Source organism: Melanerpes formicivorus, unplaced genomic scaffold, assembly GCF_026170545.1.
Source record: "Melanerpes formicivorus ecotype bairdi unplaced genomic scaffold, bMelFor1.0.p_v2 SCAF_226, whole genome shotgun sequence".
Classification (NCBI taxonomy): Eukaryota; Metazoa; Chordata; class Aves; order Piciformes; family Picidae; genus Melanerpes; species Melanerpes formicivorus.
The window spans coordinates 337,165-394,045 of record NW_027142578.1 but is presented as its reverse complement, the minus strand read 5'-3'; the positions used below and the strand labels follow the sequence as shown (position 1 = coordinate 394,045).

The window sequence follows — 56,881 nt, the reverse complement described above, 5'->3', positions numbered from 1 at the left end:
GCTTACAAACGTACATAAACTTCTTCAGACCTACTTTTGTCACCCTGCACCGTTTCTGTTTTGCTTAGAGATCGTTTTATTTCGTGCAATTCCGTTAAGTTGCAGACATTCAGATAATGAAGTTCACGACTCTTAACCCTTTCTGTACATAGCTGGAAAATGTTGTTATCGGGGCTCTGCACTGGAAGCTGAGGAAGGGCGTGTATGTGAAGGAGCGGGTGAGTGTCTGTGTGAGCAGAAATACTAAGCTGAACTGCAAATGGCTTGCAAATGAACATGACTCCAAACTGAAGTGCAAATACTTGGGCATGCTTTCACCTTCAAACAGTACCGAAAAGATAGTGTGGCTACTGTTTGGACTGGGAAAACAGATTGCTCAGTATCAACGCTTATTCCTTCCCCGAGTAGTTTCTAAATTAATAAATTAAAAGCAAAACAGTGCCAATGTTGTCTGACTTGGTGACACTAATACTGATAATTTGGAATTAGTGACATCATATTTTGCACTCTTGTCTCTGACATTTTATTTAAGACAATGCTTTCTCATGTGTACATTTACTCGTAGGGCAGAGGTATGTTTTTCTCAAACCAAAGTATCACCATTTTGAGGCTGCAGGAGCCGCAAGCACGTAGGTATTTTGTGCTTGCTCTCCTTTCGAAAATAAGCAGGAAAGGGGTATATATATATTAAAAAAGAAAGAAAGAAAGAAGAAGAAAGAAAATAACAAAAAAACCACCACCTTTTTAATTGCTAATTTAAATTTGAATTTGACTAGCCTTTTCTTTTCCTTTAAATATACTCGTTACATCACCAAAGAAGTCTCAGCAGTGGGAAGTAATTAGCTGGCTCCATACGAAGTGTTTGACATACATAAAAAGAGGCTCACTTTAATCTGCCTGCTTTATCAGTTTATGTATGTGTGAAGCTAGGGCAGTTCTTCGCCATACCACAGACTCTGATTCTAGAGAAACACGTAAGAGAAATACTAAAACACAAAGGAAAATGTTAAAATGAGAAGTCAAGGAAAAAAAACACAATAAAATAAACTAATTAAAAAAAAATAAAACCAAAACACACACACAAACCACAACAACAATAAAAAAACAACGGCAAAACCCAACAACCTGAGAAACCTAGGAGGATAATAAATCATTAAATAAACAGGAATTTCAGTCTCTTCCTCATAATGGCCCGAGAGTAGGAAGCGTTATTTCTCAGTTCTGTTCTTGCCCTCGGCGGGCCGAGCCGCGGGCTCTCCACTAACTGTGTGCGTTTCCTCCAGATCCCGACACAACCACCGTCCCTCGCTCGGGAGAGCAGGCGTGGGCAGCAGACCATGGGTAATCTAGTTTTCAGTACTAACAGGGCACCATTTCGTTTGGGGAAGCAAAACCGTGACGGGACGAAGGCAAGGGGAGGAAGGGAATAGAAGGGAATGGCAATGAAAGAAAGCAAGGAGGGCAGAAATATCACGTAGGCATTGAACGTGGCCAGCATGGCCCGGCTCGCCTCCCCCTGAACTAGGGGCGGAGAAGGCAGTTCTGCTGAGATCGGAGCGCCACGGGCCGGAGCCTCCCTGCACGGCCCCTGGCCCTGCCCGCGGCAGCGGCGCTGCCCACCACTGGGCCAGGCGGCCTCCTCCGGGAAGCCTTTGCCTGCTTCTTCTCCCGGGCTGCACTGGGCACCGTAAGGGGGGCCGTGTTGGAGCTGAGCAGCCCCAAAGTTGCGCAAATGCAGGAGCATGTGTTCAGACACACGTCAGTCGTGCTAGGAGACACACACAGGGTTTGCTGTTTCCATCCGTCCATTTTATTACGGACACATTAATATATAATCAAATACACCTCATAAAAATTTTATTGAAAAGCATAAAATCATTACAGAGGTCTTCCACCTGTTTTAAAGCAACACAATGGGCATCTCTTTTGATAAGTGTATCCTTTCCATGGAAACTTTCTGTCCGGGGGTGAGGAGCAGATAATAATACTCGCACATGCTCTGAAATATGGAAGTACTGCAATGTGCTTTTACTGTAACATTTTCCTGTTTTATGAGAAGTCGTTACAGTCCCAGCTTGCGATGGTTTGTTTTTACAGGCAAGAATCCCCCTTTCCCAGCGGGTTTCCTCAGCAGCTTTGAGTGTGATTAGCAAGCCAAGGCTGTTGGATTTATTTAAACACCCTGCCTCTCATTGATTAAGAAATGAATGGCAGAAATCACTCAAATGGCAGAAATCACTCAAAGGAGGTGAAGAAATAGTCCGCGCCCGCTGCGGCCGTGGGCTGCGAGCACGGCCACGCCTGCCGCGCCCTGAGCAGGCAGACGGGCAAGACGGGCGGGCAGTGAAGACGGGAAGGACAGACAGGAGGGCAAGGCGGGCAGGCAGGGCAGGAAGGCGGGCAGGGAGAGTGGGCAGGCAGGGCAGGCGGGCAAAGCGGGCAGACAGCCGGGTAGGCAGGGCACGCAGGCGGTCCGGTCGCGCAAGCGGCGCACTGCGCTGCGCCGGGCCATTGTTGATGATGATTTTTTTTTTTAATCACAGCAGCCCCAGTTTAGCGGATTGATTTACTCGCAGTATTGGTAAATATGATCACGTGGGCTCCGCAACCAATGGTTGAGGGTTGCAGTCTGCAAAATACTACGATTGTTCTCCGGGAGGGTATCATATACAGTTAACAGTGTAACCTTTTATATGACTAAGAGGGGAGCCTAAAATGTCGTCTAGTGGCACTATAAGTAACTATTATGTCGATTCTCTCATAGGCCATGAAACCGAAGAAGTTTACGGGAGTAGATTCGTCCAGGGAGGTCACAGTGCGACCTCCAGGCCATCAGGTGTTGCAGAGAGTTCAGATTTTTCCTCCTGTAGCTTTGCACCAAAATCCACCGTGTTCTCAACCTCCTGGTCCACAGTTCACCCTCAGCCATCTGCGGCAATGACCGGGATCTACCACCCCTACATGCACCAGCCCCACTTAGGGGCAGCCGACGCCGGCCGCTACGTGCGCTCCTGGATTGAGCCCTTCCCGGGTTTCCCGGGGGGCGGCGGCAGCGGCGGCGGCGGCTCAGCGTCCAGCTCCGGCTCCTCCAACGGACGCCACTACGGGATAAAGCCAGAGACTGGAGCAGCCGCCTCCTCGTCTTCCTCGTCTTCCTCGTCTTCCTCCTCCTCCAAAAGGACTGAGTGCTCCTCGTCCCGGGAGTCCCAAGGGATCGGTGTGCCCGACTACACGTGCAGCTCCTTCCTCCAGGAGCCCCGGGAGAAGGCGGCTGCCGGCAGCTCCAAGGACCCCGCCGCCTGCAGCCACAACCCCAGCCCGAGCAGCGATCTGAAGGAGGATAAACAGCAGCAACTTGACCCAAGTAAGTTAAAAAAAAAAAAAAAAAAAGAAAGAAAGAAAAAAGAAAAAAGAAATGAAAGAAAGAAATAAAATCAGGGGAGCAAAGCAGATAGAGGGACGGGGGTGGGGGGTGGGGGGGGGGAGGGAGAGAGAAAGAAAGAAATTGCCCTTTTGATTTATTGCCGAAACCTCTAAGGCTCGAATGTGCAAAACTGATAGTTTTACTAACCTATAAAAACGTCTAGACGCCTACCCCAGCGCATGCAGCAACAAGCACCCATAAAAGACTCCACATAACCACCTACCATCAAGACATCATTTGTACAGTAAACAGACTGGGGCATTAAGGCTTTTATGATAATTCCTCCAAAGTTGTGAAAACAGTCCATCCTTCGTTAAATTAATTTAACGACCTTTCTCTCTACCCACCCCACCACACCCCCCCCGCCCCCTATATGCCTCCCTTCTTCCAGATAACCCTGCAGCAAACTGGATCCACGCTCGTTCGACGAGGAAAAAGCGTTGTCCCTACACAAAATACCAAACTCTGGAACTGGAAAAGGAATTTCTCTTTAACATGTACCTCACCCGAGACCGCCGTTATGAAGTAGCTAGGATTTTAAATCTCACAGAGAGACAGGTCAAAATATGGTTTCAGAACAGAAGAATGAAAATGAAAAAGATGAACAAGGAAAAAGGCAGTAAAGGAGACTAACGATGGGGTAGAAATGCAGTTAGGGAATATTGCTTTAGTTTTGGGTTTTGTTTTGGGTTTGGGGTTTTGGGGTTGGTTTTGGTTGGTTGGTTTGCTTGGGTTTGGTTGGTTTGGTTTGTTTGATTGAGTTTTTTCTTTCTTCCCCTGCTCCCTAGACTGTTTTCCTCCTGTTTTCCCCAGAACCCTCCAGTCCAGGAACTTCGGAACTTTAAATCAATCTATTGGGTTTTGTGTTTTGTGGGTTTGTTTGCTTGCTTGCTTGGTTTGGTTTGGGTTTGGCGCTTGTTTTTCTTTTTTTTTTTTTTTTTTTTTTTTTTTTTTTTTTTTGTTAGGGTTATTTTTGTGGTTTTGTTTTGTTTTGTTTTGTTTTTTTTAAGATAGAAGTGAAACGTGGTCTATGTCAGGTATTTTGGGAAATTTCGTCTTGCTCGCCAGTGTGTTTTGCAGAGTCGCTTCATCCCCTCTCCTCCTTCCTAGACTGTTTGGTATTGTGAGTGCACATTAGCTTTGGGAACCATCTCTGATGTTAAATGTTTGACATATTTCTTAAAAGTGGTGTAGTCTAGATAGATACTTTGTCAAAATAAAGATAAATAATTTAATTATAATGACGATAATAAAATATATAATAAATTACCGTCCCTTAAATCAATGGGGGTGCCGTGCTGTCCACGATTTACCAAGAGGAAACCTTGCCCTAGACCTCTGCTTTCTAGGTCTAAATTTCGCTCCTTCGCAATAAATGCCACAGCGAGGCCACGAGCTGTCCTCTTTCTTTAGCACACTGTTAGGAGGCTGTCTCATCCTTGAAGTCGTTCGCAATAGGCCTAACGTTTCCCAGTCCCTCGGCTAGCTGCATCCCTGCCCCTGTTGACTGTTGTATTGATTAACCACCTCGTGTCTCGAAATACGGACTTAATGTAATTGTTGTCAGTTATTACACAATAAAGTCTGCCGTGACCGAACGACAGCGCTGCGGTGAGCGGAAGAAATCTGTGCGTCCCTCGCGATGCGCTCTGCGCCGTGACCTCTCCGCGCAGCTCCGCGGAGCCCGGGCCGGGCCGGCGGGATGTCTGGTCGCGCTGCCGAGGCAGCAGCAGCCCTGGCAGCCACAACGAACGGAGGAAAATCACTTCTCTCCCCGCCTAGCAGATATTTGCTCTTGTCAGTCAGCGGCGGAGAGGCCGGCTACAGGCGCGCTGCGTAGGTGTGCAGCTGCCGCTCAGATCCCCAGTGCCTCCTCTACGAGTGGCCTTCGAAACATCAGTGCTGGTTTGGGATAATTCAGGAAATGTTTCTGCACCAGTCCTCCAGAGCTCATGGAGAAAAGTGATGCCTGTTCGCTCAGAGTTGTTTTCATTTGACAAGGGCCAGGGTCCGTTTCTAACCTCTGCACTCTTTAAAGGCTGGGAAGCTTTGGGGGGACACGATGGCTTCCAAATATTCAGCTTTGCTTGCGAGAGCTCATTCAGCAAGGCATCTAACGCATTCTGCATTTATAAACACACATGACTTTATCAAGATAATTGAGATGAAGTTCATAGTAAAAAAAAAAAAAAAAAAAAAAGGAAAGAAATCTTTGTTTAAAGAGAAACCATTAAAATGAAGGACCCGTAAATATTTACGAGCAGTTTTGTTTATGAGAGATTAAGGAGAGAGCTGAGAGACTTGGTGTCTAATGTTTTTTATCTCTGTATATGGAGAGAAGAAAAAAAAAAAAAAAAAGGAAGAAGAAGAAAAAGCATCCAATGCCAGGAAAAGGTGTTGCATTGCTTCCCATCTATTGTCGACAAGATACCTATAATTCTTTTAAAACAGGAAGAACCGTGGTATAATAAAACCATTGAGATGGCTAGACGTCTGGACCTAATGAGTTTACGATATGCTATGGCGCTTTTCTTTGAAACCACCTTATTTTGATGTTTGTGTATGTTAGAGGAGGAAAAAAAGGGAAGGGGGGGGGGGGGGGGAGGCAAAAAAAGCAGACAAACTAGGTCCTAAAGCCTTGGACTATAAATTCCAATACGTCAGTGTTAGGCCAAGGCAACAGACTCAAAAAAGACCTGAAGGTCACGAAACAGAGAGATTTTACTAAGTTCACTGATTTGTTGAAATATATTTTATTGGCTACTCTACTGTGATGAATCCCACGATGTTAGCTTCCATGTGATCTATAACTAGCAACGCGTAAACAACATTCTTGCCACACACTCTATTATGTTGATTCCAGCAGAGGATCTGTTAAGAAATTGTTACCAAGCCCACATCATCTCTTTTTAATATTTTATCTCAGGCAGATTCACAGATTTTACCTTGTATATGCCGTTCCCCACACACACATCTCGTTTACTTATTTCTAGCATTGTGTGCATTTATTTCAAAATGTCAGAAAGAAGACCAAGCAGACGCTTGGTTGGGATGAAAAAAAAAAAAAAAAAAAAAAAAAAAGTTCTTCCATGGAAATTAATTTTAGTAACAAACTGAGCAACAATTTCATTCCTACCCGTCGGTTGCATTAATATATGTTTGTATATATGCACAGCCACATGCACAGGTATTATACTGAATAATTCACAGGTCTGTTTGATGAAGGGGGGAGATGAACAAAGATTCATCTTTATTTTCCTTTATGAAAATCAATACATTAATACATATAATGTGCAGGCAAACCAAATAACATGTTCAAGAGAAAAAGGTCTGACACTGAAACTGCCATACATGAAGAATTCATGTTGTAATACGTGGGGAAACATGATCGAAAATGCGACAGCAGCCGTCTTTAAAGCTCAGGCGTCTTTCCTGTCTGCTATATGGAAACTAGGCACTTTCTTTGTATGTAGTTAATTATAGCACTGGGGAGAAAAATGAAAGAGGGTGACCAAAATGGCCCAAGAAAACGGCACTGTGGATTGCGATGGGCAGGGGGGCGGAAAATAGAAAAAGGAAAAAGGAAATCAACCCAAAATCAGAACTCAACAGGAGAGCATCTCATCACCGACCGCCCCGCTGGTGGTTCTGCAGTAGCCGTTTGGGTTCCTGGCGGAACCACCGGCCCCTGGTGGGGGCCTAGAGAGCAGCGGACAGCGCGGGGCGGAAGGGCGCTGCCTCCTGCCGTCGTATGCCGCCAGAGGGCGCCCGCGCTCTACTCTAGCGCCGCCGCCGCGCCCCGCGCAGCACCCCGTGGCCTGCGCAATGCCCCACGGCCTGCACAATGCCCCTCTACCCGCACAGCGCCCCGTGCCAACAAGCCCGGGGTAACGGTGGCTTTGCTGCTGGCACCGCAGTCCTGTGCGAATGGTGCTACTGCTCACGGGACTAGGCTGAACACGAGGAGGGGCGGGAGTGGGCTGTGGCGCGGATACAGGAAGCGGCTGCTGCCCCACCATAGACTGAGATGGTGTTTTTCCGCTGCCGCGTTCACCCTGCCTGGCCTGGCCTCTTGCCTTCGCGCCGCTCTCTTGTAATGGGTTTTTGCTCCTGTCTGTCCTTGTGGCACCAAACCCCCATGTGCTCCCCGCCGAGACCTCCGCGGTGTTCTGCCGGCCTGTCTCCGGGCTGCACAGGGTCTCTGAGCGGGACCCCAGCCCGGGACGAGGTGTCGCTGCGGGCCCAGGATCCGTCCGGGTTCCCATGCGGAACAGCGGTGCTGGTCACCGACACAAAGAGAGCTAATTTGCATGGTGGTGGGCTTGCTGATGCGGGGAGCAGAGTGTGATGGGGAAGAAGGCTGTGATGCCTTTTATGTAAGCGCAAGTATTTGTTGTCAGTTCACAGCAGACGGTCACACGTGGCTCTGTCGGGGCACATACTATATTTCACGGACATTTTTAATCTCTTTTAAAAATAGGGAGGACTCGAGCTCCCGAGGGTGTCCAAAAAGATGGTTTCCACTTCAGGACAAAGCAGGGAAGAAAGGACTGGAAACGACGTCCCTGCTTGTTTGCTTCCTTCCTTCCTTCCGGATAACAGGGCTCACTTGTTTCCAGCCGCGTCCCCAAGTGGTGCTAACCGCTCACCCACACATTTTTCTCTTTTTTAACTCCCTCTGTCTGCCTCGCTAATGACGTTCACCAAGGGTGAAATGATGGAAAGTATATTCATAGGCATGATTTCCATTAAGTATCAATTAACCTGGAGCCTCAGCCATGCGTGCACGGCATCAAGGGTAAATGTGCATCTCATTTCCCAGAGCTCTGCTTGCCTCTAAGGAAATTACTCGGAGGGCCCGCTGGCCTTCGGAACCCCCAGCTGCCCTCGCCGACACCCCTGGCTCCCCACGCCAAGCAGCGGCTGCCTCTCTGGGTCTCTGCCTTTCTCAACTATCTGTGCAGGCCGCTGCTCGGCGCTTAGCCTCGGCCCTGAGCCCCGTGCAGGGCGACCTGGGCGGGTCGGACTGCGTCGCCTCGGGCAGCGCGCCCGCGGTTATCGCGCGGGATCTGCGCGGCCGCCTAGCCCTGCGCGGCGGGGGTTCGGCGGCTCCTGGCGACAGCTCACCGGCGGGGGGAGCGGGGGCGCCGTGGCTGGGGTTGATCCGGGTAGGGCTGGGCCGGGTTTTTTTCTTGCCTGAGGAGCGGCACATGTAAACTGAAGCCAAAAGTCCCCCCTGAGCTCATGAGCATGTGTGTGTGTGTGCGTGCGCGGGCTGTTGTGTGCCTAATAGGAAATAGTAAAAGCAGTGAGGCAGGTCATTTTGGAAGCGATTATATTCCAGTCCTGGTCACCACATACACGGAGAGCAGGAGCGGGGAGCACACAGGGAGCGGCAGCGGCATGAGCGCAGCGTAGAGACACCGTCGGCAGCGGAGGCGGCGGGAGCAGCGTCCCGTGCCCGCGCCCCCGCCCAACGCTGCCCCCTCCCCGATGAGCTCCTACTTTGTCAATCCGCTGTACTCCAAGTACAAGGCGGCAGCGGCGGCGGCGGCAGCAGCGGAGCACATCAATCCCCCGTACTACGACTGTCACTTCGCGCCCGAGGTGAGCGGCCGCCACGCCGCCGCTGCCGCCGCTGCCGCCGCCCTTCTCTACGGGAACGGCGCAACCGCCGGCGGCTTTTCGCACCCCGCGCCCGGCGGGGCGGGGGGCGGCGGCGGCGCGGCCGCGGAGTTTTACCACCCGGCCGGGGGGAGCCCCACGGCCGCCTACCAGCCGCCTCCTCCTCCCCCCGCCGCGCCTCCGCCTCCTGCCCCCTGCAGCGGGGTTACCTGTCACGGGGAGCCCGCTAAATTTTACGGATACGATAACTTACAGAGACAGCAGATTTTTACGACACAGCAAGAGGCCGAGCTGGTACAATATCCTGACTGTAAATCGTCCAGTGCTAATATTGGCGAGGAACCAGACCACTTAAATCAGAGCTCGTCTCCTGCTCAAATGTTTCCCTGGATGAGACCACAAGGTTGGACGCAGTCAAAAATTTGCTTCCATCTCACGTCTGAGTTTGAAACTTTGTTTTCCTCCTCCCGCTTCTTTTTCGTGCACCTCGCTCTTTCCCTCTGCTTCCCTGTCTCCCTGCCTCTCTCCCCGCGATTCCTATCACCGCGGTGGCTTGCAATAATAAAATGATACCGTATGCAAACAGAAACGTCTGCAGAGCGCGGCTGCCACCCCAAGTAGCCTTAAAATCGTCTCTGGGATACAGGGCCGCAGCTGGCCCGCTTGGCCGGCTCCTATCGTGGCCGCCTGAACGGGAACGGTGGAGGGCAGGGGCGTGCCGGTTACAAGACAATAAAAAGACTCCTTAAATTCGGTCCCGTAAACCCCCGTGCAAGGGGGAGAGATGAGGCTGGTCGTACATCTGCTATAGCTATTTTTGCTACACTCGTGTGTAAAGCTCTAGACTCCTCCGTGCCCTCTGCTTTCTCTCCCTGCGTTTCTTGGGGCTTCTCTCGAGGGATTTCCAGATGGACCCGAGCCCTTGCTCCCTGCGCCTTGATTTAAAACGACCACAACAAACCTCCAAAACCCTGTGTTTTTGTTTTAAACAGCAGCACCGGGTAGGAGGAGAGGAAGACAAACATACAGCCGATTCCAGACTCTAGAGCTGGAAAAGGAGTTCCTCTTTAACCCCTATCTGACCAGGAAGAGGAGAATCGAGGTGTCCCACGCATTAGGACTCACGGAGAGGCAGGTAAAGATCTGGTTTCAGAACAGGAGGATGAAATGGAAAAAAGAGAACAACAAGGACAAATTCCCCGCTTCCAGACAGGAGGGAAAGGAAGGGGAGGCCAAAGAGGAAGCACATGATCTGGAAGAAGACAGAGCTGAAGGGCAGACGAATTCAGTTTTGACCTAAAAACGTTTGTGAAAGGCTATGAAAAATAACCGGCGCCCAAACATGACATCTCGGCCCGTTTACGTGGTCCTGGCTTGGGACGAGTGACTCCATGTCCCTCCGCTTGACATTTCTGTGCTTCTGGTGCTTCCGTTGCTTGTGGTTTTGTTTAGCTTTGGTTTTGACCATATCCGAAACAGTCTCTAGATTTAACAGTTCATCTTGTGCAAATTAGATAAAGAGTTTGTAGCAATAAATTTCTAATTATATATATAAATATATTTTTTTCCCCAATCTTGAAAGACGGTGATTACAGGAAAAGACATAAACTTCCTAATAATAAATACCAACAAGCAAGACATTCAACAATTCTTTATTAATCAAGACAAGTGCACTTGTACTATTTTAATTCTGACTCTTATATTTTGTGGAATAAATTAAATAAGTTTAATAAATTTTAATAAAATATCTTAGAAATATATTTAACCTTCTGCTCTTGGTATCTGATTAAAATAAACTAAATTTATTCAAATATAAAATGTATCAGCTTCCCGATATCCTTTCTGTAGTCCCCTCCTCCAATAACCTCTAGGACCTCTCTGTGTTTGCTCTTACTCTCCCCGTCTTCATCAGCGCTCGATGTTTCTGGGGCTCTTGGAATGGCGCTTGAGCTACAAAACCTGATTTTCGCTGCCTGCCGGCTGCGCACACAGACAGGGCTGCCAGCCAGGGGCTTTACGGGGCCGTGGTCAAAGCGGCAGACAGTGGGCACTGCAGGCCCACCTGCGATCTGAGACCACGCTGCAATCCAGCTCAGGCAGCCCCCTCCTCGTGTGCTCTTAGGCCCTGCCTACGCCTCTTTCCCTGTGCCCACCTACCCTCGGGGTGCCGGGGCCGCTGCCGCAAACACATCCCTTTACCTCGTCGGAGTCGTATGCTGCCTCGCCGGAGTAGGAGGCGCATGACGGGACCGGCCCGCGGTCCATGCCAGCTCCTCGTCGGCCCTCCTCATCAGTGCGGGGCTTCCACCCCTGCCACGGAAATCGAGTCCGAATATGGGCCTAGTCTCCTCACCGACGAAGGGCAGCAGAGAAATTGAAAGCTTTAGTGGCCTTGCGTGGGGCTGTCTCAGGAGCTGTGATGGTCTTTTATCCCAAACTATACATAAACGGGGGTGTCGAGGTGGGGGAGGGGAAAGAAAAAAAAGTTCTGTTTCCTTTAATTATTATTACACGGGCTGGGTGCATTTTCCAGCGGAGGCCGCAGCCCGGCAAGGACAAGGCCGCCCGCACGGCTCTCTACAGCCGTGGGAAGAGAAATTCGCTCTGATGAATAGAAGAATTATTTTTTTCCCCCTCTTCCCTCCCTTTTGTCCCGGTCAGTGGCGCGGTCCCGCAAACCGCAGTATCTGGAGAGGACGGCCGAGAGCAGTCCTTTTTAGGAGCAGCTGGCAGAGAGGGTAGAATGATGAGGTAGGTATAAATCCCTACCAAGATTTCTGAGTCACTTTTAACCCCACCGCCTCACGCCTCTGTGAGTAATGGTTCCATGAAGGGAACGGCAAGGATGCGCCAGCCGCTGCAACAAACACAACAAATTTATGTTATCTGCCCGACAAACGATCCTGTTTCCCACGCAGCCAAGGTCTCGCTCGGAAACTCACGTCCAGTGTCTAGGTGACGGCTGCCGCCCCCCACCCCGTGCCACTCGAAGTTGGGGCCCTTCTCCCTCACTCCCCACTCCGGGGAACAGACCCGGCAAAGCGGGAGCTACCGGGCCCGGCGTCGGGATTTGTACGGCGGGTTTGATTAATTTCGTTTCCTGTCCTCTTCCCCACTCCTCACCACGGAGACAGGCGCACTTCCACTCCTGCAAAGCGCCTGTTCTACAGGGAGGCATACGCAAGCGGAGCTATTGTTCTCGGTTTATTTAAATCGTGTAGTTGGTTAAAAATTGCAAACGGGGGGAAACTGCAGCAAAGCTTTGAAGTAAGCATTTTGCTGCATGGATTTGCATATGTACACCGGTACCCCTAGTGTCCAAGAAGGATATTTGGCTGATCTAGACGCGTTTAAGGAAACCTTTTCGCCTGACGTGTAAAAATCCCCCACTTTTCCAAATAATACTCTTTGTCACTGGCACTGACACGTTGGGTTTGTGGGAAGGGCAAAACCCTTCCTTTCTCTTCTTTTCTTGCGGCCGAGACTCCGCTGCGCACAGCCTCGGCCGTGCCATTGCCACCCACTGCGGACGTGGTCTGACTGTGCGGGAAAGGCTCAGCGTAGACCCTCACATACAAGCAGAACACTTCCCAGGCTAATATTTGTGCAAAAAATAGCTGCTACCGTAGTTGCTTTAGAATTCCAGACAAAGATACTAAAATCAAATTATTCCTAACGAAGTTTCCGTTGGCGTCGCTCTCCCTGAGCCGACCTGGGATCGCAGCCACGCAGTCAAAACCCGACTTACTTGTGTTCACAGCACTTGCGAAGGCCTAGTGGTAACGGGGAACATCTCTGACTTATTTGTTAAAAAAAAAAAAAAAAAAAAAACAACCAAACAAAGAATCGCTGTAGTTGTTAAGGAATTTCTCCCCGTAGCTAACAATAAAAAAAGTGAGACAGGAACAGGCACGGGTGGTCAGTAAATCCCCGGTAAAATCTGAGCCATCGAGCTCCGGAGCAGGCAGCGGTATTTTGCAAGAGAAAAGCCGTAGCTCAGCTGACCACGGCGGCCGTGGCGTCGAGAGGCCGTCAGTGACTGCCGCGGGGCGGATTTTTTGCTCTTTTAGTTTCTGCGGAATTTCTCCGCTCCTTTGTGGAGTAGGTCTGCGTGGCCATGGATGCCACGGAGCCGCCACGGAGGATGACAGTGCCTCAACCGAGGAGACGCTGCACGTGATATTCACGGGTGTGTAAATGCCTAAAGCAGCATGCAAAAAGATCCTGCATATTCGTGAGTGTTCAGTTTTGTTAACTGTACTTTCGAGGCAGGTACATCAACTGATAGAAGGCTCTGACTATGCCCTGAAACAAAAATTGAGCAAGAAACAGCCATAATATTCGGTCTCTCTGTGGACAGGGAGCTGGTTTTAGTCTTTTAAAGTAATTTCTAAGAATATTTTTTTCCCTGATGGTGGCTCAGGTCCGAGCGCCCTCGAGAAATTTTTATCCGAGGCGGAGGCAACTCCGCCAGGGTAAGCTGCGGGCAGCCTGGGCACGATGACAGCGCCCGGCACAACCTGTGGGAATGGCATGCTTCGGGGTGGGAAAGCGGCCCAGACTATTTTTATTCAGACTATTTTTAAGTCGATGTCAGCTTCAGGTTCAGTAGTGGGCGCTAAAGGAAATGTGGGGGGGTTTTAGGCCTGGTGAAGCGGGCGAGGGGAAAAGTGGCTGAAGTCCTCTTTCGTAGGGGTGAGACACAAACCCACAGCAACAGGGCGTTCTGCTTTCTGTGCAGGTCCGCGGCCGCTGCGCGGGGTCGCTCTGCTCTCGGCTCCCCGCGCGGATCTCCCGCACCCCGGACGTACACGCGGGGCCTGCAACGGCGCTCTGGGCGCTCAGGCCGCGGGCAGTGAGGACTAAAGACCCAGTAAAAGCGCAACGCGCAGGCGAAAGAAACATGGCGCTGGGAAGCAGTATGTGCAAAATCCGCAAGGAATTGCAGTAAATTCCTTTTTGTTTGAAGAAAATTTACAACTTGGTAATAGACCTTTTTATGACCTATTTGGGCTCGTCATTGGCTGCGGCTGGTCATGTGCAGGCAGCGGGCGCTTTCATGGCCTTTTCCTGATTTCCCTGGCGAATTTCCCCCTGCATTCTGCCTTCAGAGAGCCTCAGCCCCTTTTTCTAACCTTTGTCTAGGCTGAGGTGTATGGCAGTCGCCTTCGTGTTTGTGTCCCACTCCCCGAAACCCTCTACCGGTCCCGTTGCCGCCACGCTGACACTTCCCCGTCCCTGCGGCACCTTCTCTCCCCCGCCCGCGGGGAAATGCGTGGAGTCCCGCGCCCGCCGCCACGCCGTCTCCCGCCCCCGGCTCCTCTCCCGCCGCTTGTTGTCCCTGCCGCCGCTATCTCCTCCGGACACGGATTGCTACACGGGTGCAAAATGGATTACAGTGACCCTCCCGGGATCCTCCGCAGGCGGACAGTGCTGCGAACTGGTAAGCGCTCGGCTGCCCGCAGGCTGGCCGCCGGTACCCCGTGCTTGCGCACCGTCCCGCATCGCGGCACGGAGCTGGCTCCCCTGTCCTCCAGCCCGTTTTGGCCACCTGTCCCTTCCAGCCCCTTATTTTTTATTACTATTGCTGTTATTACTGTTGCTACTATTACTGTGACATGCTATGTCTATTGGAGTTAGTCCTGTTGTTGTTATTATTATTAATAATATCTGTGTGCCTGATGCGGAGTGCGTGAGCTGTTGTGCGGTCTGGTGCGGAAAAGGCGCTGCGGGATGCGATGGAGGGGCGCCGAGGAGCGGAAGGCTGAGGCAGTGCTCGCAGGCAGCGCCTCTCCTACGGCAGCTTTTTTTCCCCGTTCGATATGGTGATTCTGTGGTTGGTTTGCCCCGTGGCGGAAGGGTTATCGCGTAACTTTAAAGCTTAACAGGTGTTTTCGCAAAAGAATCTGGGTCAGTGCTGTTCACACGGGGGCGGAGGGCGTGGGGCGGCTCCGCCGAGACGGTCTGGATGAGGGCTATGCCCAGGTCCAGCCCCGGGAGCCCCTTCCCGCCCAGCCGGGATGGTTGAACACATCTTTTTCCCGCCGTACCATGTATGAGGCAAAGCTGAGGATTCGACCTGACGGGGTGGGCAGCCGGACAGCACCGGAGCAGGCTGCCCGGAGCCACAGCCGGGAGCGCACTTCCAAAGCCCGGCTACTCACCCATGTGGGAATCATGGGGGGCTAAATCGGAAATGAGTTTCCGAAAAGAACAAAACAAAATAAACTACCAAAACAATCAACCACCACAAAACCAAAAGCCCACAAACTCCCACAACACCGCACACACAAACAAACAAAAAACCCCCACCCAACCCCCAAACTCAACCAACCACCAACCAACCAAAAAAAAACCCCAACAAACCCAGGTTTATTTTGAAATATGTAGAGGAAATAGAACAGTCACACAAACTATCTGCATTGTCTGTGTGTATATATCCATATCCGCATTAACTATCTGTTTGTGTAGACGTATCTACACCTGTACTGCTCTCTGTGGAACATATATTCTATTCGATGTATATATTTTGCGCACCTCTTTATTTCCAAACTCCGTAAATGAGTACAGTGGAAAACTTCCTGTCGGATATTAAGTGTTTCTACCATGGTCAGTGATGGAAATGCATCGTGCTTGTACAGCACTGCAGAAATACATCCAATCGCCATTTCCCTTTCAAGCAGCTACATATTTAACGGCAAAGCAAAACGCCTGACCAAAACATAGCCAGTGAGGGTGGAAAAATGTGGGTCTTGTCCCAGGTAGATATTTTGAAGCTGCAGGAGGAATTATTTAATCCATTCCCGAGAATCTCCCCAGTCTGCTAAAACCGAGCCCCACTGCGGTAAGAATTAGAACGCCTTTCCCTGATGGTGCTGTTGGCACCAGTCGACCGCCATTCTCTGCTGAAGGACTTAGGGATTATTTGAGAATCGTTTTCAACATAGCAACAGTCTTAAAGAGTAACTTGGAAAGTATGCATTGCATTAGGTTTCACTCTCAGAATCCCTCCCAAATAACATAGTAATTATAGTTGCTTGGCCATAAATCTCTCAAAAAAGCTTCGAAGAGTCTTGTCCTTGAGCTATTTTGAAACTATTCCTAGCTTTGGGGAAAAGCAGAAAACAAGAGCAGGATGTTCTAACGAATTCTAATGTGCTTGTGTCTGTCCGAGAGTCCATATGCTGACACATACGGATACACATATGCCGGTTTATGTGGGAGTTCGGCTGCTTTTTTTTTTTTTTTTTTTTTTTTCCCCCTTCTCGTCTCCTCTCTCCTAAAGGACTTCCTTCCTTGCTTTTGCGCTTTTTCTTGTTTTGGTGTGTTTGGGCTCGGTTTTGTTCTGTTTTCCTTTATTTAATTAATATTGACGCATGTGTAGATACGTGTATGCTCTTAAATATATGATTATTCGTCACAAGCTCCGTATGCATGTGTATATATGTGGCACATATGAGAAGTATATTTTTATGTACGTTTATACACCTATATAACGTGTGCATAGATGTTGGTCTATAATACAAAATGTTAATTCCAGACTTCTCACACCTGCTCCATTTCCCGTGTTCACGAGTTTATGACACGTCTTTTTTTGTAGTTGTTGGAAGAAAACTGATACCTAGCTCACACTATACTGACACAGACAGTAAAAGAACAACATCAGGGAGCAACCATCCGGAAACAGCAGCCTGTGCTCCCGGGCAGTACCCAGGTATCGCTGGTGTCGGCTGCCCTTTGCTAAGCCAGGCTGGGCTCCTGCTTAAGCTGCTTCGAGTTGCCAGGAGCAGAAATGCAGCCTCCGCTCCCGGAGTCTGGCAGGGGTTTTGTGAAAGCAGGGGAGGCGATGTGGACTGCGTCTAGGGGAAACCCGGTTAAGTCTGAGAGAAGAAATGCACGTTGTTTCGGGGTTCTTAGGAACAGCAGATCCCGCCGGTTCGTTTATTTCCCAATAATGTTTCTCTTTCCGCAAACAAATATAATTCTCACGGGCTGTTTTACGAGCCCTTGGGGCAGAACAAAATCCGAACAAAGACAGTATTTCACCCCTCAGTTGGCAGGCAGCTGTTAAAGGTATTTACGGCTCTGCGGCAATGCGGCACTCAGTGCTGCTGGAGCGGGAGAGGAAAAAACAGGAAGCGAAAGGAAAAGATGAGGCACAATAAACACTGCAGCAGATCGCGGGGGGCAGGCAGGTCGCGAAGGAAGGGTCTCTGCCAGAGACAAGAGGCAATAAAAGTGCATTCAGCAGCGTCAGGCTTTACCCATGCCCGGCATACACCTCCCATTACCCGCGGGGGAGGGCTGCGGCGAGAGAAGGGAAGGCGGCCCGAATTCCCCACTCTGTGTCCCACGCAGGGGCTGACCCGAGCTGTACTCACGAAGGGTGCGGGGCCCGCGGCAGGCAGTCCAGCCGCCCGCAGGACTCCTGCCATCGACACCCAGCTCTGCGGTCTTTGCCCGCAGGTGGGCGCCCACACTGACTGCCCGAGCCGGGGTCACCTGCCCGTTGCTCCCGCTCCCCGGACCGTCAGGCCGGGGCGTATTGCGGAGCGGCCACCGGGGGCGCGGCAGGTCCTGGCCGCCGCCACCAGCCATTTTGTCTCCACGGCCTCTTCCAGGAGAAGGCGCTGTAGGACAAGACAGGCTGCTATCCCCGCCTGGGCGAGGGGCTCGCCGCCCCCCGCCGCCTGCCCAGAGATCCAGACCCAGCCCCCGCCTGCCCACGAGAGAGACACACCGGCGAGCGGGAGGCACGGGTGGGTCTCCACCACCTTCCTGTAGAGTGCCTGCAGTCTTACCCATCTGAGTCCCAGTTGTCCCACTAAGTACCAGCACTGAGGCCTCCTGCGCACTCCCATGAGCGTCCTTCTTTACTCCTGCCTTCCCCACCGTGCCAGCGGGGCTCACCTCGAGTGCCCCATGGTTCTCCCGGTCACGGGCCCGTCTTTTGATGTCGGGCAGCCACAGTTTCCTTCCCTGCCCCTTTGATGTGGGTGCCAGAGCACCGAGTCGGCCCGCACCCCTCTCCCCGACAGCTCCCTTCCCTCGGGCAGAGCCCTCGGCCCCCGCACATCCCCTCTGCCCCCTGCAAGCCGAGGCCTAGCAGATTTCCCTGCCTCCGCCTCACCTGTTGCCTCCAGGCTTTATCTTCCCCAGCCGTGCACGGACATGACCCTGGCAGCCCCCGGCCTCCCGAGCCATGCCTGCCCCATCCAGACGCTCCCACAGCCCCCGGCCTCCCCTCCCTACCCCATGTTCCTCGCCCTCTTCCCCCGCGGACCCGGGTTGCCGCCGCGGCGGCCCTTGTTTGATGTCGAGGTGTGGCTCACCTCCGCCCTGCCTTCTCTGGGTCTCTTTTGGCACCAGATCTGCCTGAGGACATGAGGTGCTGCTGGCAAGGGCTCTTATCCTGCTCGATGAGGGCATGGGTGGTGAGGTGACTGCTTGAAAGGTGGGGGTTATGATAAAAGCAGGGAGGGCTAACGCGTTGGCTGCTATCAAGGTGCTTGGTAGGTCTTCAAAGTCAAGACACAGAGCCTGTCATTTTCTAGCAGTGTGGTACTCGGGGTAGGATGCTGGTCTTGAGTCTGTCAAACATCGTCATGAGCGACAGTGATTTACGCATGCAATTCAATTTCCCCAAACCTTTTATCACAACAATTACCAGAGGAAACCAGTTATTACTGGATTACTTACTATCCACCTCCGGATCATTAGCCCCAAATATGAGATCTGGCATAAAAGCCTAGAGAATGAACTGGCCAGAGCTTCAAAGTTAACTTTTGCATCTGCATTCTAGAATAGGAAATGTGAAAATCCTCCTGATTCCCTCTTCAAAATCTCAGGGCTAGAATTACTTAGTTACAGAAACATTCATCTTGCCTCTAGATCACAGGGAGATGTATCTCCCTCATCAACTTCTCAGTACCCCACAATCTCATCTTTCCCAGACCTAGCCTTCTGGACAGGTTTGCTTGAAGCACATGTCCAGCCTGGGACGCTGTTCCCGCCCTGTTTGCAAAAGGCTGATGCTTTGCCCAGCTGCCTGCCAGCATTTTCATGGCTCCACACCTCCTGCACCCTCAGGATAGTACTCTGTCTCCAAACCTTGGGCCTATGACATGGGCCAAGAGAGACAGAACAGTGACAGACAGGTGAGGTGTCATACTCTGCATGCCAGCACAGGGGCTGCAGCCCACTTGTGGCCCTCACTGCCCAGGGCAGGACCTCTGCCATACCCAACACCCACTCCTGGGCCCGGGGTGAATGCATTCAACTCTGCAATGTAGTTGCTGTTGTCTCAGCCTGTTTCCCCCATATTTTGTTGGACGACTTCTGTTTCATCCTTTCCCCTCACATCCCAGTCCATAGCCTTTTTCACACCTCCCAGGGGACCAACACTCTGAATTCTGAAGCTATTCCTCAGGCTCTGAAGGCTGCTGTGGAGCCCAATCTGATGCTTGCTGTGCCCAGGCCAGCGTGTTGGAGTAGAGCAAGGTGTGCAGCTCTGTGGAGCATTTCTCTGCTTGGCCAGAGCTGTAGCCATGCTCTAAAAGCTACCCATGAGTCAATTCCACTCAGCATATCCCATCCTTTCTCCTGGGGGCTTCCTGATAAACTTTCTCATGCACTCCAGCTGAAATGTCACCTTTCTCACTGCCCCCACCAGCTGTCCTGGGCAGAGGAAGGTACAGGGAGAAAGAACCTTTTCCCAGCTTAATGTCATTAATAAAGTATAAAGAGATGCCATGTAGTTAAAACATTAACACAGAGCAAGAAAATAGTGGAATGCAAAATAACCTCACTGTGAAAAGGAAGACCAGGAAAGGTGACCAGGACACTTCTTACTCTCTACAGAAAAACAAATTTGAAGTATCTCAAGAGTACATCAAGAACTAAGCTGCCCCTTCTAGGCACCTTTAAATCCCTATAGCCAGATTAATTAGCAAATGGCCAAGTAAGAGCAGATCAGGAGGAACCCAGCTCCGGCGTTAGACAGGCGCCACCCACCTGATGACAGCTGATGCCACCACCCAACAGGGAGCTGAAGCTGGCCCACTTATCAGAGCTGAGCCACTGAGGCCGGCCCGCTCTGCACACGGCTGGTTCCCTACGGGGCAGACGTTGCTCCCCGCCCTCTGTGAGGACCAAGCCCCTCCTTAGAAGCACCAGAAGCTGCTGGCCGCTCCTTCTTCATTTTACCCATGAAGATTGGAAGCTGATGCCAAGGCTTCTTTATGCTGTGTGACTGCCAGGGACATTTGACTTCCTGTGCTTGGGCTCCTTGAAATTCTCATTTGCTAACTCACACCCTGGTCCCTTCACACCAGGACTGTTTTATTGTTTTATAACCCTCCCTAAACTTCCAGTCCTCAAAGATCTTATTGTGGCAGGCTTCACACTTTCTCCCTTTCCAAAGCTCAGTGTCCTCGCTGTTTCCAGCAGTTTGGTAACTTGCAAAGATCCTTCGGGTGCTTGACTAGCCCCTGGCAGAGCTCACAAGAACAACAGCTCAGGAGGTGAAAGAGTCAAAAACATTTTCCAGGGACGTCTGACCAAAATTCTACAAAATTTCCTGCAAGGGAGACAGGTACTTCCCCTTTTCCTGTAGTACCTCTGTTTTTTTTCCCCTGACCATGGTCTTCCCTATCGCTTAAGAGATGCAAAAAAAGGTTTGAGCGGTATCCACGGTAAAATGCACCGTTCTTCCTTCTGGAGGACACTTTGAAATCTCCAACTCCCTCTCAGCAGCTCTCCCTGCAACACGCTTTTCAAAAAGGCCGGCATCACGCTGCAGAGCTGACCTTCCACCCATGCCCGTTACCCCGACCCAGTCCTGTTGTACAGGACATATACAGCCAGCCTTTATTTAGCGAATAAAAGTTTAAAGCTGAAGGTTATTTATGGCTCCACAGAGATAGGTCCTGAGTGGCTATTTAGAAGCACGTGATCCCAATAAACTTTGGTTTATGGCTCGAGAGTTGACAAGCCAAAATATAATTCCCACCATAAATTAGTTTAAGAGCATACAAGTGCAGATGCTTTCGTTCCTGGAAGCAGTAATCGGGAAAGTGTTAGCAGGGAACCGTCTGCGGGAATGCGGCCGTACAGACACCTCTGCTCCCGGGGCCTCCCGGCCGCGGAGACAGCACGCAGTAAGTCCTCTACCGACCTTCCTTCTGCCGCCGCCGCACCCGGGCTCGTTTCGTACCCCTGGAGGCTCCGTGTGAGTGGGGTACCAGAGCTTCTCGGCCCGAGAATGTGGAGACAGCTTTTCTGGGGAGAATGGACAGGTAGAGTCCAGGTGGCTTAGGACAGAGCAGGAAGGAGCAGATTGCTCCCCGCCTGAGACTGCGGACTTTAATGGGGCATCTTGTTTGAAGCTAACCTTTTACTATATTATGTATATATAAGAAAGTAAAGAGACAAGAGTCATTAGAACTGAAATGGTAATATTATTCCACTGTCCTTGCAAACTCCGAATGCTACACAGAGCGGGAAGAAACGACATATTTTTTTGACAAATGTAGCCTTGGGAAGCTCTTTTTAGTGAACTATTGATACCGAGGCAATTGTTCTGTGTGCAATACAATAACTCTCCAAGATATCGTCGAAAGGCAATAGAAGGGATGGAAAATCGCTTACAGAAAATAATTCCCCAGTATTAGTATTTTACTCTAAAATATATGGTGCATTTCAGGAGACTCGTACTGAGGATGTATTTTTGTTTTCTTTAACACGATATTTGAATTAACTTATTAAATTATTCAAGGAAAGTTCAAGTCAAATCTATCCTTCTGTAATGCAAACAAAGACGCATGTCTCGTGGCTACTGTTAGGTTAAACAGATGAGATTAAAGGGGACCTATCCTAGAGTAATCAGATATTTTTTCTTTTAAAACTGTAGTTCTTTCTGTCCTTAATATGAATACGATGATTCATGGCATATTGTGACATGTTATGGGTGATGGTTTAGCGAAGGTGATCTGAACATTTAATTTGTAAGTGACTGGATTGCCACAGGCGGAAAAAAAAAAAAAAAAAAAAAAAAAAAAAAAAAAAAAAAAAAGGAAAAAAGAGCAGAGCCTTTGTAATTCTTTTTCCCATCAGTGAAAGAGGGTCATCTGACTTTCCATCCCTTTAGAAATTACCTGGTATAAAATATAGACTGTGAACATTAAAAGTGAAAGATCACACCCTAAGCACAGAGAAAGCATGTGTTCATAAACCCCATGCTTGAACACAACGTGGTGCTCATTTGAAAGGAGCTTCCACCCTACCACTCCGCTGCTGCTAGGATTTACCACTAGCTTCTTTCTGCCTTCATCTGTCAAACAGTCTGTAACTGTTCTTCAGAAATATCACCCGTATGTGGAATACAAGAGTAACAAACATTTTTATTGCAACAGGTTTGACAGCATGGAAGGATATCCATGGTAAGTAACCTCTTATTTCTTGTAGAGTTTGTGATGCTTGAAAATCTCATTTTTCTGCTTCAGACTGGAAGAATTAAAACAAATAAACAGATATATCCCTGTATAACATCTCTGCCCCCATTAAACAAACAAACAAACAAACAAATTAACAAAACAAAATTACAAGACAGACAAACAAAACCCAAACAAACAAAAACCCCAACCCACTTGGTCAGCATGGAAGGTTATTGCGAAGTTGGTTTGTGGTACTGTGTCGTAATCCTGATTAGCGTTACAAGTGGACGTGCAGCCTCCTGAGGATTTCTCTTAGGGCTGCACAGGTGTCCCCCTGCTCTCAGACGCTCTGCAGCCTTGAGCAGGTCCCCGCGGTGGCCCAGAGGTTCTGTACAGCGCCTCCCCGCGCAGAACCCGGGAGGGTCACCCCATATCGCGCTGCTTCACAGCCTTGGCTACTTCCCCTTTCCTCCAGACGGGATCCAAACCAGTGCTGTGCCTGACGTCTACCGCTAACCTCCATTGGCACAGCTTGGCCAAAGGGTGAGTGAGGAGGCGCGGGCTCTGGAGGCTTCAGCGCTGGCCAGCCCATGCTGCAGCCGGGTCCTGCTGGGCGGTAGCGCTGATCCTCTGCTGCTAGGTCTCTCCAGGCAAGGGAGACTCAAACACAGATTTAAATGTTGTAAAGGCACGGAGGAATCCTGCGTTGGAGTTCAGGAGAGCAACCTTTTACTCTAGGGGTTTTCATATCCTAGATGGTTCCGCATGAGCTGCGTTGAGGGGACAGAGGGGAGAGCAGCAGACCAGCGTGTGGCAGAAAATGCTGTCGAACCTTTCTGACTGCAGTGAAGATCTGAGTTCTGGTGCTTCAGACTGAGACTGGCTTGTCTCCGAAAGAGGAAAAGAAAGCCTGTGATATTTGGAGAATCATTAGATATACCATACCCTCTGTGCTTCTGAGAGACCCACTCTGACCGGGAACATGCACAGGAGCAGAGATGTGTTTGTTTGCGTTTATCTCTGTTTCTTCTCCCTGCTTGCTGATAAATAATCTCTTTCAGCGCTTGTGCCAAGCTTCTTCTTTTCTTTTTGTCTCATGTTGAGCTATTTGTTTTCGAAACCTTTAAATACGAACCAAATAATCATCTTCAGCACTGCAGTTTTAGTTGTATTCCATAGGTAAATTTCCCTCCTCCCCCTACCCCCCCCTTCGTCCTTGTAGTTCAGCCCTTCTCTATGTAGATGCCATTGGCATTTTATTTCAGGGCCGGCCCTAAATGTGTGGATTACTTGTTTTCTGCCAATGTATGTTCAGCATACTGATTATGAACCAGAATACAAAAAGCCTGATAGATCAAAAGCATTTCGCATGGGCAGTTGAACAGGAGGTGGATATATAATGCTTTTGTTCATCAATAACTCTTTGGCTTTGACCTGTCTGAGCAAGTCGTGCAATAAGGTGAAACACAGGTCACAGCGTCTAACAAATATGAAAATGCGTGGTATTAAGCAGCGCAGGGAGCTGCTGCTTCCCCATCCCCATATCTTCTCACCAGGCTGCCCTTGGTGGGCTTCTCTGCTCTCGGGGGCTTCACCAAATGCAAGCTCGATTTAGGGGGGCTGTCACCCTGCCAGTTCGGCCGAGTAGTTAATGCCCTCCCCGGAGGGGAGGTATTCCCCTTCCCCTCAGAGAAAGGAGGAGAATATGGGGCGAGCCTCTCAAAATACTTGTGTGGACATTTGAATAATCAAGTGTAGGGGCAGAGATTAGGGACACAAAGTCGTTCCGAGTTGCACTTGCTGTGAAGAAGACGCCACCGCAGTGCTAAGAAAGCAGATGTTTTAAAATAGCATCCCCCAGATCAGGCAGCTGGGAATTAGAGGCAGGCAAACAAACCGGTAGACATCGCTCGGATAAACGCAACACCCCCAAATCTGCCCTCTGCAGTGGTTGGATGTATCACACCCGAACCATTATTTGTCCTTATGGTGTCTGGTTTAAATAGTGGAAGGAGAAGAGGTTGACCGCAGGACAGCAGCGAGGAGCTGGGTCAGACACAATTCGTGAACTTTTGTACTCCTGTGTGCCGCTGTCGACAAAGTAAAAATAATGAAACTTTGTGATATGTTTGTAAATGATTTCGGCTGACCTCTCGCCCTGCCCTTCACCATAAACGCTACGGCGGGGAGAACCTGGGAGGGTGCGAGGCTGTGGCTCGCAGGCAGCTTGCGGGGGTTAATAGCTAGACCAGCATAATGGGATGAAGGTAAATTTGGAAACTCTCTCCTTCCCGAGAGCAACTAACCACAGCCTTTAATCTTTCACTCTCTCTCTCGTTGTTTTGTTTGTGGTGTTGTTTTTTGTGTTTGGGTTTTTTTTGTGTTTTGTTTTTTAATACCAATTGATGTTTCTGTTGCCGGTTGTTTCACTTCTGTTTAATTTTTTTTCTCCTGTTTTGTGGGAGGGATTTCTAATTATGAAGAACCTCTCCAGGTTCCTGTTAGCATAAGTAGATAAAGACTTTTCTCTAAATTATTTTAACCATTATTATTCTAAATAGCGCAATTTGACCAGTAAAGTCCGTTTTCTGTAGTGAGGATGTAAACGGAAGAGCATTTAACGAGAGCAGCAGGTCTTTCTGAGATTTTGGCAGGCGAAATTCGTCGCTATAAATTGATGGAGAGTCGTATAGCATTATTGAAGCCATAATAACAAGCGTGAAACTTTTCTGAAATCCCATCTTTCTGCAAATCCGTATTTCAGAACTGAGTCCCAGCAGAATACTTTGCATTCCTCAGAAGACAGTAAGGACTAAGGAAATTGCAAAGAGCTGCTATATTGTAGATGAAAACAGAATGTTATTACGTTGTCTATATATACCCTGTAGAACCGAATTTGTGTGATATTCATATAGTCACAGATTCGATTCTAGGGGAATATATGGTCGATGCAAAAACTTCACCTTTCTGCAAATGTTTAGAAGTTAAAATACTGACGGAATCAAAAGGCATGTGCGTGCTGAAAACACAGAAATTACAAAAGTTTTGCTGCCTCACTCCTATTTGCTAGGTTTTAGGACTTCTTTTAAAGTTTCAGTTGTCGTTCAGTCATAACTCTTTCTGACAGACCGTGAATTTGAACAGTTAATCTCACCAGAAGTTACAAATTTTCTGGAGGAAAAAAAAAATATCTACCAATCAGTGAATGAATCTTTGAAAAAGCACTCATAAATTAGCTTGATATGACAGACGTTAGCAAATTTTTCCTGTCAAAGGTCCAGGTCGCATCAAAATATTTACGACAGCAGCAAAAGCCACATTCACCTCACTGAAATGTATTTATTTGTGCTCCAAGAATTATATTGATGATGAAGACCGAAATTATCTCGTTAAACATAAATTTGTAACCTAATTAAATGCCTTATCGAGTTCAATTGATTCAGCTTTAGCGGTGAAAAGTGAATAGTTGCCTAACACCTATATGATTTTAAATACATAGATGTATGGATTTATACATATACATGTGCATTTGTGTGTGTGCACGCATACGTATGCATACATATACTGAGGCTTCAAAGTGAATGAGGAGTTACTGATTGCCTAATTTAATTCAGCAGAACTAAATTCTGGTAACTTTTGGATGACCTCTGAGAGACAAAGACAGGACAGATCTTTTGTACGTCATATTACCCTCTTTGATGGCTTTTCTTTACCTCGCCTCCTTATCAGTTTCCTCCCTTTTAACCCTCCTTCAGCTCCTCGCTTCACGTATTTCTTTCGATATTTTATTTAAGGTGAGGTAACAAACCCCGGTGGTGATCGCTGGTAAATCAGATGGTGGGGCATCACCCACGGGGGATGGGAGAAGCCAGCTCAGACAAAAGCCTGGCCCTACCTGCGGGCCAGGAGGGTGGCCGCCTCCCCGGGAACATCCCTACACTTCTGGTACCTGGTTTGGGGGTGCGACCCGACGAAGGTGGGGGAGGGGGGGGGGAGGGTCAGTCGGTTACAGGGATATTATGGAGTGAAATCGGTGGAAATGCTGAGCTGCGGAGAAATCCGGTGATCGGCTCCCGGCTCCCCATTGGCCGGGCCAGTCACATGCCCGCCTAACTTTATTCAGTTGACAGCAAGTAGGAGGGCTCTATGGCAGGGGAAAAAAGACAACACGAGAAAAATTAGTATTTTCTACCTTCAGAAATTAATGGCCATGAGTTCGTATATGGTGAACTCTAAGTATGTGGATCCTAAATTTCCTCCTTGCGAGGAATATTTGCAGAATAGCTACCTAGGAGAGCAGGGGGCCGAGTACTACAGTGCCTCGCAGGGCTCTGATTTCCAGCACCAGGGACTCTACCCACGGTCAAACTACAGCGAACAGCCCTTTAGCTGTAGCAATGCCCAAGGCTCTGCCGTGCAGCCGCGGGGTCATGGACAGGAGCCATCCGGTCCGGCGAGCCACTTCCCCGGCCCAGCAGAGCATTGTCCACCGCCTCCAATGCCCAATCCGCGAGCCTGCAGCCAGCAGCCGGCCCTCAAAGCCCCAAACGGGTCAGCAGTTAAGCAGCCAGCAGTAGTTTATCCCTGGATGAAGAAAGTCCATGTTAACTCGGGTAAGGATCCTCTTCTTACTTTGCTCTTCTACCCTGATTCCGATCGTCCGCAGCGACGCTCGCTGAGTCCCTGTAAGGCTCGGGGACGAGCTTTTGAAGCCGAGGTAGCCAATTACACTCGCCATAAATTTTTATTGCTGAGGAAATAGGCCGTTGGCCATGCGGGGCTTTGCCGTGCAGGAGAAAACTCCATTTTAAGAGCCTGCTAAAGGCTCCCAGCCTACCTAGCTGCGTGTGCCTGTGGCGCCTGCCTTAAATGAGGGGGAGAGCAACCCGTCCATTGTAAAGCAACTGGGATAAATCCAGCCCGGCCACATGCTCGCAGCTCATAAGATTTTCTTTTGTAAAGTCGAACCGGCAAGTCAAGATTAGCTTTGTAAAGTTCTCCATATTTTTTTCCCAGTGAATCCCAATTACAGCGGAGGGGAACCTAAACGCTCCCGCACAGCTTACACCAGACAGCAAGTCCTAGAACTGGAAAAAGAATTTCATTTTAACAGGTACCTGACCAGGCGCCGCCGTATCGAGATAGCCCACACTTTGTGTCTCTCTGAGCGCCAGATCAAGATCTGGTTTCAGAACAGAAGAATGAAGTGGAAAAAAGACCACAAACTGCCCAACACGAAGGGCAGGTCTTCTTCCTCTGTTTCAAACCCCCATTTACAGACTGGTTCCAAGGACCATCAAACTGACTTAACAACTTTGTAAAAAAGGTGAAATTTTCCATTTCATCCTTCGCTTCTGACCTATACTGTACATAACTGACACTGCCCAAGCAGAACCTGCATGTAGCAGCTAAGGACTCGAGAAAATGTCATCTTTCTTTAAGGTACTGTTTACAAAGGAGACAATGAAGATACTTTGGACTGTATTTTATTTGCCTCTGCTAGCACAACCTAAAAATGGGGGAAAGAAAGAAAGAAAGAAGGAAAGAAAGAAGGAAAGAGAGAAAAAGAAAGAAAGAAAGAAAGAAAGAAAGAAAGAAAGAAAGAAAGAAAGAAAGAAAGAAAGAAAGAAAGAAAGAAAGAAAATAAATGAAAGAGAGAAAGAGAAGAAGAAAGAGAGGAAGAAAGAGAGGAAGAAAGAAAGAGAGGAAGAAAGAAAGAAAGAAAGAAAGAAAGAAAGAAAGAAAGAAAGAAAGAAAGAAAGAAAGAAAGAAAGAAAGAAAGAAAGAAAGAAAGAAAGAAAGAAAGAAAGAAAGAAAGAAAGAAAGAAAGAAAGAAAGAAAGAAAGAAAGAAAGAAAGAAAGAAAGGAAGAAAGAGAGAAAGAAAGAGAGAAAGAAAGAGGAAAAAACTCAACAAACCACAAACCACCAAACAAACAACGCAAAACCATCATGCAGGCAGTGGGAATTGGGAAAATATTAAACGAGACCTGTCCATAAAAAGTAATAAATCATTGAAAATGAAACTGTCCTGTGTTTCAGTTTTGAATTTGGAAGTGAAGGTCTGATGCTTTATTCTGGGATTTATACTTTTGTCTTTTATATCCCTTGCAATTTCGGGAGGATGTATTTGGGCAAGTTGAGGACAGGAAATTTATAGCATATTTCAACATAAAGACTGGTAATTGTGAACTTTTTGTGCTGCTTTACCTTCCTTGGTGTAGTGAAAATACTTGTTCATTTCCATAACAACTCCGAAGATGTGCATAGGAATTAAGTGAAAACGGGTTATTTTATGTACTGATAGTGTTATTTATTTATTTGTTATGTAGAAGAGTGAAGATAAAAGAAAAACAGTCAAACCAAAAATGTGAAAGAGGGGAATGAATTACATAATTTCTCCTTCTCAGTCTCATGAACACATGTATGTTTACTCGTCTTGAACGTACACAACTTTCTTGTCCTTTTTTTTTTTTTTTTTTTTCCCCCCCACCCCCCTTCTCTGTGAATAGGAAAAGTGTCCCTGCTCCTTGCAGTGTGCCATCCAGGGCTAACGGGCTTCAAATCTGTTTCCAAAGTCTGCTCTGCTCAACTCTGCGCTTTAAACCATTGATACCTCATTTTAAAATGGGGGTGGGAGGTGGAGGGGGGTGTGTGGGGGTGGGTAAAGACGCAGCATAAAAAAAAACCAATCAACCAACCAACAAACCAACAGTGAAAAAAAAAATTGTTTAAATTATGATTTCTGATATAACTTGTTCCATTCAAATCTGAAAGCTGAATGCGTTCTTTCAATTAGATTTTAAAATACTTTGTTTCCCCCAAGAAAGACAAGGTCTGTGGATTGCTTTTTTATTTTATGCAAGGATTGTTCTGGTCTGTGGGGTCGGGTTGATTTTGCCTGGGGTTTATTTTATTTTGTTTTGGTTTGTTTTGATTTTTTTTGTTGTTGTTAAGAATAATGATTGTTTTCAAGCAAACTATGACACATGGCTGCAACTGTTGGAAATCTCAGCAAGCTGCTTTCAAGGAAAGGGGAAAGGCTTGGATGGGAGCAGAGCTGCTCTAATACCCAAGGATTTGTTCCTGACTGCATCGTGCCAAAGTTTTAGTGTGCTGTAACTACCAAATCCAGCTAAACCAGCTCCCTCAGCCATTTGCATCTCTGTTCAGGCGATTTGAAATCTCAGCCCTTATCTACTGTACCCTCAGGGCAACCTAGGAGAGGGGCCATATCATCGAAATTGTAAAGAAGCAATCCCTTTCTTAAAGAGAAAAGAGGCAAAGAAGAAAATCCAAAGCAAGCAGTGAAGGGAGGTGGAAAGAGCAGGGAGTGAGTTAACATGCCCGTCTCCAAGCTGGGTGCTCCCGCCGAGGACTCACTGTTTTCTGGGCGCATTCAGGAAACGACTGACCAAAATGAGCGTTGAATTAATTAAAAAATAAAAGGCGAACTTTTCAACAGGAGTGTATTCGGCAGCATTAACTGCGGCCAGCGGTTAATTTCTCTCCTTTTCTCATCCCCAGAAGTCTGCAAAGTGTCTTTAAGATTTGGTCTTTTGTTTTAGATTCTGGAGAAAACTCTTTGTTCTTCCTTAGGGTTAGCCCAGTTCTCAGACTTGCACATGGCAATACTTGAATATCTCCACGTCGTGATATTAAAGATGGATATTCCCGCATTATTCACGTCATTGTTTCTATGACAAAAAGCACCGAGTTCATACATAGTAAAGACGTCTTTTTTTTCTGACGCTTTCACGTTGAGAAGCTGAAAAGGTATTTTACTGAAGTTCGGCTAAATTGCAGGAACAGGTTCACCCAGAGGACAAATTTTCTATTCGATTAGTTGTATTTCAGCCGGGAAGAGTGACCTCTAAACCCTTAACCTTTTGGACCCAAACTACCCTTCCCTTTCTCTGGCATGGAGAGCAGCTAGCAGCACCGCTTGAAGAGGGAATTCCTGAGGCAAGTTTTCAAGTTTCTTTACACTCAGTTCCTGTGGTAGAGGCCTTTCGTCTCCAGGCTTGTCCAAAAGCACTCCTCTGCTCTTCCTACAAATCTAGGGAATGGGGAAAAAAAAACCCACCAAAAAACCAAACCAAAACCCAACAAGCAAACACCCAACAACCCAACACTACTTTTCTATCTGCTCTTCTTGAAAATTCTCTTCCCGGACCCCCACTGATCACTTAAGGTCTGTGATAAGTTGTCTGGGAGCAGGGCAAACGTGTTATGAGAGAGAACGAGCTACCAACTTCGACATCTGCAGTACAATTCTGGAAAATAATGGCCTTGGATCAACAGATCCTTGCATTGTGCTTCTTATCAACCGAGATGTCTCTTGAAGTTAAAGGGACAAATTCTGCTCCCAGATTTTCTTCTTCCGCCCACTGAAGTCAAACAAGGATGTAGCTGAGAGCAGAATTTGTTCTCATTGTCTTTTGAAATGTTAATACCTCCAGGACGAGTGTTGGGTTCAGCAGACACAGATCTTACAACCAGGTTGGCAAACCCCCTTTGAATGAGGCTGGGACACTCTAAGTTTGTGTAGCTGTAATTGCGTTGTAAGCTCGGAAGTGTAAAGTATCAAAATAAACAGTTCTCCACTGCCAATGGTCTGAAGGGTCATGAATGTCTGTGATAACGACCAGGAGCACCCACTGGTCATTGTCTCCTGTGGAAAAAGAATCTGAAGTTTATTTTTGACTGTTTTCTAGCCTTTCTCCAGAGTTATTTTGTGGTTAATTTTGTTTATCATGGATGAAACGCTGTGCATTGGAGCCTTTGTTAAACCATTGCATTACACAGCAATACTCTCATTTCTGTTAAAGTGTAATTTTTTTTTTTTAGATTTGACAATGTTTTGCTGCCATTGATTAAAGCGTTATTTATACTAATTGTGGCCTGTAGTTTTGATGTACGCTCCCCATATACATTTGAAATAATAAAAGGTGTAGAGAAAATAGATTCTGGTTTGTACCTTGACCAAACAGTCCTTACAAGGTGGGTCTCTCTTCTGTGAAAATGCTGGTCCCTCCCATCATTACAGTGTCAAAAGATGAGTGAATCTGCATAGCATCCTTCCAAATGTCCCTTTGAACAGGTTTTCTGATTGCCCCAGCCATAATGGTGTGACTCTAGGACAAGCTGGAGTCTATATTTACATTTAGGCTGCAAAGTGCCTGTCATCCATTTGCTACTACTTTACATTTAACAAACCCTCCTAGAATGATTCGTGGATTTATGCATGTGTAGTAGGAGGCAGGGAACCACACCTGAAGTCACCTCGATCTTCACACAGATGTGTGCCTTTTAGGTGAGTCCTGGAAGGAATCAATTCCAACAAGAGATGGAAATTTGAAATTTAAATGCAGCAAGTTCTTTCTCTGAGCAGTAGGCTGCACTTTTTCAGCCGATACAAATGAAAGATGACAAGAAAACACAATCTTGGAGCTTAAACTTTCCCTTGCACCTAAGGCAAGCATCATGTTGTTCTCCTCTGCGTAAGCACATCAGACGGTAACACATAGCTCTGGCCAGAAGAAGCCGATTGCACTATTTTTGTCATAGGTATTTGTCACTGAGGAGTTGTCCTCTCCTGGAACGTGGTCAAAACATTATTCCAGAAAGACAGTTTCTTGCTCAGCCCGGGAAAGAAGTGTGGTGCACAGAATATGGCATGTGCCCTTACTGTCTGGAGTGCACGGAGGGTAGGATGTGGGTGCGCCTCTAAGCCCACACTCGCTGAGTTTAAATATCGAGGCACATTTTATGACAATACTTTCTCTCTCCTGTTTAATGGCTCCTCCTGTTAGTCCCGATACATCAGTACAGTTCTGTATATTATATCACCACTAGTCGTTAAGGTAAGAATGAAGAGGAACGGCAGAGTCAGTAGCAAACCCCACTCACTGTACAGTACAGTAAATGGGGACCTCTCAGTGCAGAGACACATCGCTTCCAACGGCCATGTTTGTCAGCCCTTTCCCCTGATTCTCTTTCCTCTTTCCCTCCCCCCCTTCCCCTCTCTATGCCTAGAGACCAAAATAATCTTGCTAGGAACAGTCATAACAGGCAGAATTTCAAAGTGCAAGGAAGATGATAAGAATAGATTTCTACAAGTCCTGACCACGTGATTTGCGAAATAATTAATTCAGCACGTCCCTTAAGAAACACGGAGTCGTCATTAATCTGCCAAGCAAAGGACTCTATCAGACTTGAAAACTGAAGAGATCCCATGAATATAATATACAAAGGGTGCAGTCCCTCTCTCTGCACACCTAGCTCTTTGGTAGCTGCCGAAAAGAGACGCCCGGTACGTAAATGTTTTTTACTTTTATTCCTTGTTATTTAAGCCTTAATGAACTCAGCTGTCAAACGCGTGACAAATAGGGCACGCTGCTTCCTGATTTCCAGCTCGGCAGTGGCCGGGAGCCGGACCGGGCGCAAGCGATGACCTTTGCTTCCCAGGGAGCGGGGGGAAGAGGGCGAACGCGGAGCACCGCGGAGTACCGCGGAGGAGGCAGGCTGACCGCCTCGCGGGGTGGCGGGGCTGCCCGCGGCCGCCTGCGAGGGGAGGCGCGGAAGGAACAATGGGGCTGTCAGGACAGCCTCTGCCCGGTCCAACCGGCGGAGAAAGGCCCTCAGCTCCTTCGCCAGCGGAGTCGTAAATTTTGCCGTGCCTCTTGACAGCGGGGCCGGAGCCAAGACGAGTGCGTCTTCCCCCCGCTGCCGCCCTCACAAAGGCCGGACGGCCCCGGCCCCACTGCCCTGGCCCCGCTCCGTCGGTCCCCGGCCCGCTCCTGCCCCGGCGGCCATCCATCTCTTTCCAGCCTCGCCGCCTTGCGCGGGTCTGCGGAGACACCCGGGCTCACCCAGCCCCCGGAGCGGGTACCCCGCCTTTCAAGCCCTCGATCAATAGCCTGGACTAGGGGGAACCCCGGGTTTACATTTTCACACAAAGTCGCTCTTGATAAATTCCACAGAATATGGACAATGAAGCTGAGCTTTCCCTGTGAAATCACAGAATCAGCTGGAAATACTTTCTGTAAACAGGATATTCTTCATTATTCCTTGCTGGAATGATATCTGAAAAACCCTAGATTGTAGCTTTTTATTACTTCCGTTTCGGTGGCAGGACAGAGACGAAGTTTCCTATGTTATGAATTATACATTCAAACAATAACACATTAATTCAATTATTCAAAGATGACAAATGTTTATGTGCTTTAATAGTGACTAAGGAACAGATTTGCTACTTGACGAGAACACCTATATTTTTATCAATGAAATTTTATATAATCCTGTTGGTCTGGGAAAGAAATCAAACCCCACCAATAAAATGGACCCGAACATAAATCGCAGCCCTTTCATAAGAGCGTTTATTCCAGCATATAGTCCGGGCTATTTTATCAGTTTGACAATTGCCGGAGTTGTTGTTATAAATCATCATAAGTAATTCCTGAAAGGGTGCGAGGCTGCTGGGGGGCGGGCGGAGACTGTAAATCTTTCTGTTTTATTGCCCTATGAACATATGCTCCGATTGAAGAAGTCTTAGATCCTTTACTAGAGACAAATTCGCGCAAAGCTGGAGTCCCACCAGCCAAAGGATTAACATTTCCTTACTATTTTTTCATTCCCCTCTACGATGTCTTAATTCTGCTGCCGGTGGAGAAGGTGCTGCTTTCCTGCTTTCTTTCAGTAGTTCTCCATTTCACATTAAATTCTCCCTCCTGCTATATATAAATATGTGTGTATATAGATATATATTTAATATATTTTTTTTTTAGTCCTACAATCTGAAAAGACACTCAAGGGGTTGTGAGGCTTTTTCCACGGGGTTCCAAACTGCCCCTCACAAAAGCGTTTTCTTCTGAATCCTCTTGGTGCTCTTGGCTTGACCGGTGCCCAGATTTCCCCTTGCACTTTGTCTAGAAAGTGAAAGACCTCTCTGTCATTCAAAATGACTGAACAGCAGCTAGAATTTTGTTTGTCTTTGTGTGTATGTACACAAGTATGCACAAGTATGTGCGGATAGGGTTTGCTGTATGTACACACAGACATGCGAACGCGGGGGACTCTGCAAAAGTACCCAGACGCCGAAATATATGGCTGACGGAAAAGGACATAAAGAACCATTACCTCTTACTTGAGGCGAGATTTAAGTGCACCATTTTGAAGAAATATAGGATTATAAATCCGAAGCCGTACACAGTAATTTACATTGAACTTATGTTTCCATCGCTGGACTCCAATCTTTTTATAACTGGTTTGCAAAGTCAGGAAAAACAATGTAATTTAGATAAATGTTACAATGCACTTACGGTTAGTATTGTAAGGTAATACGTTACTGTCACATCCCCGTGCTTTGGATGGTAATGAAATCATAGCAGATGTTAGATTAGGTGTGGTGTATTTATAGATACAGATATGTTAGAAAAATCAAACAGAGGAGCTAATATAATCTTTTTCCTGTCTAACTGCGATTGTTGGGGAGCTTTGTGGGGACACATGACGGATATACGTCGGGTTTGCTCTGTGTCTCTTTATACACAGAGAAGGGAGGCAGACTCAGAGCGAACACACAGACATACAAATGTCATGAGTTTTGGCTCGGTGTGTGTGGGTTGTTTTTGGGTTTTGGTGGTTTGTTTGTTTTTGTTTTTTCCTACCCCCCAAAAGCTTCTTTAGCCTCCAGACAGGGGTAATCCCGGATATCCATCTTTCCGGTAACGGAGAAGGAGAAGAGAAAAATTCGCTCATGCGAGTGGGCCCCGGCGCAGAACTGCCGCGGAGCTGCCCCCGGCTCAGGTTTTCGGATGCAGTCGATCCCAAATACCTCCTCATTCTCCGCCGGGAACTGCTGCGCCCTGGGACCATCCCGCTGAATTCACCTTTACCCCGACTCTGCCGGCCCGCAGGGCGCGTAAGTGCGGGGGCCACCGCCGGTCGCCGTGGTGCGGAGAGGAGCTCTGCGAGCTGAGAGGGGGCTCGACAGCGCGGCCAGTGAGGGCAGCGAGGCCAGTGCGAGCAGCGCGGAGTAGAGCGCGGAGCGGAGTGCGGGGGCGGCCCTCCCCGCGGGTCCCGGCGCGGCTGCCCCGCTGCGCGGGGGCGCGGGTGGCAGCGGGGAGCGCGCCAGCCTCGGCCCCGGCCGGCGTCTCCCGCGATCACGTGGCCGATGTGCCCGCATTTTAAGGCAGTGCCTATATTTCTGATTATAAAGAGGTTTCTCCTGCTCGCCCCCAAAATTCATCAATGGCCGCACGATTTAAAACCCAAACAAAACACGAGCCGGCCAATTGCTGCCTTTGGTTCCAGGAGGCTGATGGCTAAAGGGTTGTGTGTTGGGTTTTTTTATTTATTTTTTTTTAAGCCCAACAAATTCCGATTTCCAGTCGCTCTCTTTTATTGGTAGTTGAGCTTGAGCCTGTTTTCTTTCTATCGGGAATTCTGGTGTATGGAAATGTCTGTAAAACCGCAAGATCAGGTTTAGGAGAGTGTTGTCTGCAGACAAAGGGTGGAGGATATATGCTAAGAACTGCAAGAGCAGATCCTGAAAAGTGAGGAATCCAGGTTTATGATAAATTGATACACAGGTAAGCAACTGCATGACAAAATGGGACCTTTAACCACAGGGGCTGCGTTATCGCCTTTGTTCAGAGACTGTCCGGAATTTGTTTGCAATCTCTTCCCATAATGGCTGCAAATGCGTGGAGTGGTCTCCACTTTCTTGAATGTTTTAAGCTGTATCTTCTTTTTTTTATGCTCTTTAAATAAAAAGTGGACTCCTTCCCAAGGCTTGGGGAAGACGTTTATCCCTGGCCTTTCCCCAGTTTTCGGTGGTTTCAGGAAAGGAGTTACAAATAAGCAAAGAAACGAGGGAGAGTAAACTTTGCTAGATGCCCCCGTTGCCAAAGTAAGATTGAGCATCGCGCTAATGCGTTGCCGTGGATAACCGGGCAGGGGGTAGCCGTGTTGATTTGTAAAGGGTGATTTAAAATAGGCTCATCGGTAATGTAGCCCCTGCACCCCTCTCTTAAATATTCCTGCCAAGTGCCTTCACGAACCTTTCCCCTCGCTGTGCATTCGTGTTCCTTAGAGGCTGTTGTTTTCCTCCCCCAATTGTTTCACTGTTGATATTACCGTATGCTCATGCCTTCGAGTTACACACGCTGCTTGAAGCACGGTTTGATATTTATCTGCAGAGAAGTTCCTTGCCCTGCATTTGAGCGGTTTGATCAATAAGGCAGTGGGAAGGTGCCTGGGGGGACCGGTGCCGCTCTGGGCTAACTGAGGGGCTGGAAACGGGCACACAGCCTCCCCGCAAACACTTGCAGCTCAGCTCCCTCTTGGGATGTTGGAATCAGCCCGTCTCTCCCAGAAACGTCTGTTTACACTGACTTGTGGCCTGTCTGGAGGCCGGGTGAACTCCTGGTTATGTTTGTTAGCCCCCGCGTAAAGCTCTACTTTGTGCTGGCAAACAGGAGTGTAGGAACCCTTGTCTGCTCCGAGTCACTCGGGCGAGTCCTCAGCGGAGGCCGAGATGCCTCGCGGGAAACAGGACAGGGAGGTGAGGAGGAGAGAAAGTTGGGATGGGATTTTTTTTTTTGTTCTTGTTACGTGATGCTCTGCTCGATCAGAAGTTAAAGGCAGTGAACATTTTTCTTAGCCGTATGCCTCCAAGCTGCTGGCCTGCCAAGTTAGTCAGCTGAATCCAATTACTGAAAGAAGCATTTCATTTGGCTCGATGGAAGCAGTCACTTATAACTTCACCTAAAATTTCAATAATACCTATATTGAGTCCATACCTAAATAATTCTAAAGATTTTCCTGGGCTTAGCTCTAGCAACTTCTTTTCGGAGGCTGGCTCTGCAAGAACGGCACTGGGAGCAGAGCAGAACCCCGTCTTTCCCGGGTTCCCATATTTGCAAAAAAAAAAACCCCAAACAAATAAACAAACAAATAAAAAACTTCGCGGGGTATTCCTGTGGCTGTGGAAGTGTGAGTAGTTGACCAACCTCTCGCCAAGTAAAGCATGTCTAGAGCAAGAAAACTATTGCTTGTGATGCTGAGGAGCTGCTTCGGAAAGGGACGAGAAGTCGATAATTAATCAGGCACAAAATGAAAACTTACCGTGTTAATCAACATCGGCTAACAATGACTCGGTTTGCAATATTATGATCTCTTCGCTCAGGGGCTAAGGTGCAACCCAATTTACGCTGCCTTCATGCACCCTGTAAAGTGCTATTTCTAATGAACTGTCTTTAAAAAAAAAAAAAAAATAAAGCACTTAAAGTTGACGCACGCCCACGTGAATGTATTATATAAGACGTTACCGGGACAGGCCCGGGCCAAGAACCTGAACGAGCATCATGTGTAATCATGAAGCTCCACTTCCCTAACTCCAGTTTGCCAGCATAAATTAAGATGATTTGGAGGGGGAATGTTGCATCCTACTGGGTGTAGGTAGGGAGAGAGAAGACTTGGTGGAAGGTTGTAAGGTCTGTTATGTTGTGAGCTATTGGAGGCGCTTCCGTTGGTTGTTCATTAAGTGGTGAGTTATTGCTGTGCGAGCCAAAGGTCATTTCAAAGGCTTATGGTGGCTAGATATCGTCTTTATAATGACCTGGTCTTCTTTGTGGGGGATTTTCTGGCACTATTAAGTTCGTAAAGTCCTGAGCCGACACGTTACATAGCTAAATGGGAAATACTAATTTCAAAGCATCAATGTTTGCGGCGCATTTTTAGCGATGGGTTTTCTTCGCTCATCTTTCTCTCGGTTTGAAATGGGAGCTGGGGAGAGGAAGGGAGAGAGAGTCCCGCGCTAGCTCCGTTCCCGCGGGCCGTGAGTGCAGGCGGCGGGTGCGGTGGTCGTGACCGAGCTGGGTGACAGCAGCTTCCCCGCAATGGCGGTCTCTCCTCCCGCCCCGTGCGCTGCCTCTGCACGCCTCGGCCTGGGCTGGGCTGCGCGTTGGGGAAGGCAGGAGCGGCTCCGCGGTCGCGGCCGTTGCGCGGGTTCCGGCAGAGCGGCTGCCTCCGGCGGCCCTGCCCGAATTCACATCCGCGGTCAGGGGGTTTTACTCTCTTGTTTACTGCCTGCTTCTCTCAAAGAGCTATTAATAAATGAAGAGAAGCGTCTGCCCTTTGTCTGATAAAAGATCTGACGTGGACTGGGAGACACGGTGAGGGGCTGCGGACGAGAGGTGCATTTATTAACAAAGTCCTAAGGAAGAAAGCTCAAAACAAAGCAGTTTCCGCTGAGAATTCTCACTTCTGTTGCAGGTCGGCGTCCACGGATTTTCCAAAGGAGCCTGAAGATCCTACTCACACAGTTAAAGTCAAAAATCAAGAAAAAACATAAGTGTGGTGAGTTCTCTAAAATTCCTTTTCCATCCACCTTTCTCTTCCTTCGACGCCTGGGCCCTTCACAGGCAGCAAAGGCCCAGGCCCGCGGAGCAAGGAGCGCTGCCAGGCTCCAGTGCCGCGGACACCCGAGCCGCTGCCCTCCTCATCACCAAGTACATAAAAGCCCTCGGAAACCCCCTCGATAGCAGCCCGTGAACAGAGGGAGCTGAGACCGATTGGGGAGCAGCCAAACCCTGGACTCAGACGAGAGGTGCGGCTGGCTCTCCGTGGGGGCCCTGTAGCTGATTTACGAGGCCCCACGGCGGCCAGCGCTCCGTGCCAGAACCAGCATCCCCTTCCACGTCTCTATCTGCGAGGCCGCCCGCACTCTCCAGTGCTCTCAGCAGCCCGCCTCGGGCGCAGTCCCTAGGCACGGTGGGTACCCCGTCGCCCGCCCAGGGCAGAGGCTTCCCGTCGTATGGCTCCCCTGCCCATGGCCCGGCGCGGCAGCCGGGTCCAGTGGCGGCTCCAGCCCTTTCCTTATATACGGGGCTGGCCCGAGTCGGCGGCCGGGAAACGTGCCGAGCCGGGGATTCTTTTGCCGGGCTCCCTCCTACGCGCGGCTGCTTTGCACTTCTGAAAGTGCCGGGTCTTGGGAAGTGTTTTCCTTTTCATTCCTGGCCGGAGCAGTTACTGCCACGGCACTAGTAGTCATAAATTTTGTTACAAACCGCAATGACAGGTGCATTGATATGCACCCTGAGAGCTCCGGCTGCTTTAATAACCGCTCCGCTGGCCGCTCTCACCGCCTCTTATTTATTCGGTATCATATTAGATATTGATCCCAAGCAGAATTAAGTGTAGTGGGAAGTTTTAGTAGAGAACTGCTTAATACGAAAGTATCGAGGGAAAAGTGTCAGTGGGCTCTCGTGGACTCCCGGCTGCTTCCCAGACAGAGCCGTGAGAGGGTCGGCAACCTCCAAAAGCGGTAGAAGCAGTGACAGGACAAAAAGCCCCATTACAACACCTAACAGTTCAGATGTGGTTAACCTTTCTGGAGAAGAGAAAGGGAAATCTGAAACACAGACATGGATACTTTGCAGTTGCTACTCTCGGTGCCTCCAAACCTACCTCCCAATGCTCGGCCTCACCATTTGGATCTCTCTCTCTTCCCCCCCGCCTTCTCCCCCACTTCCCTGGAGGCTGTTTCTGGCCAAACCACCAAGTGTTGAGACCCGGCTTTGGTGTTACCTAGAAAAACATCACCCCGGGCCTTGCACTCGTGGAAAACTAAACCCTGGAAAGCTCTCTCTCTCTCTCCCTCTTTCTCTCCCCCTCTCCCTTTTTTAACATCTAAAGATGAGCCACCAAACAGTTGAGCATTGTCCATATGATTTATTGCCCATAGCCTCCTTTTTAGGTTCAAGCAGAGTTCACAAGCAGTTGGTATTTCAGAAAAGAAATAAGGCTTTTAACAGCTTAACAGCAATATTCTTTCTTAAGATTCTGTGTATTCTTTTGGGAACTATACTTTACAAGGCACATAAAAGCCTACGCTTAAGGCAGTGTTGTGCTAACAAAAGTTTTCAGTCCAAATAATTCCCAAAAAGGTGGATGTTAGGAAGTGGTAAACGAGTGATAGAAATATTTTGCACAAAAATACTGTCAATGGCTCGACAAGATGGTCACAGCGTATTAAAACGCATCTGAATAGCCATAGCCCATTTCTGGAGATATTTCTTAACTAAAAATTTATGGAAGATGAAAATAGCTATTTTCTCACTTCAATCAGCTTCGATGATCATCCCAAGCTTTTGTTCACGGAAGAAAAGAACCCAGGCGGTTTGAGATAGGGAATAAACCTCAAAGAGCGGTCGAGGATGGCAGCTCGCTAAGGTTATTTTGAGTTACACAGACATGTTTCCTGGTGAATTTTAGAAAACAGATCATCGGCACCTGACAGTACCAACTGTTGAGAGAGAAAGAGCAGTTTTCTGGTAGTATTGCTTCAGTGTAGGCTGGAGAATGCCAATTATCGGACACTGTTCCAAAATCTCTAGCTACTCTTCTCTGGTATGTTAATGGGCTTAAACCTTGAATACATACAACGAACTATTGAGATACGTTGAGTTACAGACTGACGTTACCAAGTGAAGTATGTACTAATTTACAAAATTACTAAAAATGTCAAAGAGAACTCTTAATCGACAAGAAAAATAATAACATGAAATATTAAAAAACATCAACAAAATTACAGAGCAGTTTATATTTTGCCACAAATACAGACAAGTTCCAGGAGCAGCAAGGGGAACGGTAACAGCACCCTGCCCCAAAACATCTGCCCTAAGGGAATTGTACGTTTTCATTGTGAGCCGCCCGACCGGGGAATCGGGGAAGGCGGAGAGGGGAGCGCCATAAGGCTCCAGGCTGGGAAAATAAGAGAACCCCCTAAAAATGATCTCCAGTGGTTCAGGTTCTTTCTACTGGGGACAAATAACAAGGACGAGAACCGTTGAGCGAGGGAATTTAATTCATCACAGAATTAAAATAGGGGAGCTGACCTGCGACTTCCTTTATAGTGCAAAGTGAAGGGAGTGAATGGCGCCAGTTATACTTTAACTCTGGAGGAATCCAGGGCAAGGAGGAGGCCGGGTTTACAAAGGGGACGGGGGTTTTCTGCCTCTACCCGGCCACAGCCCGGGCTCCATCCATCATGTCAGCCGTGCGTAGCCCTGCGCACGCGTGCCGGGCGGGGAACGAGGGGGCGCGGGGGGCTCCCAGCTGGAACGGGCCGATGGGTCCCTGGGGACAGCAGCCAGCGCTGCCTCACGTTGCTGAAAGCCCTGGCCTGCAACTGGGAGGGCCGATCCAGCGAAACGCGTGAGGGAATGGTCCAAAGACACAACAAAGACGAAAACGTCTCACAAAACGCAGTAAAAAATGCCCCCTGGAAAGTCCTGCCAATATGTCCCCATTTTCCCGAGCACCATCTCTCTCGAGTGGCACCCTCCCTACTGTCCCCCGGTCATACCCTGCTGTGCCCTTCTCTCTCTCTGGGTGTGCTTCAGTTTGCCCTAGATCCTGCCTGGTGACCCTGTTATTTTCGGGTGCCAGTTGCTCTCTTCCTGAAAACTCTGGTCCTTCTTTGCTGTCAACTACTGCTTCTCTGGTATATCCTACTCTTTTATTGATATTCCTAGTTCCTTCCTTCTCTGATGTCCCTTCGTTATTTTCTTCTGAATGTTCCCTGCTCCTTCTCTGTTATCTCCTGCTCTTTGATGTATCCCGGTTCTTCCCTGGTGTTTCCGAGTCTCTCCCTGGTGCCACTGTTCCTTCCCCACTGTTCCCTGCTCCCGCCCTACTGCCCCCGGGTCCATCGGCCCAGCCGAAGCTTACGGGTGCCGGGGTGTGGGGCATGCCGGGCTCGGTCCGGCCGTTCAGCCGACGCCCCCGTACCGAAGGTCTTTTTAGTGTCCTCTCTGTCCCTCTCCTCAGGTGGCTACGAGTGGCCCGGGCCGACGACGTGAGGCGTGGGGCGGCAGTCAATGTTATTTGAGCGGGGGCCGCTGGCCTCGGCGATCGCAGAGAGGAGAATGCAGAAAGCCGCCTACTACGACAACGCGGGGCTCTTCGGGGGCTACTCCTACAGCAAGGCCGACGCCTACCCCTATGGCGCGGCTCACCAGCCCTACGGCCAGGCCGGCCTGGACGGCGAGTACCCTGGCTCCGCCTGCTCCGTCCCGGGCTCGGCGCCCGGTCGCGCCCCAGCCCACAAGGGCAGCGAGCTGAGCGGCAGCTGCATGCGGACGGCCGGGGGGGGGGGCCGGGGGCAGCCAGCCCCCAGGCATCGGCGAGCAGCAGCCCCCGGCGCTGCCGCCCTCCTCTCCGCCCAACCCCCCTCCCAGCGCGCCCCCTCCGAAAAAAACCAAAGGGGGCCCCAACTCCGGGGGCTCGGCCACCGCCACACTCAGCAAGCAGATATTCCCCTGGATGAAGGAGTCCCGGCAGAACTCCAAGCAGAAAAGCACCTGCGCCCCCTCAGGTAGCCCAACACCGCCGCACCGGGCCCTTGCCCGCCCGGGCAGCCGGGCTGAACCTCTTGGGCTGAACTCCGCAGCCCTGCGCCTTGTTCCCTGCTCCTTCAGCTGTCATCGCCCCCATCCCACGCTCGGAGGTCTCAGCCCTGCCGGGCGCTGCAGGTGGGGCTGGCCAGGGGCTTCTGCCCTCATTCTCTGACAGACAGCCCAGCGGCGTCGGGCTTTGCTCCGACGGGTCCCGGCAGAGCCTGGACGGGCGGCCGCTGGGGATCCTTGAGGGAAGGCGTCTGCGGGGAGTGTGTACGCCGGGCAGGGATGGATGGATGGGAGGCCACCCCCGGCCTCCTGCGCCCCCTCCACGCACGCCAACACAGCGAGAGGGGGTGGTGGCGAGACATCGGACGACCCTGGGGGGAGGGGGATTTTCGGGGGGAACCAACGACTTTTTGTGCCTCTTCCCTGCAGGAGAGAGCTGCGAGGACAAGAGCCCTCCCGGGCCGGCCTCCAAGCGGGTGCGCACAGCCTACACTAGCGCGCAGCTAGTGGAGCTAGAGAAGGAGTTCCACTTCAACCGCTACCTGTGCCGGCCACGCCGGGTGGAGATGGCCAACCTGCTCAACCTAACTGAGCGGCAGATCAAGATCTGGTTCCAGAACAGGCGGATGAAGTACAAGAAGGACCAGAAAGCCAAAGGCATCATGCACTCCCCCGTCGGACAGTCCCCGGATCGAAGTCCCCCGCTGAGCGGCCCAAACCACGTCGGCTACTCCAGCCAGCTCCCCAGCGTCAACAGCCTCGGCTACGACGCGCCCTCGCCCACTTCTTTCGCCAAGTCCCAGCAGAGCATGTACGGGCTGGCCGCCTACACGGCGCCGCTAAGCAGCTGCCTGCCGCAGCAGAAGCGCTACGCAGGCGCGGAGTATGACCCTCACCCCATGCAGAGCGGCGGCGGGGGTTTCGCTAACCCCAGCCTGCAGGGCAGCCCCGTCTACGTCGGGGGCAACTTCGTGGACTCGATGCCGGCCTCGGGCCCCATGTTCAACTTGGGGCACCTGCAGCACCCCTCCTCCGCCAGCGTGGACTACAGCTGTGCTGCGCAGATCCCCGGCGGCCACCACCATGGACCTTGCGACCCCCACCCCACCTACACGGACCTCTCCTCTCACCACTCCTCTCAGGGACGGATGCAAGAGGCACCCAAGCTTACGCATCTGTAGCGGGGCGGCGGCCGGCGGGGCCCGGTCTCCTCTCCATTACCTCACTTTTCTGAATGGACAGTGTGACTGTGCTCTCGAGTGCCAACAGTATTAGTGGATTTGTCTCCCCTAGCAGCTCCCTTCCTTCTTCCGCAGCCCCGAGTAGGTCCGTTAGCAGGAGCCTTTCTCTTAGAGCTGTTCTGAGCATGACAGTGCAATATACTGCAAACCGAGGGACTGATAAGATGGTAATAATGTACTTGAAGGTAAGTCTTAGAGATGCCGTAGTGTTAGCAGCGCGTCATGCTGAGGTGTTTTAGACCAGTCGTGAGCAGTGGGAACTCGCCTGCACGTAAGCTTATTTCAGAGAAGTTAATTTATGAATTCCTCCGTAGCGTAAGGATCGCATCGGACTAAATGATATGTATTTATTATTTTAAGCGAGACATTTTTGTATCACTGATTATTTATCCTCGTCTTAATGTATTTATGTGGGTATTTGTAGAGTTTCTTCACCAATACTTCGGGAGAGCGATTCAGGTCCGTGGTGACTTACATTTCACCTATTTAGTATATACGGTCTGAGCTAGTTGAGAGAGTAGTCTTGAACAGTTGTAACAGTGGCTGGTGTTTGTAGTTTATGTAAGGATTAACTAAGACAGCAAGTCGTAAGTAATTAATAGAGTAAAACAAACCGTGGCATCACACAAAGAGCCGTTAAACTTCAGAAAAAAAAAAAAAAAAAAAGAAAACAAAAGCAAGAAAGTATTTTTAAAATATTTATTTCTAACTGGGCTGGCCCTGCTGGCGTGCTTGGGTGCCTTGGCTGGCAGTGGGCTTGGCTGACTGAAGCCACCTTGAGCTGGAAGTGCAGCTGCTTTGAGGAGGTGATCCACAAAGCAGGGCACTTGGCCATCTTGTTTCAGATCAAATCCTGAATACAGAAACCTCGATGAAGTTAACATGTATTTATTGACTGGGTATCTATGGCACATATTACTATTTCGGTGAGCTATTTATTTTATTTTCTTTATTTTTTTTTTTCTATCTGAAATAGGAATTTAGAAGCTTAGAACAAAAATCAAAACAACCAAAACTAAACCCACAACAACAACAAAACCCCAAAAAACAACAACATAACACACAAAAAAAATAACCCTCTCTGATAGTGCTAATTTCATTAGGGTCTCCATAGCAATCCATGCAGCAGCTGCCGCCTCCTTTGTTATTTATACTGTTGCCTTTATTCTAACCATAAATCAATTTTTTAGACATCTTTGGAAGCCCGAGCTTTTCCTCTTGTTTTTCATAAAAATAAACTTTGAAAGAAAATTGACAATCAGATGCACATAGCTGAAGGGTGCCGCCGGGACGGGTGCAGGCACTGGCCGGGCGGTGCTGCCGCGCTCTCCCAGCCAGGACGGTAAAAAAAAAAGAAAAAAAAAGAAAAAAAGGGAAAAAAAAAAAAAGAAAAAAAAAAGAAAAGGGAACGATGCTCTGAACCCTCGTCTTTCATCTTCTCTAGTTACACAGCTGTGTGAATCCCTCGCTGGAATTACAGAGACACTTCTTTTGTAAATGTTGTCATTAAAGTCTCTTTTTGAGGGTACATGTTGCCCTGAGAAGACTGTTCTTACCTCTTTTTAAAAGTAGCCAGTTAAAGATTAATCTGAACTTCTGTATCCCCCACCAAATCGTCTTGACGAGCCACTTCCCAGACTGACAAACACCGCAGCTCCTACTCCATCCTCGAATGACAAGACCTGGCATACCTATTGTGCGAAATACTTTAAATCCTCCAATTCTGGTCAACACAGACAAGAGAAAACTTCAGTCCCCACATTTTCTTTCTTTCTTCCCCTCCCCCAACCTTCTTACTCTTCTTATTTTCTTTGTCCTTCCTGTTTTCTTCCTTGTCTTCTGGTGTTTATGTTTGGATGGACAGCAATGATTCAAAATATTACTTAGGATTTTATTTCCCCTCTGTGAGATTTTAACAATGTCGTGCTATATTAAGAAGTGTATCTTTTGTTAAATTTCACTTTTACCCAAGCAAATTTGGATATATGTGTTGTAGATCTGTAAACAAAACCAGAACAGAATAAACTACTTTGTTCGGAGACATATTTTAACCATTTGGAGCCCTAAAGTTATTTTCTGTGGAAGTTTTCACACAAATTACTTCTTAGAATCTCCATCCAGGAGTAAACAAAACATACAAACAATGCAAAAAATAAGGCTAAGCACTACACATGAATTACACTTTCACAATATTCCATAAATATATGTATCTCCAAAACTTTCTGTAATCAATGTACCCACAACTGACATTGTCTATGTAGGATTTTTTTTGTGTGTGAAACATGATGTATTTCACATCACTGCTTGCATCTGCAAAAGGCACCACCATTTCTGCAAGGTAAAATCCAGTGTGTTTTTCCCCAGGTGTTATCCACCTTCATGCTCTGTGAGCTGTTCCTCAAAAAGTACCTGCTCTGCCTCACACTACTATAGTCTCCATCGTGAAATCTGTTAAGAAAAAGAAGGCTGTTTATAGATAGCGCTTCTCCAGAGGGCTTCAGAGGAACCCTGACCACAAACATGGTGTTACTTTGCATTATTTTGTATTAGAGAAAGACAGTGTTTGCAGACTTGCTTTCCAGTGGGGGAGGCGGAGGAACATGTGAAAGGGGAAATCTTCCTGTAAATAAATTCACTTCCTCCTCTGTGGCTGTGGCAGAGATGTCTTGTTTGTAACAAGATAGAAGTCCATGATGATAACCTTATTATTAGAAGTAATGTTACTTTAGTGAGATTGCTGGCATTTTTACAATGTTTGTACAAGCATCAGCAATCTTGAGGAGAGACACTTTGGCACAAGCCAGACTTTTTCTTGGCCCATCATTTAAAACCCATAAATTATAAACAACCCCCTTTCACACTCAACAGGAACTCAGCTCCTTCGCAACAGCATCTGATGTGCTGAACTCTGGTCACCCATTTAAAACACAACTCATCAGCCAAGGCCAGGCCTGGGGCTGATCTCAGAGCTGCCTTTCTTTACAAATAGGAGCTGTAGTACCCCTTCCTCTCCTTCCCTGCTCCCTCTATCTGCTTCAAACTCATAAAAGGGTCACTGAACCAGGGGCTCTAAATACTGGCAGCACTGTGGCAGTGTCAGGGATAGTGACCTGCCAACAGCAGTTCTCAGGGGTAGACTGAGCCTCATCAAGGCCATGGGGCCACAGCAGTTTCCCTGCTGCAAAAAAGATATGATGCTTTGTATTAACTTTGTAAGGACAGTGCAGGGCTGAGGTGCCCTTTTGCAGGAGTGCTATCCATGCCCCTCTCTCTAGGGCCTGGTGAGCAGCCTTGGGGCAGGGGGATGTAGGCAGGCACAGATAGGATCTCCTAGGGATGCTACTGTCTTGCAGGTGCCACTTGTGTGGGGATGGGACAACAAAGTCAAATGTCTCCTGCTTCATTAGCACTGGGCATTAGCACTCCTGGGTTGAACACTGCAGGCTCCAAACTTTGGTCCATTGATCTCCAGAACACCCCACATGGCTGTCTCCTCAGGAACAGGCAGGTTGAAGCTGGCTGAGAAAGATAGAGCCCACCTGCACCAACTAGAAGCACTCTGATGTTCCTGGGGTCATTTGAGCTCCATGCCAAGACATCTGAAGGCAGGATCCACTTACCTGGAGGATTCTGCAGCCCTTCAGTCCCATGGGAAGCCCTACAAAACAGCCTGCAGAGAGGTCCAGGGACAGAAGGGACCACTAGGGAAAAAAGGGGTAAAGGGGATAGGGCTGCCAGGCTACTCAGTGCTTCATTGACAGCTGTTGGCTGGAAAGGGAAGGGAGAAACTACAGGTTGTGACACCATCATTCTACATGCCAGCCTGCTGTGTGTGCCCAGCAGCCACACACAATGGCAGCCCAGTGAAGAGCAGCATGCTGCACATCTGAGAGACCCAGGCATCCAGCACTGCTGCTGAGGACCTGCCTGGGAACAAAAGCTGGAGCCAGATGGGCAGCACAAAGGGTCTGGTGCTGCTGGGGCAATTAGAGCAGTGGTGGCTGTCTGGGAACCACGTGGTGTTAAATATTGATGAACTGGCTACCTCTACTTTTAAAAGTTGGACTGAACTAGAGCTCTGTTGGCTGCAGTCACTTTCCAGGGACATAGCAGCAGGTTGCTCTGTGGATGAGCAATGGCTCTCCATTCCCATGTGAGCAGTGGCAGTGGGTATGTTATGGTCCTTGCTGGGAGTGGGGCTGGTAGGGGAGGGAGAGGATTGTCTCTATTAAGCGTTATTAGTCATGTGATGAGCACTTTTCATTTGGCTGTGGTTCTTCCTACTTCTGTTGAGTCAGCTGGGACTTGACCAGAAACCCTGGCCAGCAGAGGCAGTGTCCAGTTCCCGAGCACAAGACAGGACAGAACAAGATGGGGCCCCTTCAGTCACAAAGGCTGAGATGCAAAGGGGTCACAGTGAGAAGTCCATGCCTGCACATACACAGGTCTCTGTAGATACTGTTCAGGAGCACAGGTGGGCCTTTGCCTCCACATTTAGAACCCAGGGTCCTGGAATTCCCTTAACTGCTCTGGGATGAACCCCAGAAAGTCTCAGTTGCAATGACCATAAACACTAAGCAGAACATAAGCAGCATGAGATCTATACTCAACAGGATGGAAGTATTCCAAGTGAAAACACTCCTGAATATAAAATTTGAACACCTGGTTTCATTTCTTCTTTATTCACTGAAGCACAATTTTTCTTGCAAAAGAAATTTTGAGAGGTAGTAAACAACTCCATGCTGAGTGAGGTGCGTAGCCTTGATCTTTCCTCCAAGGAATCTGGGCCACCTTTTAGAATATTTGGGAGAAAAAAGGGCTAGGTGAAGCAGAAATCTTGGACAAAACCCCTTTGATATCCCTGTTTTGCACATGACAGTATGGCTTACTGTGATACCTCTGGGTTATCGGTATGTGTAGTTTTTCCTTCCTGTCAAATTCACAGCCACGGGACAGGAATTGGAGATTTACACGGCACAGGTGCCCATGAGGAGTCACTCTTCAGGGGAAATCTACACAGAATGAGAGAAAGACTTTTCTGTGTTCATGCAGAGGTTATCTGTAGTTAATCTCACATACTTGGAGAGCAGAGGCCTGGTGAAACTGTTCCAAGGGTCATTTGGGAAAGGGGAGATTGTATCAGGCAAATATCAGTGGTAGAGGGAAATGCACCTTCCTTAGGAAGAACGTGAATGGCCCTGTATGCCTGGAAGGGCTGTGCTTGTGCTGGAGCTGAGCCTGGCTCACTCAGTGTGGCAGGATATTTCCCATTGCCCTGGCGTCTCTGTATATCCCTGGATTTATTCATATTGTACAAAATAAATACTCCAGAGCCACTGCTTAAATCATCAGTGTTAACTTACCTTTCTTCATGATGTCCACCCATACCCTGTCTTTCTCCACACCATGGGTGTATATCCCCAAGTACACTTGCAAACCAGCTCTCTCTGACTGGAAGTGTCCTGGCAGCAGAGGGGCAAGGACAAGGTCATGCTCAAACCAGACCTTTCATATAATTATCTTGAGGACCTGGAAGACATCTATTTAATCTCTTGTGTGTTAATTACTGTGAGAAGCACAGAGGGTGGAGGCTTGCTTCAGAGAGGAAAGGGAACGTGCCTCACCTCAAAATGGTCCCTGTGGCTCAGGGTTGTCATTGTCTTCAACATATGTGCTGCTCCAGCAACCTCCCCAAGGCACTGCTGGTTAAAGGTTTGCACCCAACATGGCTTAGGGTTTTTTGGCTGGGCTTGTTCCTACATTGTCTTTATTTCACAGTGTCTGTCTCAGGCTTTGCAGTGGTCCACGTTTCCAGAACTGTGGTGGTACAGCAGTTGGTTTGGTCCATTGTTCTCACCGAGGTTTCTGCTGCAGCATTTCCCAACCTCATGCCATCACTGCAGTGCTTGCCCACATGTCCCTAAACCTCCCAGTCATTCTCAAATTGGCTTTGACAGCATCATGTTCCTCCCACTCTTTTAAACAATTTTTTCTTCATCCTTTGACTTCCAGGGGCTCTTTTCTGATTAGACTTCTTGATAAAAACAAACCATGGTGGCTCAACTTCTTATCACTGGAACATAGCTATTTAAATCTCAACACTGAAATTCAGGAGCATAGAGAATTGCATCTCCCTCAAAGGCCACAACAGCAAGAGATGTTTTGCCTGTGTTTAGCTACTGATTTCTGCTTTTCTCATCCTTGAACAGTCCTGCAAAAGCAAACAGGTAAAGAACAAGAAACTCAGTAACAGAATCCAGCTGGGTGAATGGAAAGGTGGTATGTTGGTGTGAACGTGGACAGCTCTTCTAGTGTTTAAAACACAGCTTTACATGTGATTAAATCAGTTGTGTTCTGCAAACAGAAGAACCAAGTAAGCAGCAGCCTTCTTCTAGAGCCACGGCTGTTTGCTTCACTGTGGGCAAGAGTTTTCACAGCAGGGGATACTGAACAGCACAGATGCTTTCCTGCATGGACAGCATTTCTCTGCTAAAGAGAAAGCCCGCTGGTTTCTGTTTTGTCAGAAGATGACATTTTCCAAACTGATATGATTGCCATTGGTGTGCTGACCAAGTTTAACCCCTCCCTCAAAATGTAGGTTTTCTGACAAGCTGTGTTTGATTTAAACTGTTCTTATATATGCATACTCTGCAAATGGAAATGTGATACTCATACATCACCACCTACCGCTGCACCCCATTATTAATGAAATATGGTAGTGTAGCCCAGAATAGTGAGCAAGTCTGTATCTGGAGAACACCTAACTTTGGGTCTCTGGGCTTACAGTAAGTGATCTGTCTGTAGACTGAGTCCCAAGTACATTAAAGCAGACTATAGCCAGACTTTGCTCTGTAAGAATTGCGTTATAGTCTGGAGCTGGGGAGAAATGGGGGCTGAGAGGCCACATTGCTGGTCAGAGCCCATATGCAGAAAAGTGCTCCTGTGTCCTTACAGGCATGTGTCTGCCTGTCCCAGGCATGAGTCCTCCTCATGGCCCCTGAAGGAATGAAAATCAGGCCTGTGCTAAATTGTTGGCTGGGTGTAACAGTGGGGCAGCTGGGGCTGAGATGCAGAGCACAAGTCTCCATGGGAAAGACTTGAGGGTGAGTCAGTGAAATGGTCTGACTGTATCTCCCCACAATGCTCCTTCTCTGCCACCACCTCAGCCTTCAGAAATCTGCAAAAGACACAGTGGAATTTTTCCTTCACTGGGTACCTTGCTTACCCTCAAGTGGTTAGCACCATGTCTCAGCCTCACAAAATTTGAGCTCTGACTAAGAGCTTGTAGAGCTCTTTGGGCTGTTGAGTGGAAGGCACTGTACAACGGATGAAGGCATTTAAATTTCACGCTTTTATTTAGAAATAAAATATTTTTCTATAGGGCACCACCTCTGCATTTCCCAGCTAAGTCTACATCTACCTTTTAAGACTTGGAAGGTTACATTGAATTCAAAACAGCATGATGTAGCCTTTCTTCATGCTCCTTTTCTGTGCAGTCCCAAGTTGCCAAAGCCCAAGCATGCTCTGTCCAATGAAGTTTTGCTGCTCTGAAATGCACTGACACATTGTTATCAATTGAGGAATTGGATGAAACTAATCATCACCCAAATCAAGCACAAGTGTAACTCACACTGGATGGCCAAGTATCTCTTGAAGCCGTCGAGGGAAAGAGGATAACTTTTGCATTCCAGGCTTCACATTCTCCTTGTTTCTGGTCCCTGCCATGCCGGGAGGGTGAAAAGTTGGTGGGGGGAGGGGGATGTTGGCTGGGCAGTGCAACTCACAGCACTCTCTGCCAGCTGCAAATGCGCAGCAAACAGTGCCGAATCGTCAAGGGAAAAATGAAAGCCCATTAGCAGGATGAGCCCGGGGAATCGCGTTTGAGAGGCTGCAGAGCACTTATCTGATGGATCGAGACCATCAAGAGCCGCAAGGTGCAGCAACCCGCCCCCTCGCCCCGAGTGCGGACAGCCGGGGGGTGTCTGCCCAGCCCGCCGCGCAGCCGGCTGCTCCGCTGGTCTGCGGGGGCTCCTGTGGGAACCTCCGGGGGCCTGGCTGGCAGCAGGGCAAGAGGAGGGGGCAAAGCTACCCTCGGACAGGAGCCCTGGCAGCGGGAAAACGCCGGCCCACCCGCCCTCCAAACTCTTGGCAAGCGGCTCCGGCGAGCTCAGAACGAGTGATCTGTCCCGGGGAGTTTCGGCAGCGCCTGCCCACCCAGGCAGGTGGGCCCTGGGCTGCTCCGCGGGCTATGGACGTGGGGTACTTTTCCCTCGCCCTTCCGCCGGGGCTATGTCGCGAGGCCCGGCTGCCTCCCTCCCGGCGGGGGGACAGAGCCTTCCAGGCGCTGGGTACCGCGGCCAGCGCCGCGCCTTCCCCGCTGCCTGCCTGCGCGGAGGCGGTGGGGTACACTGCCGCTCCCGCCGCGGCGTCGGACTCCGGCTACTGGCCGTCTCGAGGAGCCGGATCACTGGGCTACGCCACGTCCATTTTCCCTCTGACGCCGCCGGAGTCCGGCAGTCCCTGCCCCTGCCCTGGCGCGGGGGGCACGGAACTGGGACGATTCTGTTCCTGCCCCGGGTCCGCCCCAGCTCCCGCACCCTCGGCCCCCTCAGCGGCCTCGGCGGCTCCCCGCACCTTCGAGTGGATGCGAGCGAAGCGGAGCCTGCCCAGAAGAAGTGAGTTGGGGAGGTGAGGTGTGGGCGGGGGCTGCTGTCATCCCGGGTACCGCTCTCATCCCGGCTCCCCTCATCCCGGCTCCCCTCTGCCTCAGTCCTGTCCTGGCCCCGGCCCCAGCCCCAGCCCCGACCCCCCGCCCCGCTCCCTTCCCTTGCCCCCGCTGAAGCGCGGTGTTTTTCTGCGTTGCAGGCGGCGCTGCACCGTGCAAGGGAGACCCTCCTGCCTGTCCCGCGCGCACCAGCTTCAGCACCCGGCAGCTGACTGAGCTGGAGAAAGAGTTTCACTTCAGCCGGTACCTGTCGCGGGCCCGCCGCCTGGAGGTGGCCCGCTCGTTGCGGCTCCGCGATGCCCAGGTGAAGGTCTGGTTCCAGAACCGCCGCATGAAGCAGAAGAAGCGGGAGAGGGAGGCGCAGGCCACCCCCGCCACGGAACCCACAGGTGTTCCGGGATGCCCCGTATAAGGCCCGGGCGCCCCCCACGGAGGGATATGCCGGGGACGTCGGGGCCGGGATGGAAGCTACAGACAGCAGGACCCGGGGTGTCCTTTCACGAGGACCGCGGCGATACAGCTCCGCTGTTTCTCCTGTCACAATTTATCTCCGGTTTTGTTGATGAGGATTTAGAGAAAGGCGCCAGCCCCAAACGCTGCTGCTCGCTGTCGGGCCGTCTGAGGCTGTGGGAGCTAACAGGTGCTGTCGCCAGCGCAGGGCAGAGCAGAAAGCAGCTTTAGCAGCAATCCTGGATCCACGAGGCAGTGGGTGCGCGAGGGGGGATTACCTCAAGCTCCCGATCCCTTCTTCGTTTAACATTTAAAAAGAGAGATCCGCAGCCTCAGCAGAGTTGATGCCTAGATAAAAGAGGGAGAAATGCCGACAAGATAGAGCAGGGGCAAGCTAGGAAACCTTCCTGTCATGGGAAGGGGCAGGCATAGTAGTGAGTCCAAGATTCCCTTTTGAAAAAAGTACCCTTGTCCTCTGCCTTACTCTGTAAAATCAGAAGAAAAAAAAAAACAAACCAAACACGGGCTGGTTATGCTTGTATTTATTGCTTATTTATTCTCATTCATTTTCCTGCTGTGAAGAAAGGTTTATAAAGAAAAAGTCTTAAGAGAAGCATATCTTCCCATTCCAACTGCAGAGGTGTGGAGATTTTCCTTGCAGAAGCTCTAGGCTACGTGGGACAGGTCAGCAGCTACTCTGCTGGCTCCCAGCACCTCTTGTGCATGTCTGAGCAGGGACAAAACAACATAAAGTCTTGCAATGTCCAGGGCCAGACTCTCAGATCATGCAGCTCTCTCAGGCTTGGTTGTATCTTACGGTTAGAGAAATGCACCACATTAAATCACTTTGCAACAAATCCTACCACCTACAGACCCTCAGGACCTGTTAAGCACAGAAAGATGCTTGGGTTTGACAACAGATCTCTGCTAGCAAAAGACTAAGAAGATTCCTGTGTTTTTTTACCTGAGGTACCTTTTAAAAAAGGATGACAATAACTGATTGCCCCATACTGGATCTACAGGATGGTGGTTTTATTTGTGGAACAAAATGATTTTGAATAACTTTCTCTGCTCCAAATTTCTGTGGGCTGTTGGACTCTGAGGTGAAGAACAATTTGTAGAACCAGGGAATGTGGATCTCAGGGGACTTGTAAGCAAGAAGTCCTGCCTGGAAGCCTAGACACCAACAAATGGTCTTTTTTGAATTCTTGCTGAGCTAAAGAAGCATAGAGAGAAGATGAAGATGGAGCTCTCAAGTCAGAAAATCCGCAATGCAGAGGATACTTACTCTCCATACTACTTTCCATTTCCCAAAGTGCTTACAGGCCTTCTTGTGAAGACTTCTGTTCTGCTGTTGGACTGGGAAGCCCCTGCCTATGGTAGATTCAGCAGAGATTGGTGGAAGCCCTGGGAAACAGTGTGTTCCCAAAAGCTGGGTAGAAGCGTTGGGATGATGCCACAGCAGCAGGTCCAGGGATGAGAAGGAATGGGAGGCCTCCTCAGCAAGCGGATGGCCCCCTGCAGTGAGTGCCTAAGGGCGGGGACTTCCCAAGAGAGAAGCGTTTGGTTACACATCATATACTGAGAGTACCTGGAAAGTACAATAAAGCTGGAGGTTTGCAGTTGTGCATGTACACAGGAACATTTTTGTTCTGATTGTGGTGTTACGGTTCGTATCTCACTGGCTTGTTCACTTCGTGGCTTATCACTGAAAACTTCTCAGGACCAAAGTACTTGCGTGAAACCAGTTGCAACAAAAAAATGTGGTTTGCAGTTTTTTAGTAAATTAATGATACCAACTGTGCATTTATACTTCAGGCTGATCATTCATTAAAAAACAGCAAATAATATTCCTGCCACCTGTTTTTGAGAAGATAATATTTAAAGCAAAGTAAAGCAAAGCAAAATCATGTAAAATTAATGAAAATTTAAGTAAATAAAATTTATTTTGCAAATAGAATATTGAAGGCAAGTCAGATTCTAACCAACCCTTTTCAGATATTTTTAAGGTTCTCTTTAAACAAGTCTCCTGCTAGTATTCCTTCTTTTTTTTTTCTTTTTTTTTTTTTCTTTCTTTTTCTTTTTTTTTATCAAGCAATAAGCACAGACATGTAGCCAGAATAACCCATCTCTCCAAAAGCATATGGCTCACCCACTAACTTTAGAAAACAGCTGTGTTTATAGTTGCCTCCAAATTTGTCACATGTCTGTGGGGTTGCCAGTTTGTCAGCCTTTTATTTTCCTAATGATTTTGACATTTGTACTAGGCATGTCAAGCCAGAGGAATGTTCTCCACACTGTTGACATGCTCTTGCGCCACCAACATGGAAAGAAAGATTCTCATTGATTTCAGTTGGGCTGGATCAGGCCATTAGAGTACACTGAGTGTTTTATAAGGAATGTTTTCATGCTGTATTTTTTCCTGAATAAATAAATGCATGTGCCGGCCTTGTAGCATTGCACAGTTTTGTATCCATCAAAATGACACATCCTGAATATACAGAAATTTTCTTGCAAATTAAGATAAAACCTTACAAATGTTTTATGTCAGCCTGAATCGATTTGCTGGCATGAACACAACTATATTCTAAGAACTGGTATTAAGTATTAAGTGTAATTTCTGCTCACGTGACATGGCCATTTTAATGGGAGCTTTTTTTCCCCGCAGTTTTAGCTGTATGAGGATTAGATATCACTCCTTTGTTGCACCATTCATTCAGCAAGGTACCCAAAGGAAGGAGCTAATGCAAGTTGTGTGCCAGTTCCTGGGTAATTAAATAAAAATGCCTGGGATATACATGGATTCACACATGAGTCAAATAAATGATAGATAAGGTCTAAGGTTCACTCATAGAACATTAATCCCAAGACTTGTGTCTCACATGTTCAAATTGATGCCTCACAGTTGGAAACAGATTCTAGGTTACTCACGTAGAGGAAAGAGAACAAGCTACACTTCTTATTGCAGTCCAAACAAATATTCCAGAGTTGCCTCAGTAGATACCCACCACCATAACATTTATCACAAATTACTGAAATACTATTTCCTGGTTTTATTTTCCCTCAAGCATCATTAGCAAACACAAAAAGACCATTCTATTTCAGTCATATATTAATTTTTGCCTGCTGACTGTTGCTCAAAAAGCCATTGGCTACAAAGGGACACAAACAATTTTTTTTTTTTTAAATGTATTCCCATCAGAAAACAGAAGCATTGAATCAGAACAAAAGTATTGATTTGTAAGGCTTCCAATGAGAAGAAAGTTGTAAAATTACTGTTTCTAAGCAGTATGAATGTGAATATAGAGGCTTCATATCCTTTGCATAGGTAAGTGATAACAGTAAGTCACACCTCTGAAAACCAAGCTTAGGTAAGAACCCAGACTTGCTTCTGCATGGGTATTTGGCTTCCCATGCAGAACTGAGTGTGTTTTCCCTTGCAAGAACAGCACAGGGATTGCTTTGATGAGAATCAAACCCATGACTCCAGTTTATGATATAAGCTCCATATACAGGTTTATTTTGAGCATGAAAGAACACAAAAGTTAGCCAGAAAACAAAAATATAC

At 48.7% G+C, this 56,881-nt stretch overlaps 5 protein-coding genes and 2 long non-coding RNA genes across 11 annotated transcripts; 6 read left to right on the top strand and 1 right to left on the bottom strand.

Annotated features, from left to right (window-relative positions):
* Nucleotides 1-1,322: 1,322 nt before the first annotated feature.
* HOXD9 (homeobox D9) lies at nt 1,323-5,954 on the top strand. 2 transcript variants are annotated; one of them, XM_068169834.1, is made up of 3 exons: nt 1,323-1,341; nt 2,765-3,364; nt 3,816-5,954. In XM_068169834.1, exons 1-3 carry the CDS (start codon nt 1,338-1,340, stop codon nt 4,055-4,057), a joined length of 846 nt encoding a protein of 281 aa, XP_068025935.1. In that variant the 5' UTR covers nt 1,323-1,337; the 3' UTR covers nt 4,058-5,954. The 2 variants fall into 2 exon arrangements, with proteins under 2 accessions (XP_068025935.1, XP_068025934.1); XM_068169833.1 differs by lacking the exon at nt 1,323-1,341 and having other exon boundaries at nt 2,613-3,364; nt 3,816-5,953.
* A 2,759-nt stretch (nt 5,955-8,713) lies between these two features.
* On the top strand, nt 8,714-10,822 carry HOXD8 (homeobox D8). Of its 3 annotated transcripts, XM_068169832.1 has the most exons (3): nt 8,744-9,031; nt 9,305-9,452; nt 10,042-10,811. In XM_068169832.1, the coding sequence occupies exons 1-3, from the start codon at nt 8,918-8,920 to the stop codon at nt 10,347-10,349; spliced, it is 570 nt and encodes a 189-aa protein (XP_068025933.1). In that variant the 5' UTR covers nt 8,744-8,917; the 3' UTR covers nt 10,350-10,811. The 3 variants fall into 3 exon arrangements, with proteins under 3 accessions (XP_068025932.1, XP_068025931.1, XP_068025933.1); XM_068169831.1 differs by having other exon boundaries at nt 8,714-9,452; nt 10,045-10,822; XM_068169830.1 differs by having other exon boundaries at nt 8,722-9,452; nt 10,042-10,818.
* Nucleotides 10,823-15,572: 4,750 nt separating this feature from the next.
* Nucleotides 15,573-18,060, bottom strand: LOC137458150 (uncharacterized). The gene is made up of 2 exons (XR_010991579.1): nt 17,882-18,060; nt 15,573-17,157 (listed from the first exon to the last, which is right to left on the bottom strand). It is a non-coding gene; the product is annotated as an uncharacterized lncRNA (long non-coding RNA).
* Nucleotides 18,061-20,656: 2,596 nt separating this feature from the next.
* On the top strand, nt 20,657-25,283 carry LOC137458149 (uncharacterized). The gene is made up of 3 exons (XR_010991578.1): nt 20,657-21,207; nt 22,462-22,488; nt 23,238-25,283. It is a non-coding gene; the product is annotated as an uncharacterized lncRNA (long non-coding RNA).
* Nucleotides 25,284-26,485: 1,202 nt separating this feature from the next.
* On the top strand, nt 26,486-28,059 carry HOXD4 (homeobox D4). Of its 2 annotated transcripts, none has more exons than XM_068169828.1 (2): nt 26,486-27,095; nt 27,478-28,059. In XM_068169828.1, the coding sequence occupies exons 1-2, from the start codon at nt 26,687-26,689 to the stop codon at nt 27,801-27,803; spliced, it is 735 nt and encodes a 244-aa protein (XP_068025929.1). In that variant the 5' UTR covers nt 26,486-26,686; the 3' UTR covers nt 27,804-28,059. The 2 variants fall into 2 exon arrangements, with proteins under 2 accessions (XP_068025929.1, XP_068025930.1); XM_068169829.1 differs by having other exon boundaries at nt 27,499-28,056.
* Nucleotides 28,060-36,138: 8,079 nt separating this feature from the next.
* HOXD3 (homeobox D3) lies at nt 36,139-46,181 on the top strand. Its single transcript, XM_068169836.1, is given in 5 exon segments — nt 36,139-38,033; nt 38,762-38,845; nt 42,320-42,636; nt 42,638-42,866; nt 43,327-46,181. Coding segments are annotated over 3 exon segments (1,248 nt in total). The 5' UTR covers nt 36,139-38,033; nt 38,762-38,845; nt 42,320-42,369; the 3' UTR covers nt 44,079-46,181.
* A 6,205-nt stretch (nt 46,182-52,386) lies between these two features.
* On the top strand, nt 52,387-53,275 carry LOC137458153 (homeobox protein Hox-D1-like). The gene is made up of 2 exons (XM_068169839.1): nt 52,387-52,813; nt 53,004-53,275. The coding sequence occupies exons 1-2, from the start codon at nt 52,387-52,389 to the stop codon at nt 53,273-53,275; spliced, it is 699 nt and encodes a 232-aa protein (XP_068025940.1).
* Nucleotides 53,276-56,881: the final 3,606 nt, after the last annotated feature.

Bases quoted from the DNA above. Each gene is read 5' to 3' on its own strand.
- LOC137458153 (XM_068169839.1), top strand. From the start codon at position 52,387: ATGGACGTGGGGTACTTTTCCCTCGCCCTTCCGCCGGGGCTATGTCGC. The intron at 52,814-53,003 runs GTGAGTTGGGGA...TCTGCGTTGCAG, and splicing joins GCGGAGCCTGCCCAGAAGAA to GCGGCGCTGCACCGTGCAAG.
- HOXD9 (XM_068169833.1), top strand. From the start codon at position 2,716: ATGTCGTCTAGTGGCACTATAAGTAACTATTATGTCGATTCTCTCATA. The intron at 3,365-3,815 runs GTAAGTTAAAAA...CCCTTCTTCCAG, and splicing joins ACAGCAGCAACTTGACCCAA to ATAACCCTGCAGCAAACTGG.
- HOXD4 (XM_068169828.1), top strand. From the start codon at position 26,687: ATGGCCATGAGTTCGTATATGGTGAACTCTAAGTATGTGGATCCTAAA. The intron at 27,096-27,477 runs GTAAGGATCCTC...AGCTTTGTAAAG, and splicing joins GAAAGTCCATGTTAACTCGG to TTCTCCATATTTTTTTCCCA.
- HOXD8 (XM_068169830.1), top strand. From the start codon at position 8,918: ATGAGCTCCTACTTTGTCAATCCGCTGTACTCCAAGTACAAGGCGGCA. The intron at 9,453-10,041 runs GTTGGACGCAGT...TGTTTTAAACAG, and splicing joins TCCCTGGATGAGACCACAAG to CAGCACCGGGTAGGAGGAGA.